At 37.9% G+C, this 67,281-nt stretch overlaps 1 protein-coding gene and 1 non-coding gene across 4 annotated transcripts; both read right to left on the bottom strand.

Annotated features, from left to right (window-relative positions):
- Nucleotides 1–7,996: 7,996 nt before the first annotated feature.
- LOC131929079 (limbic system-associated membrane protein) lies at nt 7,997–21,605 on the bottom strand. Of its 3 annotated transcripts, none has more exons than XM_059285269.1 (7): nt 21,404–21,605; nt 19,559–19,735; nt 18,139–18,267; nt 16,736–16,878; nt 15,409–15,562; nt 14,618–14,833; nt 7,997–9,230 (listed from the first exon to the last, which is right to left on the bottom strand). In XM_059285269.1, the coding sequence occupies exons 1-7, from the start codon at nt 21,516–21,518 to the stop codon at nt 9,100–9,102; spliced, it is 1,065 nt and encodes a 354-aa protein (XP_059141252.1). In that variant the 5' UTR covers nt 21,519–21,605; the 3' UTR covers nt 7,997–9,099. The 3 variants fall into 3 exon arrangements, with proteins under 3 accessions (XP_059141252.1, XP_059141253.1, XP_059141254.1); XM_059285270.1 differs by having other exon boundaries at nt 16,742–16,878; XM_059285271.1 differs by having other exon boundaries at nt 19,583–19,735.
- A 6,277-nt stretch (nt 21,606–27,882) lies between these two features.
- Trnas-gcu (transfer RNA serine (anticodon GCU)) lies at nt 27,883–27,964 on the bottom strand. The gene has a single exon. It is a non-coding gene; the product is annotated as a tRNA-Ser (tRNA).
- Between the last annotated feature and the right edge of the window lie 39,317 nt (nt 27,965–67,281).

The following is a 67,281-nucleotide window of genomic DNA, read 5'->3' as shown; positions in this document are numbered from 1 at the left end:
CACATATTTCTTTAACCTGTCAGAGAGAGAGAGAGAGAGGGGGGGGGGGGAGGGGGGGGGTGAAATTTTTCCGTGGCGAGACGACGGACGCACGGTGAGGCGCATTTGTTGCACACATGCACACATGCACACGCTATTGATCTCAGACACGGTTCTTGTTTTATTTTGTATTTTTTTTTTAAATCGCGGTTGCTTCCCATGTGATTGATTTTGTAAATACACGTAATGGCGTTTAATTATTTGGTATCTATGTATTGTATCCCTTTGTAGGTGAAATAAAATAAACTTCAGGAGGGGGGGGGGGGGCGGGGGTTGGTCTGCGGAAAGAAAATTATTGTATATCTACATACGTGTCTTTTATTTGTATTTCCCGATGTCCTGATACTATCATCTATTTCAGTATTATAGTCCATTTTAATGATATTAAAGTTGAGAATTTTAATCACTTAGCCCATGTCAATAAAAATAATAATTTCGTGTTATGTTTGTATCGAAATTCTATTCTTAAACGTTTTATATATATATATATATATATATATATATATATATATATATATATATATATATATATATATATATATATATATATATATATATATATATAATTTTATATATCGACATTACCAGGTATTGTGGTATGTATGGAACAACGATACCATCAAATATTTTGGGCTATGCTAGGTATCGATACTCACTCCCCTCCGTCACACATCGTCACAAAAACCCAGACTCCCCCCCCCCCCCCTAAAATGACGTCACACCTCAGCCTATAGCCCCTATCAAAATTGCAGATGAATTTTTCTAAAAATACGATATTTTTCTAAAATCTTGTCTGAACTCTGTCAACATAGAGTATTGTGAGTATTTAATCAATATTTTTGTCACAATTTATTAAAACAGTTTTCTAATAACGGCTAAAATTAGTTTTTCTAGCATTGCTTTTTTTATAATGCAAAAGTGTGACGTCACACCATCTGAACACCCCCCCCCCCCCCCCCCTCCTCATTACACCCCCCTCCCCCAAACGAGTATGACGTTATTTATGGACGACACCTAAGTCCAACTTCGTGGATGAACTGGACTGTTGTATCCAGACTTGCAGTACCCCATATATTTTATTCTTTAAATGAGGTATATTGGGGCCTGACCGCGCCTGGTTGTACGAGGAGCAGTCTACTAGGACGTACGCTGCTAGCTTCAAGTAAAAAACACTTTATTTTCAGACAAATTAATCTCTGCCATACCGCCTACATATTTTCTTGCGCATGTTCCTTAAATTAATCAGACAATTATCGACGTCACTTGACCTGTTTTTTTTTTAAAAAAAAAAAAACATGTTGCGTGCTTACCCTCATCACGTGACAACCTAAACGAAAACATATCATAAACCTGGTACGCCACAAGCAGGTCACTCGCTACACACGTATCTTTTCGAACAACATACCGGAGGGGGTGGGGGTGGGGGTGGGTGGGTAGAGAGGGGGGGGGGGTCTGGAATAAAGACGATTCCAGCTGTCAGTCAATCAAAAAATGGGAGGCAATCGGGGACATTTCCAGTTTACGTCCGGACTCAGTTTTTTTATATGGTTCGATTTTCCGTCAGAACTTACATACAACAGATGGCGGTATATAAAACTTTAAGCTGCACTTGCTTCTAGGGGTAAAAAACAAAACAATAACGCAAATCTTTGTATCACAGAGTCTAATTAGAGAAACAAAACAAAATACGGAATTTAAGAAGGACTAAGTTTAATTTTTAAAGAACCGAAATTTTTGGCTACATTTTTTTTCATTTAAAATTTTACAGTACATCTGTGGTTTTACACTGAAATATGGTTGCGATTTGGAAATAACATTTTCTTTAACTAAAACATTTGCCACTATGAAAGTGTTTAGTTTATGATTAGAAGCTTAGATGTATTACAGATACCTCTCAGTCTAACAAACTTTTTTTGATTTGTTATTTATTTTTTGTTTGTTTTATTTGAAGCAGCTGCTAAAGCAAGGATTAACTAGATGATGCATACTGTTTTTATTTAATCGTTACGCTCAACGGCTTTTGAACTTATCTTTAGTAGCAACATTAGTAGCAGCATTACAACACATTTGATTGAGCATTTAAACACATTTAATTGAGCAATTAAACACGTTTGATTGAGCATTTAACACATTCGATTCTTAGCTCATGTGTTGTTTACAAATCAGAAACTCTAAACTCGTATCAACCACGAGAGCTTTCAACAAACGTTTTAGCTCACGTTTGTTTACAAAAACAAAAAAAGCTTGCAACAAATGCGTTTCTAAGCTCAATTATTAAGAGTGTTTCTTCCAGACTTTTTCTCCGGGGACTAAAATTTTCTATATAAATTGCATTTCATTCGGGGAGGGGGGGGGGGGGGGCGGTAGATGCCGGGAAGAAACTCTGATTATTAATTTTATAAAACTCTCATACAAGAAACGTGTTTTAAGCTCTCGCGTTGTACCATTAGCGGGAGCTAAAAAAACAAACGTGTTTACAATTGTACCTGTTTTATCAACACACACACGCGAGCTTTAAATTCACGTGCTTGTTCTTAGCCTAGCAGGACATGTTTCCTTACATGATTCACCTCACTTGACACAACCCCTCTCCGTCCCTCACCCCCCCCCCCCCCCCCCTCCCCTACGTTATTCCAACAGCACTCCACGAAGCTCGACTTGTTCCAGCCAAATTCTCTCCCCCCAAAAAAACGCCGGTCCCTCCACAGGACGAGTACCCTCGCCGTGTCTCTGAGAGCTACTTGATAAATGCATGTTTACCCTGGGCGGCGTGTGGGGTGAGCAGGGAGTGGCCCCAACACATCACTTAGTGGCCTGTAATTAACGGCTTGTCTTGGGGTGGTGAGTAAAAGGGGGTGGGGGTGGGGGGGGGGGGTTAAAAAATTAAAGTCAGAGTGAGTCTGAGCAATCATTTCACGTGTTTAAATAATTTGTTCAGTTTTTAAAAAAAAAACCTTGTAACATAATCTCAGAATGTTTTTTGTTTTGTCTGTTTAGTTTAAAGTGATACAAAATTTAGACACTGTGACGTCATGTTCTGAGTGTAAAAATGTGGCTTCCTTTTTTTTGTGAATTGAAGTTAAAAAAAAACTAATTACAGTTTAGGTAATGGGATTTTTATGCTGGTAGAGGTATAGTTTTGATTTTTGAAGTGTATACAAGTCTATTTTGTTTAGAAAAGGTCGGAATATCGTATAAAACGTTGCCCTGTCTTGTTTTTAATATAGCATTTTAAAAATGTTGCTTTTATGTACATGTTTTGTAGATTAGGTTTTACTTTGTTCTTCATATTACATTGTGCATTATACATTGTGCATAAGTTATGTTTTATACATGACACCAAAAAAGAAAATAATTTTTTTTAATAATAACGATTTGTGAAATTTTGTGTGTGCATGTGATTGCCTCTTCATGGTTATGATGATAGACCTTTTCAAAATTAAATCCTTACACGTAATTTAAATTAGATTGGCTAAATACGTATTCACCTGATTACATCCCCTTTTCCAGCTTACACTTCTAACATATTTACTTATCTGCTTACACATTTTACATGTGTTTTCTTTAGATTAAAAAAAATTTGATACTCAAACACTAATTCACTCCCCACCTCCCTGAAATACACTGCCTTAGCTGATCAACTTTTTAACGCGTAAATTAATTAGCCACGATCCATTAATTCTGTTCCACTGAACAATCCGGCTGCCGGCCTAAATTTACTGGAAACATGAGCGCGCCGGTCCTGCGCCGGTCGCCACTCGGAAATGAACCCCGTGGTCAATGAACCACAAATCAATTTTACAATTCAACGACCCCGGGTCACATGATAGGGTGCTACAAAGTAATGAGACACTGGCCAGTAGGTCGCCGATGCCTGGGTTGGGTCGTCGTTGGAGTGGTTCTAGCGACGACGTTAGGATTTTAAAAAAAAATACATTTTAGTTAAACTTTGTCAGAAGCTGTTCCGTGTGGTTTTTGAGTAACTGAAACGTTGTTAGATTAAAGAGTTAGGTAAAGAGAGGGAAACACATTATTGTGATGTGTGCCTATGTGCTGTGTAGTATTACTGCTGGGCTGTTTGTTTTTAATATTCCTGTGTTTCCTATTCATGTCAAAGGTATTTATAGATCTCTATTCATATTACCTGCCCGGATAAGCAAGAAGACGGTGATAGACGGGTTTACTCGTGTTGATTTAGAGGAGAGAAGGATTTTATGTACTATAACAGAGTGGATGTGCACTGGGTTGGGGGGGGGGGGGGCGAGGGCAGGAGGGTCGCGGCGAGTAAATATAATATAATGTGAAGGGATATACTAAAAAAATAGTGAGATACGCTATGTATATGGTGAAAAGGCACGTATTTGCAAATATTTTATGGTGACAATGCTGGTTATATCAAATGTTATATTATGAAAAGGCTATTTCGAAATATTATCGTTTTCTAAAAAAATATTTTTATTAACTAAAATTCTAAGCTAGTAAATAAAAAAAACAAAACCTCTATTTGGACGATCATGTCAGCTTATATACATCTACTTAGTTTTTTAAAGTTCATTTATGGTTTAACACGTGAATTCCTGTTTGATATACCCGTATATGAACTACACAACACATGTGTATGCCTCCCCTCTCCCCATCCGGATTTAACCGCCTCGAATCATTGAACACCTCATTAAAAAACAAACAACTATCCCCATCCCCTTCCCCACTCCCAACGGCTTTAAAAAACCGAACCGGACCGTAAACCGGAAATAAGTACCAACACTACAAAACACTGCATTAAGACTCAATCTAAGCATACAAACAAATAAAACAACACACTATTTTGTTTAAAGAAAAAACATTTTATTTTCAGAAATAAACCAAGAAAAAAACAATCAAACATCGTTATCTAGTGGAGATATATTGTGTACAATAAAAAGAGTTATCTCTTATCTGGTATTAACAACAGAAACTATACGATGTATTGCCATCAGTACCTGTGTTTCTTTCAGACTTTTTTCGGGGGGGGGGGGGGCTGAATGGTAAAAATATGTTTTCTATATAAAATTCCATTACATTTCCAGAGAGGGGAACACACTGTTTGGCTTAATACGTTTTTAATCACATGTGAGATTTCATAACGACAGGGGTTCTATGGTTAGTGCAGTCACTTAGCTCCAGCCTTTGTAAGATTGACCAGACAAGCGCTCTTGTCTACTGACTGTGTGCTGAAACTTTATGTATAGAATGTTGTAGAGATAAAGCATGCACGTGATGAAAACAGTTGTGTATCGCATAGATTTGTGTGGACTGTAATCATTCAGCCGTCTTGTGCTGTGTTCGCTATATATATATATATATGTATATATATATATATATATATGAAGAGTTTATTTTCAAAATGCAATATATCCAAAATTTTGGTTTTGAGAAAATCGCACTTTTCTCCTGCACAAAGCCATTGTACAATATGTTAAAACTGTTTTTAAAAAATAAAAATAAAATAACAATTTTGGGCCGTGAAGATTAAAATTAAGTTTTCCTAATAGTAACTGAGTAGCTCTACAATATGGGCACGTTATCTCATTTTTTTCAAAAATGGCGCTTATCGCGTTTTGAAAATAAACTCTTCATATATATATATATATATATATATATATATATATATATATATATATATATATATATATATATATATATATATATATATATATATATATATATATATATATTCATTAATATAAAAACAATTCGGATGAAAGAACAACATATTTTTACTTATTTGTCTATACTTTTTTGAGAGTGCTTAAAGTAATGTTTACTTATAAATAACTCCTCCAATAGTTAAGTTTCTCTAAATACAGCTTGATATTTACTTTTGAACTAGTGTAGTCTGGTATGAACTTTTCATTTTTTTCTCCTTCTATCTTATACTTAATAATGAATACATACATTTTGCAGAGAAATATATCAAACACTCAAATTCTGCTCAAACTACTGTCGCCATTTTAATAAAATTATAAGTACAGATCATTATAAATTGAAAAAAAATATTATAATTTATAAAAGTCTACGATCTATTAATACGAAACAAAATATCGTCACAATTTTTCGAAGCAAGGGAGATAAAAAGTAAACAAGACACGAGAATCATCATAAATCAACGTCCATGTTCCGCGCTCAAAATGAGACGAAACTGTTCTTCATTTAGCCACTTCCGGTGAGAACAATAAACGTCATTTCCCGCAGTGAAATCAAATTTATGGTGGGGAATCCAACAGTTTTTCATACAAATGTTTACAGAGCCAATCCTTGGACATTGTTGAATAACACCCCCTCTCTTGTTAATATGCAAACGTTCTATTGAGAACAAACAACACAAAGAAATAAATAATAACATGGCAAGATATAAATAGATTGCATCATTCATGTATCCGAATTCACACACACACACAAGCATTCACTCACGAACACGCATACTTGCCGTTTAACACATATACAAATAAGTTTTTATCAACTGATGTAAGGTGGTGGCAAAATACATTCATCATTACCATATAGATCTATAAAAAAAACAACAACTAAAAATGTGTAGAATTCTAATAGCCAATTCTAAAAAAAAAAATGTTTGAAACATGTAAATTTTGATCGTAAAAATGCTTATTTTCTTTTTAAATGTGTACAAAACAAATAGATAAAATGTAAATTATCGTAAGAAAAAAAATGTTTAAATAGTTACGATGCCTACACATTATATACACATCTTCTTAATAGACACATTTGCCAACGATAGTGGTAATCATTGTGTCACCAAAATATATTGTTCCCTCTACATTCTGGGCAGTTAAAAAACAACGCTAGCTAATGGAATAAAAACCCAACACAGTTTATAAGTCCCACAGCCAGACTCTACGAGAACATCACCTAGGAATGTATCAGAAGCCGGTACGTTCATTTAGGAAAGGATATCATTAGCAGAATCAAACACACTAGTTTGCTTACCAGATTATTTTTTTATTGAGACGACCAATCGATTAATTTCCCATTGAAAGTGATTTACGTATCTCACAATTATAGTAATTTATATATGAAACTTGCTGTGAGGATTTAGGGAAAGATTTTTAAAGTATAATGATGCATCTCTTTACTGCTGTACAATGCATTGCATTGCTTCTGAAATATGTCTACACTGCGTAAATGCGCGAACACTAACTTGGGCGAAAAGAATGATATATATATATATATATATATATATATATATATATATTTATTTATTTATTTATAAATATATATATATATATATATATATATATATATATATATATATATATATATATATATATATATATATATATATATATATATATATATATATATATATATATATATATATATATATATATATATATATGATATACTTATCTATACACATATATATATGTATGCATAAAACCTAATACTTACATGTATAGATAATATATCTAGAGACACTTGCAATATCTATCACATACATGTAAGATTCAGTCAACAAATGTAATACTGTATGTTTGATACATAATTAACATGGAGCCCACGAAGGTCAAAAGTACGAAACACTGTCAATAAAGAAAGATTGGAGAGTCTGAGACTGCTGGGATTGGGAGAGGGGAAAATTAAGGGGGAGAGGGAGGATTGTACAGCACTGCCGACAGGAAATGGGGTAACAGGTACACAGTGAGATGTTAATTTGATGAGATAATGAGGTTTCATGAGCTTATGACGTCATCGCTACGAACCAAGCCATTAAGGTTGACGAGGCCCAACCGTTTATAGTAAAGCAGTTATTTTGTCGTGAAGTAAGTGGTGGGTATAGGGCGGTGGAAGTAACACAAAATACAAAACAGCTTATGTAGGTATACCTGTATATATATATATATATATATATATATATATATATATATATATATATATATATATATATATATATATATATATATATATATATATATATATATATATATATATACATATATATATATGTTTACATAGTGAATATGTTTGCATATACATTATATTTTAAATATGAAAACGTTACATACACAGCAAAATATATAATCACACATGCTATGCACATGTTAGTCAAGGATCGCAAGATTAAAATAGTGTATAATCCAAAAACACATATGCCTTTATCTGTACACACACTCATTGTCTAGAGTGTAACACATAGAAACACAGGGATTGATGTCCACATCCTGTTGATTATGTGTATGGCCTTGAGCACACGGATTAACACATTGAAGAATCACATAATGAGTGAGCTGAGTTAGTTTAGAACAGGATAGACATTTCTCTTCAGGTTGATGTTACGTATTTTATGTCATCATCACGGTTAAAACGATCAGCGGTTGCAACTGTGTATGTCATCCTTAGTGGAATATTCATAAAAGATTTCTTTTGACGCAATTGTATGTAACACATTCATTAATTGATTCTCTTGACGACATCATAGGTAAAACAATAATGAGAGTGTGTTGACGTCGTTATAGTTAGAACAACAACACACCTCCTATTGTTATATTGTGCTTGAAAGCCATTAATGTATTGAAATCACATCCACGTTGTTCAATCGTCTTATGTGCTGTTGTTTTAAAAAATAGAGTTGAAAAATAGCAAAATACGAGCTTGACAGGATACCATGTAATACTTTGTTTTTTCTGTGAATTCAGTCAAGTTTTCCAAGACTTCTCTTCTGCGAAATGCCAGTATTCCTAGACAACACATGCCAATGTATTGGTACCTGGAACTAGACTCAAAGGTCTTTGTACAATTCGTAAGTCTCCGAACATAACACAGATAATGACGTGTGGTAAACTGCGAACATACCCCAGATAATGACGTGTGGTAAATTGCAAAAATAACCCAGGGGTTATGGCGTGTTGTGAGTTATGAACATTATCCAAACTTTATGCGCTTAACTCGCTGTCCACTCTACCTAAAATACACGTGATAACCTAAACCAAAATACGAAGCCGAGTAATTTCCTACGTTGATGTGGTTTACATGTGGTTTTGACACATTCACAAACAAAGCTCGCTATCACAATGTGTAATCCCGGCCATTCAAGAAGAGGACATCACGGACCAACGAGAGGTTGACGAGAACACAGAGAAGACACGTGCTCAGCCAGCCAATCAGGGCAGTTCCCTTGTTTTCTGTCGAGGGCACACCTAAAAGATCAAACACAATGGTTTTAGTTAACCTCTATCATTACAATGTGTGTAATCTAACGAACACATCCACATTAGTCAACGTATTCTGTAACTTCAATATATTGTAAACAATCTAACAAATATTTATTTTATATATTTAAAGCATGTGGTAAATTCCATATCATGTATAAAACAATTGTTAACTTCTATATAATTTAAACAATATAACGAAATTTTTTATATTTTAAACATTTAGTAACTTCTATATGGTGTATACAATATTTGGTAACTTCTATATAATTTAAACAAACGAACGAATAATTTTTATATTCAAAGCATGTGGTAACTTCTATATCATTTAAACAATCTAACGTATACTTTTTATATTTTAAGCATTTGGTAACTTCTATACGGTGTATAAATAATTTGGTAACTTCTATACTATGTATAAAAATTAGTAACTTGTATACAATGTATAAAAAATTAATAACTTCTATACTACGTAAATAATCAAACTCTTTTTAGTTAAAGTATTCCGTGACTCCTGTATAATGTAAACAATGCAACTAAAAAATTCCTTTTGTTTAAAACGCCAGATAATTTCTTTATAATGTGTATAGTCTGTTCGTGTGTTTCAGATGTTAAAAACTAGAAATTGTATATCCTAATATATAATTCCCCATGTGCGCACTTCTCTCTGTCCGCAAAATATTTTCGCCGGACATCACGTCAGAATCGGCAGCGATATATGGATACCTTTATACGGACTTTTGTTGAAAAAAATATGTTAGATGTTTTAAATGTATAACCACAAAATTATTTAAAGAAGAAAAATAAAAAATAAAGGCGTATTCCAATGTAAAGAAACAGTATTATTTATGCAACCGGAAAAGTGTATATAAACTTGAGACAAGAACGCATTTAACAATGACGTCGCTTATTGTTTACACTAAAAAAAAGAGCACGAAACTGATGACGTCATCTTCCGAGTTCAGAATAAAAAGAAATGAACTATTTCATTCAAATAAGATTTAGAGCTATGTACGCTATGAAATGTATACAATACGATTTTCTCGGCCTAAACTTAAAAAAATTATTTCAACTATTTGGATTCTAGATCTAGAGATTCTAGATCTAGATATTGATCTAGATCTAGATATTTTAGATCATCTAGATCTAGAGATTCTAGATCATATAGATCTAGAGATTCTAGATCTAGATCTAGATGATCTATAAAGCTAAGTTGTCGGGTGCCCGATAGGGCACTTCCCGGCGCCGCAGGCGCTTCAAATTTGGCTGGATCTTGCCTTGGGGCGACAGAACACGAGGGCCGGTTGGCCGAAAAGTCTACGATGAGGGGGTCAAAACTGACCTCAACTGACCGGCGCCTTATATGGGCGAATTAATTAAGCATTCAAATTCTCAATGTTTTCGAAAGCCTAAGCGAAGCTGGGCAGCATGCCTAGTTTCTTAAAGTGGCCGTTGCCAAACTTATTAATTATTTAGTCTGAACTAAAACTTCGCCTTAACTAAAACTTCGCCTTAACAAAAACTTTTCCTTAACAAAAACTTAGCCTTAACTAAAACTTCGCCTTAACTAAAACATAGACGCGACTAAAACAGCCTTAAAAAAACTTAGCCGCAACTGCAAATTACCCTAGTTTTGCACTTTGGTATGAATGTTTGTGTGTATGGGTATAAACACGATAAACTGAATACCCAACAGTTGGTGGACGACATTGGAACGATTAGCATTGGATCAGTGGCGTAGCGAGGTCGGGTGTCACCCGGTGCGGCACTTAATGGTGTCACCCCCCCCCCCCCAAAGGCGTAGCGACCCTTCACGGGGACAAATAATTTTCGATTTGCACCTCCCCTCAAACTTTCGATTTGCACCCCCCTCAAACTTTCAATTTGCACCCCCCCCTCGAGTTTTCGATTTGCACCCCCCCTCAAACTTTCGATTTGCACCCCCCCCTCGAGTTTTTCTCTATATATTTTGCTATTTTTTGCCTTGGTGTCACCCCCCTAAATGGTGTCACCCGGTGCGGTCCGCACCCCCCGCCCCCCCTTCGCTACGCCTCTGCATTGGATGATACTCTTTTTCTTTAACAATATCCGGTAAATGAAAGAAGTAAGCCACTTTACTCTATTATCCATTTCTCAAAAGCCTCCAGAATGTAATTTCATATCGTATTATCATGTACAATATTATATCCTAAGAACTTTTCCCCTTAAAATGTGTTTTAAAAACCGATCGGTTTTATCGCAAGCCAGATTCCACCAGATGTGCCACCCCAGACCTTAATCTTAGATTCGAAATACTAGAAAGTTAATGGGAGATACCTTCCGCTTTATTATTTCAAGAATAATCCTCTTAAACTTTAAACCAGGGGTCTCCAAACTTTTCAGTCCGAGGGCCGCATTAACTATCAAATTTCAGTTCGGGGGCCAGTTTCTTCCAGGCATGTCGTGATTTTTCTGGGCAAGTTCCTCAGCCAACTCCAACAAACGTTTTTTTTTCCGTGGACAAAAAGATCTCGGCGGGCCGGATGAGAGGACCTCGCGGGCCGCATCCGGCCCGCGGGCCGTAGTTTGGAGACCCCTGCTTTAAACGAATAGTGATTTTTATTATTTTGGTAAGTTACATATTTTTATAAAATGATCTTTATAAACACATTATGTTAATATTTAATTTTTTTTATATATATATTTAAAATATATATATATATATATATAATGTTAATATTTAAATAAATTAACGTTATGTCACTACCTGGAACGGAGCAACTATTTAATTAAGGCATCCAGGTCCTACAAATTAGCTATGTTATAGAGCTACGGGTTTTGTTTTATTTTGAGTAGTGGAAAAAAAAGATTAGTAAAATACATTTTAAGTATTACACGGTTTTCGTACTGGCAAATACATTTTGTGTAACTTTTTAATATTTTTAACATTACTATTTTTCTGGTTTGTTTTCTTTGTTTTGAATTTTATTTCATTTTTAGCCTTTTTTGGCACTTAGTACAGAGTTATCTCCCTGCTGCTTGTGCAACCAATACAAGGGTCTTATCTATTTAAAAAAACAATATTAAATGTTAAAACAATTCGAAATTTTCATCTTTAACCAAAAGTTCTACGTTTCTAAACACCCGCCGTAATGGTGAGGTATAACATCATTCATCGACCACCGGGTGTTAAGGGCGTGGCAGTGAGCTCTATGTATCCACCAGTTACTGTAGGGACTACAGGCGCGTCCACTGGTTTGGTTAATTTATTGAACGTAGAGGTCAACCGAGCTTCTCGTGTAGGGATCTCTTTAAAACGAATGTAGGCGCCATAGTGCTCATAGGAGACCCGTACCTTGAGTGTCCGTTTCTCGTTATTTTTTAGAGTTGATAACCGTGTATTTTTCTGTTCTTCCTAGTATGATGTCTGATAATTCTATACAAAATGTGCGTTAAATGTAGGGTATAAATAGGTTTATCCTGATATCCCATGCTTATAAACAGCAAATATATTCGGGTTTTGAGGTAAGAACGCTACCCTAAACATGAACTACACCACAAGAATGTTATTTTATAAGTGACTATACAGGCATCAGAAACATAATCCATTTTTCTGTTGTATGTATGTATTTAACTTACCCAAATTGTAATCATTGCCTTCTTAAGAAAAAAAATTGACTTACAAATACGAGAAATTCCGGATGGCAAAATCTTTTTTGGGGTAGTAAGTTTTACAAGCCTTTTGTTATTAACGTTGTGTCTTCTTCTTCTTCTTCGTTCTTAATTATTAGTGTTGAAGGGGATCGAGATTTATCTGCCAGTGGGTTTGAACTCGAGACTGTTCGAATGTATCAACCATGAACTTTTTGCCGACTCGACCACGCCTCCAACACAATTAAGCGCCATCGGGGCCATTGACTCCGATTACAGAATGCTTTTCTTTTTGGATTTGCTTCCATAGCCTTTGTCCAACCAAGAACAAACTACAAGGCAGCAGTTGTTTTAATTTTAGAGTTGTCTCTCCTAGAAGAGTGGCTGTCCCCAGCTAACGAGCCTCATCTGCCCGAGGGTTCGAACTCGAGACTTTTCGGTTTAGCAACCATGAGCTTTACCGACACGACCACGCCGACCCCTCAAACGTTGTGTCAATTTCTTCCATTTAATGCATAACACACGTGTAGTAACAGCTAATACGTATTGATTACAAGATTTTCAAAAGTTAAAGCTCAATAAAAAGTTAAAAATTTCAAAATCACATCCGAGAAAACCTGATGTTTTATTTGCACATATACCAAAAGCGTAACAATAGCCTGTAAACGTGGTACTGGTCTGCTTATAAACAAACGCCGTACTAATAGCCAACAATCTTGCTAGTGATTTTCGCATTTCCTCACACCATACCAGTCGCATATAAATGTGTTACTGATCTACACATTTTCTAACATCGTAACAATTCCATGCAAATTTGGTCTGCACGTATTTTACCATCATACGCTCGTGATCACACATTTAAACACCCTACATTACAAACACTTTCCTAAACAAATGGACTATGGTTAACCATACTACTGGACTTTTAAGCACCTGCAGTGCCTAACTTACCAATCGTTTGTCCCAAACTAACCTAATTCTATCGGCCTTTGAGTTCCCAAACTTACCTAAACCAATCTGCCTTTGAGTTCCCAAACTTAACTAAACCAATCGGCCTTTGAGTTCCCAAACTTACCTAAACCAATCGGCCTTTGAGTTCCCAAACTTACCTAAACCAATCGGCCTTTGAGTTCCCCAACTTACCTAAACCAATGACCTTTGAGTTCCCAAACTTACCTAAACCAATGGCCTTTGAGTTCCCAAACTTACCTAAAACAATGACCTTTGAGTTCCCAAACTTACCTAAACCAATCGGCCTTTGAGTTCCCCAACTTACCTAAACCAATGACCTTTGAGTTCCCAAACTTACCTAAACCAATGACCTTTGAGTTCCCAAACTTAACTAAACCAATCGGCCTTTGAGTTCCCCAACTTACCTAAACCAATCGGCCTTTGAGTTCCCAAACTTACCTAAACCAATCGGCCTTTGAGTTCCCCAACTTACCTAAACCAATGACCTTTGAGTTCCCAAACTTACCTAAACCAATGGCCTTTGAGTTCCCAAACTTACCTAAACCAATGACCTTTGAGTTCCCAAACTTACCTAAACCAATCGGCCTTTGAGTTCCCCAACTTACCTAAACCAATGACCTTTGAGTACCCCAACTTACCTAAACCAATGACCTTTGAGTTCCCAAACTTACCTAAACCAATCGGCCTTTGAGTTCCCAAACTTACCTAAACCAATTGGCCTTTGAGTTGCCAGACTTACCTAAACCAATCGGCCTTTGAGTTGCCAAACTTACCTAAACCAATCGGCTTGTGAGTGCCAGACTGCTGATTGTCCTTGACGACCTTGGTGATCCGACGGTCCTCCTGCTCCTGCTCGTAGCCCTCGTAGTGGGGTGCCTTCTGGCTGACCTTGGGGTGGTAGGTGCCCGGGTAGGGGGGCAATAGGGTGGTGCTGATCGTGGTTTTAGTGGCCTGTTGGCCCTTCGTTTGCATTCTGCGCAGGGTGTAATCTGAAAGGAAACGTTACTAATGATCGCAGAAACTCATTTACCGAGAAATGCAGAAATGCTGATTTTGTTAACGTAAACAGGGAATAAAGTAAGGATTGCAAAGATTTGGGTACAAGTTATTAAAACAAAAGTTAATGTAACAAAATTATAGTTAAGAATTTGATGTTTTACCTCGAAAATTAATCGCGGTACATAAATACTTAATGTGAGCGAGAAGAAATATATATATATATATATATATATATATATATATATATATATATATATATATATATATATACATACAGAGGAGTAGCGAGGGGGGGGCGTGGGGACCTCGCTACGCCACTGTATATATATATATATATATATATATATATATATATATATATATATATATATATATCATTAGAGAGATGAAGACATTATAGTATTATAGATACTACATATATCGAGATAATATATACAGAGATAAATGGAGCGGTTAAAAGAGATGGTAGGAGCGAAAAAGGAGAGATTGAGAAAGAACGACCGTGGCAGGTAATGAGAGAAACAAAGAGAGAGGCATTGAAAACACGACAGGTTTAGAAACTGACCATAAAGAAGCATTTCCTTGCTGTCTGCGCCAACCTTATTGGTCGCCACACACGTGTATATACCGAAATCTGCCGGCTCGATGACCTGGATCTTCAGCCCCAGAGACATGGTGAATTCGGTCTCAGGGTAGGGCTCGACCCTGTATCTGCCGGCCTGTCGCAAGATATTAGAAAGCAAAGTTTGATAAGGGCTTGGATATATTGCGTTTTCACAAGACATTGGTTAGTAAAGTTTCTTCTTCTTCTTCTTCGTTCTTAATTTTTTAGTGTTGGAAGTGATCGAGCCTTATCTGCCAGAGGGTTTGAGCTCGAGACTTTTTCGAATTTATCAACCATGAGTTTTTTGCCGAGTCGACCACTCTCCATCACAATTAAGAAAGTGTGTCAACTGTTTATGCGCCATTGTGGCCATTGACTCCGATTTCAGCCTGCTTTTCTTTTTGGATCTGCTTCCATAGCCTTTGTCCAACCAAGAACAAACTACAAGGCAGCAGTTGTTTGATTTTGGAGTTGTCTCTCCTAGAAGAGTGGCTGTCCCCAGCTAACGAGCCTCATCTGGCCGAGTAGTAAAGTTTGATAACGATATGGTTAGAGTATTGTGTACAACACATTTTTACACAGAGTTTTATAACGCAAGGTTTAGTCTACAAACATCGTAACCACAACATTAGTACGCAAAGTTTCATAAGGCTATGATACATCATTGTGTACTTTTCTTCTTCTTCTTCGTTCTTAATTTTAGTGTTGGAAGGGACCCCCATCCAACACAATTAAAATATACGTGTGTACAGGTTTTGCGGCATTGAGGCCATTGACGCCGATTGACCATTGACAACCTGCATTTCTTTTAGGATTTTCTTCAACAGCATTGTGTACATGACAGTTGTATTGGAAAATCGTATAACACCGAGTCTACAACTGGGTGTATAATAAAATCACATAGCCCATCTGTATTTTAACCTCGATAAATCTAAAAATGCTCAAATGCTGGTTTTGTAATAATAATACATGTTTTAAAGAATCGTAACAATGATAAAAGTTATAAAATAATACCATTCATTTTAAAATTATTGTTTGGTAATTACTGTACTGTAAACCCTAAAATCTTAAATCGACAAAATTTTCTTAACTAGTTATAGCAAATGGCTCTTCGATTTTAAATTAACTGTGTGTCTAAACTTTGTTATCAACAAATAGCTATTCAAAAAAAAAAAAAAAAAAAAAAAAAAAAAAAAAAAAAAAATAGCTATTCAGAAACCAAAACGTTTAGTCTGTCATTTGTCTGTCTTGAACTTAAACTCAGTCTGCTTTCTGGTAAACTGTTTACCCTGACCGTTGTTTTGATATCGACGCCATTTTTCTTCCAGGTGACGACGGGTTGCGGGTTGGCGGTGATGCTGCACTCTAGAATGGTTTCCTTGCCCAGGTCTTGGCCGATAGCAACATTGGGCATCGTGATCTCTGGTGGAACTGTAGACAAAACCATCACGAGAATGTGTAGGAATACTCACGGAGTAGGTTCAGAGGCGTAGCGACCCTTGCCGGCGCCCCGGGGACAAACTTTCAATTTGGCGCCCCCCCCATATATGTTTTATATTTATAATGCACAACTGCAGCTAATATGAGCTTATAATTTTTTTTCCAACCCATTTTGGCGCCACCTAGGGTCGGCGCCCGGGTACATATTTACCCCCATTCCCCCCCCCCCCTTCCTCTCCCCCTAGCTACGCCTCTGAGTAGGATGAAGACAGTAAAAACAAGCTTATTTACAAGTATACCAGAAGTTTAATATGAAGATCGTCTGATAAAGTTTATGTGCAGGATTACTAACGAAATCGCATAAGATCTTATGATACAGTTTATGTGCGGGATAAATGGATTACCCTACATGTGTATGATGAAGTTTATGTGCAACATTCCTAATTAATTAGCAATAAGACTGTATGATAACGTTTATGTGCTGGATAACAAATGAATTAGCATGAGGCCGTATGATAAAGCTTATGTGCAGGATTACTAACGGATTAGCATAAGACCGTATGATAAAGTGTGTGTATACGAGTACTTATAATGATCATGCTGATGATGTTTTTATGTGACGTGATTAGGAAATTGTATTTTGCTTTAAATAATATTTTTCTCTTGTATCATAAATTATATGTACAGTATCAAAATTATTAAAAAAGTATGGCTATATAATTTTATCTAAACATAGTCTACATACTGGAATATATGAAATCGTTGATAAAAATCTTCGATCATCAACTAGAGTGGACGCCTTACCCGATTATCTAACCCTATAACTACCATCCTATTACATTATCTAAATAATTTTCAAAAACCATCATTGGGTAAATAATTCACAAGAGCAAATACTTTTTTACTTTCTCGTATACAGAGTGAAGAGAAAGTACTGTAATCGTGCACAAAAATCACAAGAAATTTTGAGTTTTCACCGTTTTAATCCTCAGTCCTTCATCACATCCGGGATATAGATCTAGAGGACTTATTTTAATCGGGTAAAAAATAAAAACCCAGATTTATCAAACTTTTGGCGTTTAATTTAAAAAAAAAACATTTGTGTCTTTCATTCCAAGCTGACTTTAAAAAAAAAATGATGATTTACATTCTAAGATGACTGAAAAAAATGAAGACTTACATTCCACGCTGAATTTGTAAAAAAACGATGACTTACATTCCACACTGACTTTGTAAAAAATGATGACTTACACTCCACGCTGACTTTGATGTACTTGCTGATGGCTGGAGGGACGCCGTTGAAGGCCCAGCACTCGTAGGTGTCCCCACAATGGCGGCTGACGTTGTGGATAATCAGCACCTCCCCCCTCATCCCGACAGCTGGAAGATGCATGAGGATTATTCTAGAACTTCACTTAGGCATCACAGGGGGCGTTAATTTGGTTTTAAAATTTTAAAAGTCCAGACAGTAATGACTCAGTTCAATAAAGTAAACAATATCTAAAGATGAAATTCAACAATAGGCGGGGAAGTATTTTTATAAATGTATTATCAAAAGACATTTTATTTAGTTGTTTATTATATAGTTTATCTGCTTTTACTAAATTATATACTGAAATCGTGGAATTTGGGGATTATAAAAGGAAGGGGGGGGGGTTATGGTCCTTAACGAGCTACTTATAGTGTTTTAAAGAAATATTTTCAGTGTCAGCGTTGGTACTGTCGAATTCACAAATTATGAATTATTGAAAATTAGAAACAACTAAATAGCGGCGTATGTTATGCCGCGGGCCGGCTCGTATATATATATTCATTTTCTTCCCTTCTAAATTCGACTGTAATCTTCTGTAAGGGCTAAAGACATTTTGATGCCCCGCGCCTGTACTTCAAACCCAGTCTACTAATCGATCATTAAAAAATATCTTTGTTGGGTATTTTCAAAACAAGCAATAATCAAATTAACATCACATTGGTTTTAAGGATAAATCCCATTTCATCCCTGCTGTGGCGTTTAAAAAAAAGCCAACTTGTTGTGGTCTAAGCCCTACAGTTAAAATATTGGCTCGCCTTATTGCACTGGGATTTTACTAACAGAAATTGTGGCAACTAGCAGGTAGTAAACAAACATTTCTTAGATCCTGTGGGGAGTCTATGGGTACATAACGTGAATTTAGTAGGGTGGCTTCATATTTGACACTGTTTTCAAAGAAGAATTTTCTTAACCGACTGCAGCTAAAAGGATTTTATAGTTTGATCGTATACTTTATAAACATTTTATTTTGAGAAATATTTGCAGATTATGACACATGTGATGAACGGTATATGAAATAGGATATTAAAAAAAATATTAAATTATCTCTGATTTCGCATAGGATTTCAAGGCCCATGTTAAAGTATCTTGGTATATTCTGATAATTTCAACTACATCAAATTTTTCGTAAAACATAATTCATTTGACACCTAGGAACGCCACCCCCTTCCACCCCATCTAGATACGTCATTTTTAACAAAAAAAAAGCACCAAACACGGCACGAATAAACAAAACAACTATGGGTTGACTTTGTAGAGTATGTTTACAAATAAATGACAAAAAAACAGGACAGCAAAATACCAAGCAACATACACCATTCGGGCAGGGAAACAAAATACCCACTCCAGAAAATGCCTTACTATTTGAGCCAGGGCAGAACTCACTCTTTTTCGTTTCGCCCTTGCTGGTGGTCGTGATGCGGTACCACGTGACGTTGGGGATGGGCAGGCCGTCCACGTTGCAGGTCAGCGTGACCGTGGTCCCCTCACGGGCCACCACGGCGTCCGTGGATGAGTTGTTTAAAATTTTGGCCGGAACTGGTGAAACACAGCGGAAAATTGGAGGGAGATAATCAGACAAGTAAAGGGAGATAATTTAACAGTTGCAGGGACATAATTAAAGAGTTGTTGGAACATAATCAAGCAGTTGCAGGGAGATAATCAAACATGTACAGGGAGATAATTTAACAGTTGCAGGGACTTAATCAAGTAGTTGCTGGAACATAATACAACAGTTAAAGGGAGAGAATCAAAAGGGTGCAGGGAGATAATCAAATAAGTTCAGGGAGATTTAACAGTTGCATGGACATAATCAAACAGTTGCTGGAACATAATGAAACAGATGCAGGGAGATAATCAAAAGGTTTCAGGGAGATAATCAAACAGCTGCAGGGAGATAATTAAACAGTTGCCTAGAGATAATTAAATAGTTACTGGGAGATATTCAGTTGAAGGGACATAATCAAACAGTTGCAGTGAGTATTGGAACAGCTGGAGGGAGATAATTAAACACAATCATAGTATGGCCTTATTCAAGCATGATAACATTTTGACATAATGCTAGTTAATGTAAATCGGAATATACACAAACATTGACTCCTTTTTTATTTCTTAGTAACAGTAAATAAAAATTATTTTTAAAAAGATGACTGATAATTAATCAAATATTTGCATTAAAAATGACAATGAACGTAAATTAAAAATGAATATCATCATCTTTTCCTGTTTGTGCCCAAGACACACGGAGCAGACGAATTAGAGTGCATCTGTTTCAATGACCTCGGCGTATGAAGGGATAGTGTGGTCAGCACTTTGTCCAGCCGCCTTTACACTCACTAACGTGAGTTAGGAGCTCAGCAGAGCTTGGTGGACTCAAGGAGGTTTTACTGACTTGAACCCATATTTGAGCTCCATAAAGTAGTTTAGTGTTAGTTAAAAATGCACTATAGTATTTTTCACATACTTCAAATATTTAACTTTACCTCAAAATAACCAGAATTAGAGATACACGGCGACTTTTACAGAATTTTCCGAAACACTCACCGCATACTATTAGGTAGGCTCACCTACCCTCACACCACCTTAAGGGTCATCCATAAATGACGTCACGCTTTTTTTGACGATTTTTACCTCCCCCCCCCCTCCCCTCCGTCACACAAGGTCACAAAAAGCCAGACCCCCCCCCCCTAAAATGACGTCACACCTCAGCCGACAACACCCTCAAAATTGCAGTTAAATTTTTCTTTAAACCGATATTTTTCCAAAAACTCTGTCAACATAGTGTATTTAAATCAATTCCTATTAGAATTGATTACAACCGTTTTTTAAAATGCAAAATAACGGCTAAAAATCGTTTTCTAACATTGCTTTTTCTACTTCAAAAGTGTGACGTCACACCAACTGAACCCCCCCCCCCTCCCCCTCATAACACACCGTCACAAAATTACGGACCCCTTCCCCCCTACGAGTGTGACGTCATTTATGGACGACCCTCTTATACTGTTGTTAATAGGCAAAGCACCGTATCTGTCATATTGTTAAACTTAATTGGGCAATGAACCAAAACTTGACTCTTGTTAAATTTAAGTGGATAAAGCACTTTATCAGTCGTATTTTTAAATTTACGTAGACAACACACCCAATACCTCTCCAACGATGACAATAATAGACAAAGTCCCCAAATCCCTTTTCACCCAATCTACTGACCTTGCACCGTTAAATAAACGGTTTTAATCTTGACCGGATGTGTGTTGATCTGGCAGCTGTAGAGACCCTGGTCTTTGATCTTGACGTCACGGATGTGCAGGTTCCAGTCCTTCATGAACGGTCGCTCTACGCTCACCCGCTCGTCATCGATGATACGTCGATCTTCGTACGTGAGTATAGTAGAGAGTTGGTCGGTCCACACGATCTGTAAAGTAAGATAATAGATTAACATATAGTGGACAGTTGTAAGATAATAGATTAACACATAGTGGGCAGTTGAAAGATAATAGATTAACATATAGTGGACAGTTGTAAGATAATAGATTGACATATAGTGGACAGCTGTAAGATAATAGATTAACATATAGTGGACAGTTGTAAGATAATAAACATATAGTGGACAGTTGTAAGATAATAGATTAACATATAGTGGACAGTTGTAAGACAATAGATTAACACATAGTGGGCAGTTGAAAGATAATAGATTAACATATAGTGGACAGTTGTAAGATAATAGATTAACACATAGTGGACAGTTGGTCCACACGATCAACAAAACACGTGACAATATGAACGTAGAGTGGACAAGTTTAGTGGCATTAGTAGGTAGGGTGACATTCGGTGCGGTAAATTAGGGAGCCATCCCTCCCCTGTCGAACAGTTTTCACTTTTGATTTTCGATGTCAATCCCTCTCCCACTACTATTACTTTACTTCAACTAGAAAATACATAGTTTTCTCTGTAAATTTTAAATTTTGTTAATTGGTGTCACCTTGTTAGTAATATCCCCCCGGTGTGGCACACACTTCCCGACCCCACCTTGTTACGCTACAGGGTTATGCAAGTCAATAGATGCATTACGTCACAAAATAAACGTCTATATTACTACATTGTCAATATCGCGCGTGACAATAGGGCTGGTACGTAGGTCACCAACCAGTTCTATGGCTCATGCAGGTTTTATTGAGCCGTAGAACTGGTTGGTGACCTACTCACCAGCCCTATTTCATCAGGCAAGTTAGGAGTGAAGATTGTACAACAAAATATCCCACAGGCAATGTATAGCAAACATTTCTGCACTAAATTGAATCAAATCGTCAAGTTCAATCAAAGTGTTGTTGAAAATATAACAATAGATTGTTTTTAAATTTAACAAGTATAAAAAAATATTTAAAAACAAAAAGTAAAAAAAAATCGATCATTCTAGAAAGCAGGTGTGAACTTGTCATATTGCTGATTATAAAGGGAGACAACGTTTTTTTTTTTCCTTTTTTTTTTTACTCCAGAACTCCAGCTGAGTCCTCTATGGGGTTGAACAACACACGGAGGACAATGGCCCGGGCGTGGACAGGAAGTCACGTGGTCGGCGGGTAGTAACCTTGCCTTGATTAATGATGCGATGAGCTTTTGATATGGTGTAAACACGTAGGGTTCGGATGTTTACAGACTGCGTGCATACCCTCATACACAAAGTACAAGGTGGTGACGTTTTCTTCTCGTGTGCTAGTGCTGACACACCCGCGACACTTACACGAACACACATACAGATGTTCTTCCAGGCATCTCTTGGGCCCCCCCCCCCCCGAAAAAATTCTATCGCCCCCTTGACCAAATGTAATTTATATAATTTATATTGAAAAATATAACAGTGTCCGCCCCCCACCCCCTCCCGAAGAAAGTCTACCGCCCCCCACCCCCGAACATGTCAAATGCCCCCCCCCCCCCCGGAGAAAAAAGTCTGGAAGAAACACTGCACACATACTCGGATGTATACACGCTTACGTCAACCGCTTATGTAAAATGATTAATGTGCGCTTTTTTACACTCACGCCCACACACACACATGCACACACTGGCGTGAAAATGCACAGACACAATAACATACACACACACACACACACATATATATATATATATATATATATATATATATATATATATATATATATATATATATATATATATATAAAATTATATATTTATATATATATAGCTATCTATACATATGTATATAATTATATGTATATATATATATATATATATATATATATATATATATATATATATATATATATATATATATATATATATATAAAATTATATATTTATATATATATATAGCTATCTATACATATGTATATAATTATATATATATATATATATATATATATATATATATATATATATATATATATATATATATATATATATATACATGTTTATAGATAGATAGATATATATAGATATAAATATAAATAAATAATATATATATATATATATTATATGTGTATGTGTGTGTATGTATGTATGATATATAGTATGGTGTATTTTCAAGACTGATTGCTCTTGCCGCTCCTCGCTTGACGTCAAATATCTGTGTGCTTAACTTTATTTAGAGCGCTCACACGTGCACTGTGTGGGTTAACTAAGCTGCCCGACTCCCCCGGGCCGCGCGCGTCCAGCTCCCACCGGCCGCCCTAATCCGGTTAAAGTTATTACACCCGGCAGTCCGCGGTACCGGGCGCATTAAAAATTCATGTTACAAGTTAATTTGACGACTCGGTTACGTAGGGGTGGGGTGTGGTAAGGGGTGGGGGGGGGTTGACCTGAACAGTAATTACCCAGGATGATTGGGGGTTCTAACTGTCGAGAATGGGGTGTAGGGAGGGGAGGGGGAGGGGGGGGCAATCAAGTCGCGAGACATCTGAGGTCTGTGATCTCGCCCAGGGCGAATTATTGCTGGTTTAGTATCGATACCGCCATGATTGGTTGGTTTAGCGCCCCATCTCAGACGATCAAATATTGATTAGGGGGGGGGGGGGGGGGGAGATTCATTAATTAATAAAAGTCGTTGGTTAAATATTTATTTTAATTCTGGCAGCGTATGGTATATTCGGAATCTTTTCTGCTGGGTTGGAAGAAACCAGATGATACAGAAACACATTCTTCGATTTAAGACGTTAAAACACATCACAATGTCATGTAAATTCACACTCTTTAGCTTAGTTTTGTTCCCACATTTTGTGTGTGGTTGGAATCGATCTTAGTTCATTAATAATAAAATTATTTTTAAATACCCCCCCTCCCCTTGCAACACTAATTGGTGTATCTATTAACTAAAAGTAAAAAAATAAATAATTATTCTACTTTTCAACAAAAAGCTGTCAAAATGAAACTCCAGGTATAAAAAAACAAACAAAACATATCTTAACGTGCATTAAACTTTACTTAATTTCATCTATTGTACAATCTGCAAGACATAAAATATTAACACACCAACATTTGCATGAAAGTTTGCGCAATAAAAATGGGGTCAGTGGCGTAGCGAGGTCGGGTGTCACCCGGTGCGGCACTTAATGTTGTCACCCCCCAGAGGCGTAGCGACCCTTCTCGGGGACAAACTTTCAAATTTTCGATTTGCACCCCCCCTCCCTCAAACTTTCGATTTGCAACCCCCCCCTCAAGTTTTTCTCTATATATTTTGCTATTTTTCGCCTTGGTGTCACCCCCTAAATGATGTCACCCGGTGCGGTCCACACCCCCCGCCCCCTCCCTCCCCCTCGCTACCAAATAAATACAGTACATTTCAGTGTATTAATCGGGAACAATGCTCTCTTTTCTCCATCTAAGCATCTCAGTATTGTAAATACTTTATTCACTCTGGTTTTCTAATTAATATGCTTTAGAATACTTTAGATACTTTGTTCAACTGTATGGAATATGGATTAAAACGTAGAGTCTAAAGTATTAAAATTCAGTTTTCGGTAAAGCAAATATTTTTCTATTTAAAATTAAGTCAAAACAATTTTTTTTTTTCACCTCAAACATGTAATTGACAGCGTCAGTTTGCCTTGCATGTTCGGTTTAGTATTACAATTTTTATCTTCGGCTTTTGTGGACAGATACAAGTTAAAATAATTATTTCTTACATGTTGCCTACTTTCATTCATTTAAGTTGGTTTACTTATACATAGTGTAACTATATGATGATTCATGGAATTTTTTCCTCCATCGGTTGGTGGGTTTGGGGCTTTGGGCTTTTACGTTGGGACGCAATAAATTTGGGATTAAAGAAAAACTGTACATTCACTATCATGTGCTAAACATTGATGAAAGCGTACGGCCAGAAGTCTTAAAATTCAGTTTTTTGTAAAGCTAATATTTTTCTATCTAAAATAGAGTCATTACATTTTTAAAAAAATGTCATTACGTTTACTTTTTTTCTATTATTAATATAAAATGTTCCAATTTGTATACTTCATATAACACCTAATAATGACTAATATTTTACTTTGTCACAACTTCAATTTTCTGTATTGTAAGGCCTTAAGGTAATTGTTTCCCTTGGTAAAATAATCTTTTTAAGAAGGGAAACTACTATCTTATTTTATTTTTAAAACGAATTAAAAAATTATTACACATATTAAACAATGACATATGGCATGATAATTTTGCTTTTTGAATATATATATATATATATATATATATATATATATATATATATATATATATATATATATATATATATATATATATATATCTTGTACATTACTGTTAAATTATGTGTCTTCTAACCTCCCCTCGGTAAGCACCTCACATACAGATAATCTTGCCCCCCCCCCCACCCCTCTATTGTTGATGCGCCTCTCATACCTCTAGTCTTTGCCACCCCTGGCGAGGTGCCACCCATTCCACTAGTCCTAGCCTCTTATAGGTACCTGCCTCCCAGCTTAGACCTCTCTGATCTAATCGATGATTGTGTACGTATAGAGATGTCATTGGTGTTACTGAAACACCGAGGTAGATTAAAGTTGTATCGGACTGGGGGAAGTGTTGATTGGTCGTTAATCTTGTAGGAGGCAGTTACTTGTAACTAGAGAAACTAGAATGGGATGATCAAGTAGGAGACAGTTACTTGTAACTAGAGAAACTAGAATGGGATGATCAACTAAGGGGCAGTTAGTTGTAACTAGAGAAACTAGAATGGGATGATCAACTAGGAGGCAGTTACTTGTAACTAGAGAAACTAGAATGGAATGATCAACTAGGAGGCAGTTACTTGTAACTAGAGAAACTAGAATGGGATGATCAACTAGGAGGCAGTTACTTGTAACTACAGAAACTAGAATGGGATGATCAACTAGGAGGCAGTTACTTGTAACTAGAGAAACTAGAATGGAATGATCAACTGGAGGCAGTTACTTGTAACTAGAGAAACTAGAATGGGATGATCAACTAAGGGGCAGTTACTTGTAACTAGAGAAACTAGAATGGGATGATCAACTAGGAGGCAGTTACTTGTAACTAGAGAAACTAGAATGGGATGATCAACTAGGAGGCAGTTACTTGTAACTAGAGAAACTAGAATGGGATGATCAACTAGGAGGCAGTTACTTGTAACTAGAGAAACTAGAATGGAATGATCAACTGGAGGCAGTTACTTGTAACTAGAGAAACTAGAATGGGATGATCAACTAAGAGACATGGAGTTTCAAAATGGATTGATGTTTCATTAGGAAGGCACATATGTTCCCAACAATATGGGTTTTCAAAGGGAATAATCTACCAGGCATAAGGCACATATGTTGACAACAACATAGTGTTTCAAAGGGAGTGACCCATCAGAAGGAATGGCATATGTTTACAATATCTTTGAGTATCAAAAGGACTGATCTATTGTAAGAGATATTTAAATGAGATATTTTAATGCTTATATATTTCATTCTAAAAAAAGAAACACATTTTTATTTTTCAAAATATATATTGATTTGACGCTATAGGGCCTGTATATCTCGATCTCTCTCACTTCAAATTTGGAATCTCTATGGCCAGGGAGAGATGCGAAAACGAGAAGTTGGTGACCTACTTACAAGTCTTATTCCACCAGTAATAACATTTATGCATAACATGAGTGAGTACTAATGTTTACTTATGAAGCATAAGCAAACTCAGTACTGCAATGTTTAGAACGTTATAATGCTTTAAAATGCATACAATCTATATATATAATTCTCTTCTGGGAGACGTTAGAAAACAAGCTGCAAAACGCGCCTTGCAGTCCCCTCTCTTCCTCTCTATCGCTACCACCCCCCACCCCCCTCACATGGTCTGGTGAGCTGTGGTTCACGATAAATATTTACATTCTTAGAGCCGGGTTTGGTGACGCCTATTACGGGCAGATATTTTAGTTTGAAACAATTTAAAACTTAGAGGAAGTAACTAAGAGGAGGCTACTTTCACGGGGGTGGGGGTGGGGTGGGGTGGGGGGAATTCACAAATTATGAATTACTGAAAAGTAGAAAAAAAAACAACAACTATATAGCAGCGTATGATACACCGCGGGTCGGCTCGTTAAATTTAATGTGCGTGTTATTCAAGACTCTGTAACAGATAAAATGAACTTTTAGATTATCGGATAGAGTTTTACTTTTGAAAAATAAACTTTCAAAAACGATTTATTAAGTTTCAGGAAAAAGTATCGACGAGGATGGGATTCGAACCCACGCGGGCAGAGCCCAATGGATTAGCAGTCCATCGCCTTAACCTCTCGGCCACCTCGTCTGTTGATACGTTCACCTCATATTGTTTTATATTTCAAAGAACATACAAACACCGCAACAGTCACTCGACGTGTTTAGATTGATTTATTGATAACATAATCTAGATATAATCTGATTGATCGGAAGGTGAGATACCATACCTTGATTTATTTGTTGTGAACTACTGGTTTTTTTTGTTTGTCTGTTTTTATAACTTATTCGTACGTTACTTTTAGCTTTTTGGGTCATTTTTATTATAGGTAGGCCTTAAAGTATCAGAAATTTTAAAACGCGTTTTCAACTACACAATCAAACATGCGTATACACACAACACACACAGATAGAGACTTACAAGAAATACAAGCCCGTCCATAAATACAAGCAGACACAAAAGACAAACACAAACAAATCCAGGCTAAACACACACACACACACACATACACACGCAGACACTCCTATCGACATACGCTCACATGCTCATCCCGTTGTTATCCCGCCCCTCCCCCAAAATTTATGATTTTAAGTCGTGTCGTTCCAAAATTAATAGGAAATCCAACCATCCGTAAAAATAACACTCCATGTTAATGACCACCGCCCTCGTCCCGTCGACCCCCCCCCCCCCTCTCCCCCTCTACCCACCATCTTTTCAACTGCCTCTTGACATTATAAAAAAAAATAATTAAGTATGAACGGATGTGTGATAGACCGACCGCCTGAAATGTGTGATGATTTTAACATCCTTTGTTTTCCTCTAATCCCCAACTTAACTCTCTGACGTCATAAAACAGAAGGACGATTTGCATGACGAGGGTTAAACTACAACTACGCTGACTAGAGAGATTAAGAGATTAAACAGATGTCACATGCGGGTTTTTTTTTAAAGCTAATACACTAATCTTTATTGGCTTAATCTTTTCCGTCAACAGCAAGGGGTTTAAAATGACGCTAGTTTTAAACCAATCGAGTGGTTTTTTGTTCCGAGTATGAGTGTTCACAACACTCAACTTTAAGTCTAAACCAGGGGTCGGCAACCTGCGGCTCGCGAGCCGCATGCGGCTCTTTTGATATCAAGATGCGGCTCTCCAGCTCCTTAAACAAATACTAATAATCTCAATAAAAAATTTTAATATTTGAAATAAAAATAATGTTAGTGGCTCTTTAAAACCAGGGAAATTTTGAAAATTGAAACTTTTGGCTCTTCCGCTTCAAAAGGTTGCCGACCCCTGGACTCTAAACCAACACTCAGTGAAAAAAAAAACATTACCTCCCCTGTCAGATTATTGCAATCCTCGGTCAGCTAAAGAAAGTCTATCCATTAACATTTCGGTCTACTTTTTTTTTTTAAATTTTTTTTTTTTAAATTTGGCTAACATTTGAGTTAAACATATTTGACTGTATTCATCATAAATAAGTAAAGTAGAAAGTAAAGCTCCCTCTTTAAAAAAAATTCTAAACTTTTTTTTGTTACAAAAACTACCCAGCTGACTCATAGTTAGTAAAAGAATGATCAATGATTATATGATCTATATAGGCCTATATGTTACTTTTTTAACTATGAGACCCCCGAAAAAGTTTTTTTTCAAGATGGCTACCGTTGCTATGGTAGCCATACTTTCAAAAGAGTCCATGATACCAACCAATATTTTCTTAAGTACCCTTACAGTGATACATATAAATAAAATAAATAAGGCTTATTAATTCAGATATTTTTTCCTTAGCCTACCTCCTTAAACTATATAATTTTTATTAAATGTGTTAAATTCATTGTATTATGTCTAAGAACACCACAATCCAAATCTATTTCAAATATATTTAAACATATCACAATGCTAATTTGTGTAAAAAATTTGCCAAATTTAAAATTGTCAGTTTAAAAAAAAACCTAATCTTATTCTACATTAAAAAAAAAACAGAACAAATCTATTCCCTATGTCGATGGTCCCGTCAACTGACAGCGTTAAACTGAGGTCAATGCTGTTTATCCCCATTAGCAGGTACGGTATAATTCGTCTGATTGATCGATTCCCGTCAACCATTTGACAGGTGGCGGACCCTACCGTCGATGATTGGACTGTAGTGTCAAATGGGTCTGTCCTGAATGTCCGCGTCCGACTAATGTAAACTGTCGTGTTGGAGGTTGGTTTTGTATTCGATCCGCTTGGTATCGATGTAGGATAATATTTATAGTTTAATATGTCTTATTTATAAGGTGTGGTGGTATCGATATAGGATAGTATTGATAGGAGTCGTGAAGGTTGGTTGTTGTATTCGATATACTTGGCATCGATATAGAATTGTATGCTCTTTTTGTCTTATTTATAAGGCGTGGCGTAGGTTGGTTTTGTATTCGATCCGCTTGGTATCGATATAGAATGGTATTTATAGTTTAATATGTTATTTATAAGGTGTGGTGTAGGTTGTTTTCGTATTCGATCTGCTTGGTATCGATATAGAATGGTATTTATAGTTTAATATGTTATTTATAAGGTGTGGTGTAGGTTGTTTTCGTATTCGTATTATATATCGATACAGGATGGTTTTGATAGATTTTTGTCTTATTTATAAGGCGTGGTATAGGTTTCTTCTGTAGTCGATCTACTTGGTATCGTTATAGGATGGTATTGATAGTTTAATATGTCTTATCTATAAGGTGTTGTGTAGGCTGGTTTTGTATTCGATCTACTTGGTATCGATAAATGATGGTATTGATAGTTTAATATGTCTTATTTATAAGGCGTGGTGTAGGTTGGTTTTGTATTCGATCTACTTGGTATCGATAAATGATGGTATTGACAGTTTAATATGTCTTATTTATAAGGCGTGGTGTAGGTTGGTTTTGTATTCGATCTAATTGGTATCGATATATGATGGTATTGATGGTTTAATATGTCTTATTTATAAAGTGTGGTGTAGGTTGGTTATGCATCCGATCTGCTTTTTAACGATATATGATAATATTGATTCATTAGTGTGTCTCATTTATAAGCTTTCTTCAGTATTCGATCTACTTGGTATCGATATATGATGGTATTGATGCAGTTTCTAATGTCTTATAACTTGTGGCGCAAGTTTGTCCTATACTCGATCAATCTAGTAGCGATACGGTATCGTAGTGACACTTTCTTACTAAAACCTACTAAAACAATTTTAGTATCGATACTATCGTAATTATTAGCATCAACCAAACTCGACTAAATCAATCTTAGATGTAATAAACGAGTCCAAGGATATTTATCAGTTACCACAAGCATCCTATAATCCTCCCTATACATGCCCGACAATGACCCCCTATATATAAGACCCCTGTTGCCGGCCATTACTTCTGACTGTACTTCGCCAGCCTACCACCGTTTATTGTCAGCTGGGGCTGAGAAAAAAAAAGCGATTACATCTTTGTAAATACAATCGTCCTCTCTGACGTTCGCCCGATGCGAGCGAGCGTTGCCTCTAATGTCGGAATTATTTGCCCAGTCGATCATTTGCTCATCACAGATTTGACAGATTCTGCATGGTAAACTGCGGGGAGGACCCCACTTGACCCCTTGAGAAATTTGGGGGTGGGGGAAGGTGGGTGGGGGGGGGGGGGGGAGGAGTACGGTGTCACGGGAAGTGGTTGGGTTAAAGGCTGGTGTGTTATGGGTGGAGGGGGTGTGGTATGGTGTGGGTGAGTGGTGGTAGGACGATGTCGAGTGAAGTGGGGGGTAGATCTGTGTGGGGTGAGGTAGAGGGAAGAACGGTGTGGCGTGGATAAATGAGTGGGGGGGATAGGGACGGTGTGGCGTGGATGAGTAGGGGGTAGGGACGGTTTGGCGTGGATGAGTGGGGGGTAGGGACGGTGTAGCGTGGATACATGAGTGGGGGGGGGGGGTAGAGCGGTGTGGCATGGATGAGTGGGGTAGGGACGGTGTGGCGTGGATGAGTGGGGGGTGGGGACGCTGTGGCATGGATGAGTGGGGGTAGGGACGGTGTGGCATGGATGAGTGGGGGGTAGGGACGCTGTGGCATGGATGAGTGGGGGTAGGGACGGTGTGGCGTGGATGAGTGTGGGGTAGGGACGCTGTGGCGTGGATGAGTGGAGGGTAGGGACGGTGTGGCGTGGATGAGTGGGGGGTAGGGACGGTGTGGCGTTAAGGAAAGGGGAGGAGAGGGTACGATGTGGCTTGGTTTAGGGTGACAGAATCGGGCAAACGTTGGTTTGTGGGTGTATTGTATCGGGGTAGGAGTTGGTGTTGGTGGTAAGGGCAATGTGTCGTAGAGGTGTGGTATAGTTTCAATGTCACCCCCTTATTTTTGGGAGCGGTATTTTTATTTGGGGATGTCTGTGTAAATTGTATCGTTGAGGAACGAGGGAGTTGGGGGTACCGGTTGGGGGGGGGGGGCGTTGGTAGTAGTTATATAGTTGTAGTAAGGGGAAGGACTAAAGACACAAAGTTCTTTGAAAAAAAAAACAAGGACCAACAAAAGTAATCAATAAAGTTTTTAACTCAGCTACAGTAACCGTCCCCTTCCCACACCTTTTCACAAACCCTGTACCCCCACATAACCTACCCTTGCCTACAGGCAGTCTACACACAAGACAACTCATCCCCACACACCCTGTAGCATGAAAAAAAAATCTACCCCACCCAACAATGGACTGGCCTGGCCCAGCCGTGGGAACCTTCTAGAACAGTCCATATGCTTAGAATCTGAATGCCCTTTTCTAATATCCCCGACCCTCTTGACATCGATTTTTTTTATATCAGCGAACCAATAATTTTTATACTGCTGTCCAGTTCTCTACACCATGCTGATTTTTATTAGCTCATGGTTTATAAGATCGTGGTCAACATACATTTTGCGATGTTATTATAATAAAATTATCTTAGATAAGGTGGTCTATAAATGTGCCGAGGATATCTTAATTAATAATTAATATTATTGTTGCATTTTTGTGTTATAATTTAATAAAACAACATAATTACGCAGATATTTTTTCAGTTTGAAAATTGTAAAGGTACAAGGAAATATTCATCTGGATTTGAGGATGCAACATGCCCCTGAGTTTACCCAGCTCTAATGGGTTCCTGACTCACATTAGGGAAAAGAATGGTAGCTCGGCATAGTGCTGACCACACTAGTACTCCATTGGCTGAGGTCACTGTTAAAAGTACATATATTTTATATAAATTCCATTTTGTTCGGGGGGGGGGGGGGGAAGGGTGTAATAGACTTAATTTGGGGGGGGGGGGGGGGGAATCAGAGCCCCGTCGAAGAGATGCCTGAAAGAAACTCTGCAAGAAACTTGTGACCTCTATATCATCTGGCCTATGGGTCGTTACGTCGGGGAGGGGAACTTTACTGTTTATTATATTTGCTAAAGCATATATATATATATATATATATATATATATATATATATATATATATATATATATATATATATATATATATATATATATATATATATATATATATATATATATATATATATATATATATTTTTTTTAACAAATTAAAATCTCATTTTAGCTGCATTTTTTACATCATAAAATACAAATGTACAAATACTCAATTTCAAACAGTAATACAATTATCTTGATTCGGGAAACACCATATTTTTTTTTTAAAAGAGGGGAAATAACTGTAAGCAAATCATAGAAGGGAGGCAAGAGTGATCGGTTTAGTTGGCCCCCTTCCACAGGACATCATATTTTCATCGCTGGATCTTCGCGGGGTCAATATTTACCTTATTGATCGTCCGCACACAATCATCACAGTTCACAGATAAATGTCTTCTGTGGCCGCAGATGTAAGGGGATGTAAGGAAAAAATGTATCGACTGATCTACAACCACCCCCCCCCCCCCGTCCCACATCTTGTGGAAGGACAGTAAAAATGTCTTTGTAGAGGGAAAGGGTGGTCTACGGGGCTCTAATTTGGTTTCGTCGACAGAACCGTGGTGACGAATACGGCCTACATTTGTGAGAGATTGAGCCAAATGGAGCCTACATTTGTAAAAGATGGAGCCAAATGGAGCCTACATTCGTGAGAGATTGAGCCAAATGGAATCTACATTTGTGAGATTGAGCCAAATGGAGCCTACATTGGTGAAAGATTGAGCCAAATGGAGCCTACATTCGTGAGAGATTGAGCCAAATGGAGCTTACATTCGTGAGAGATTGAGCCAAATGGAGCTTACATTTGTGAAAGATTGAGCCAAATGGAGCCTACATTGGTGAAAGATTGATTGAGCCAAATGGAGCCTAAATTTGTGAAAGATTGAGCCAAGAGCCTACATTTGTGAAAGATTGAGCCAAGAGCCTACATTTGTGAAAGATTGAGCCAAATGGAGCCTACATTTGTGAAAGATTGAGCCAAATGGAGCCTACATTCGTGAAAGACTGAGCCAAATGGAGCCTACATTCGTGAAAGATTGAGCCAAATGGAGCCTACATTCGTGAGAGATTGAGCCAAATGGAGCCTACATTCGTGAAAGATTGAGCCAAATGGAGCCTACATTCGTGAGAGATTGATTGAGCCAAATGGAGCCTACATTCGTGAGAGATTGATTGAGCCAAATGGAGCCTACATTCGTGAAAGATTGAGCCAAATGGAGCCTACATTGGTGAAAGATTGAGCCAAATGGAGCCTACATTGGTGAAAGATTGAGCCAAATGGAGCCTACATTTGTGAGAGATTGAGCCAAATGGAGCCTACATTTGTGAAAGATGGAGCCAAATGGAGCCTACATTTCTGAAAGATGGAACCAAATGCAGCCTACATCTGTGAACGATTGAGCCAAATAGAGTGTACATTCGTGAGAGATTGAGCCAAATGGAGCCTACATTGGTGAAAGATTGAGCCAAATATAGCCTACGTTGGTGAAACATTGAGCCAAATGGAGCCTACTCATGTGATAGAATGAGGTAAATTGAGCCTACTTTTGTGAAAAAAGGAGCACAATGTAGCCTACATTTGGTAAAAACAGAGCAGTATGGAGTCTACATTTCTAACATGGAACTAAATGGAGCCTCTTCTGTGTGCGATGTAGCCAAACAGGGCCGTTATTTTATGTAGTTACAATAAAATGTATCATTGTGAAGAAAACGGAGGGGGGGGGGGGCGTTTTGATTGGTAGTTACAATCAAATATATCTGTCTGAGATTGTGAAAAAAAAGAATGAGGGAGGTGGGGGGGGGGGGTCCTGGGGCTCTAATGTGTGTTCACGTGAAGCCCCACTGAGCCCCATTTGGAGCCCCATGTTGTGTAGGTATAGTAAATGTCTGATAGCGATACGGGGTCCTTCGGGCTCTACTTTGTTCAGGTGTATGAGAGCCGGTGGAGCCCTATGGACCCCCTGTGTTTGTTCCAATATTTTATACAATAGCCCGGGTGATATATTCTATAGAAGAAAAGAAACAACTGAAGTGTTTAACAAAATATGTTCATAGAATAAAATATATGATTGGGGGGGGGTATCTTGAGTAATGAGAAATCGTCCGTGCTTACACACATTATTTTTGTGTGCAGCTAATTGTTTCATATTTTTAACGTACTTTTGTTTTTATGTTGAGTGGACTAAGGCAGTAGCCTATGTCGTTACCTTGACTAGTGTTGAGAAATCATATTAGGCTAATGAAATAGGGGAAGTGCTGTAGGCCTATACCTAAAGAGTTAAATATCAGTTAAAGTATTATAAAACACTAAAGAATTTTTTTTAAAAGTAGTTAAATACAATTGATTAAATATTAATTTACTAGTGAATGCAATACACGTGATTTTATCATTAAAATATATATTTTTTTAAAGAGAAAGGTATCCACCGAATGACAACTAGTCTTTAATGATTTATTCATGAATAGAATGTTAATCTATGAACAAACCGCACAACCAATACGCTCCAGTAATCGTTGACTTTCTGATAAGACGTGATTGTAAAACTTTTTTCTCTAGACCAAGCAGAGGCGTAGCGACCATTTCCGGCGCCCGGGACAAACTTTCAATTCGGTGCCCCCCTCGGTAGCAACCTTTCAATTTTTAATGTGCATCCCCCCAAATTTTAGATTTGCACCCCCCCACCATCTCTCAAACTTTCAACTTGCAACCCCCGCCCCCATATATTTTTTATTTATGATGTAAAAATGCAACCCATTTTGGCGCCCCCTAAGGTCGGCGCCCGGGGACATATGTACCTCTCCCCCTCTCTACGCCTCTGAGACCAAGACGTCTTAAGCTTTAAGTAGCCTCCCCATTCTACCAAGAAGAATTCAGGTCCGAATAGTAGCCGGACTCTAACAAGACGAATCTAGCACGGAATAGCAGCCGGACTCTACCAAGACGAATCTAGCTCCGAATAGCAGCCGTAGTCTACCAATACAACTAGAGCGTCAAATAGCAGCCGGACTCTACCAAGACGAATCTAGCTCCGAATAGCAGCCGTAGTCTACCAATACATCTAGAGCGTCAAATAGCAGCCGGACTCTACCAAGACGAATCTAGCACGGAATAGCAGCCGGACTCTACCAAGACGAATCTAGCACCGAATAGCAACCAATGTCTACCAAGACACATAAAGCCCCACGTCTCACTCTACCAACCCTGGCAGTAAAACATTATTCACCAAACCCAACCGTCCCGAACACCAAGCACCAACCAACCCTACCAGGACGGGGGTGCCTTTTATTGTCCTGACCAAGGAGCCACTGGTCGGCCGACTAGGATCAATACACGAAATCAGAGAGACCCCTGTCTTCTTGTCTTTAATGCTGGGCCCGGGCGACCTGATTGGCGTTTAATACTTCACCCCCGGAAATGATTATGCTGGGGGCGGAAGGTCGGTACAAAGTAAACAATAATTGTCTACACATTTGTAAATAGCGGGTGTGTATGTCCCGGGACGAGGAAGTGGTGAGGGGAATTATAAGACGGAGAGGAAGGGCTGGTTATTCGACTGGTATATTTCTTTGTCTTCCGAGAAACGTAAAACTGTTGATTAATGTTACTAAATTAAAATATTTAATAAAAATAATTCCTTATTTACAATCTACATTAATTAATTGATAACTGAGAATCACAATATATATTAAAGCTTATTATAGAATGCTTTTAATGTGTATGTTATACATTTGTATCTTGTAGATAAACTGGATCCATACAAAAAAAAATTGGGATTATAGTCAAGCTGTTTATTGCGTTTTTAAAAAATGTACTAACGGTTAAACTAAATCAGGCATTCATTGAAGGCTTTTCACTACGAGCATAAATGATTTACTTTTTAAAATGATTTAAACCTGTCATTATCTAAGCTGAATATTGACTCGTGTTTCTAGGATCATACACAATGGAGAGTTTATGTAGTCAGAACAGTGGATCCTTGAGAGAAAATACACCCTTACCACCATCGACCACCTAGCCCTACTTTCCTCGATGCGAATCAGAGGAACAAAAGAAATGTTTTATACTGCGTAAAATAACTATTTGAGGGTACATGTTCCAGAATTTATCTACTCCAAGCAAATAGTCGATGCAACAGAACCTATGTAATCCAATAAAATAGTCGATGTTCCAGAACTAATCAGATTCTGTCAAACAATCAGAAGTCCAGAGCTTACCAAATTTAAACAGTGGATTTTCCTATACTTAGCATATTCAAAAAGTCACTGTTCCAAAATGTATCTAATTTAAACATTTTATGTTCTACAACTTACGTAATTTAAACACCCAATGTTTAGAAATTATCAGATTCAAAATGTTCAATGTTTCTAAACTTATCAGACTCAAAGACTCAAAGAGTCAAAGACTAAAAAAGTCAAAGAGTCAAAGACTCAATGTTCAAGAACTCACCTGGTGTTTCCCTTGATGTGTAACCGAACAAGGTAAAATGGCTGTGGCCATCTCCTTGACCGTGACATTGGCTAAAGGCGAGTCAAAGCTCGGCTGTTCCTCCAGCATCTCAGAGATTCCTGCCAGGACAAAAAATATTTTTTTTTATTGAGAACCAACTTCACATAAAATTAAGTTTAGAATATAATTTTGAAGAAAAGCATTAAGAATGGCTTTCAAATTATTTGGTTAATTTTTAAAAACTTTTAGCTAGGTAGTTCTATTTGAATAATAACTAAAATTATATGATACGTATATATATATATATATATATATATATATATATATATATATATATATATATATATATATATATATATATATATATATATATATATATATATATATATATATGTGTGTGTGTGTGTGTGTATGTATGTATGTATGTATATATAATATTATAGATTTGGGTGAAGCATTAAAATTAGCAGATTTTAGCGTAAGCCTACTTTTAGCAACACGACGCCTATGCTCTATGCCTTGTTGGCTCAGGTCTATCGACGGCCGTGTTCTTTAGACGGCCGTGTTCTTTAGACGACTGTGTTCTTTAGACGGCTGTGTTCTTTAGACGGCCGTGGTTAACGAAAATGATACCCGTATGCTCAGCAATGTGTTTGATTATGCCCGATGAAACGCCTACGCGGCAAAAACGTACACAGACGTATGCCCGGAAATGATGTTCATTTTTTTATTCTTGATGTTGTGGGTGAGGAGGGTGTGTCAGGCGGGAGGGGGGGGGGTGGGTAAAGGCCACCACGAGCAGCTTATACATTCGGGGACGGGCGCCATATCTTCGCCACGATAACGCAGCGAGGATCTGAGGAGGCAATTAAACGAATGATGTAATCGGAGACAAAAATCATCTCGCAAACAGCAAAAGGGGAGATAAGTAATTCCCGTGTAACGGAGGCTGATCAGGGGCAGATAAGTAATTCCCATGTAACGGACACTGATCCAACTCGCGCTGGAGAAAAGATTCGAGGATTTTCAGCGTGTTGTTTTATGTCGCTTACGCCGCGAAATAATTTGGAGTGATTTTTGTTAAAAAGATATATTCTGTTAACGTACATGTAAACACATTGCGTCTATAAATTATTGCACGTTAAGAGCGTTAATTTAAACATCAACAGAATCAATTTTAAGCTTAAAAACTGTGGGAGTCTTCAACCACAGTTAAAATATTTCGTGCAGCAAACTTTGATTATAGTCCTATTTAAAGCAGTTTCTAAACAGCTTACCTAAACATACATTTAATTCACAAAAACATAAAATAATATGCACTGCATTACATATTTTTTTTTCATTTAACCAAAAAATATGTATTAATACTAATTGTTAAACAAATATTGCTAACTGGAAAGAATCATTATTTTACTAACATTCTTAGTTTAAATATTTGTAGCTTTACTAAATTTTACATGAAATGAAGATTCCCTAATGTATTAAAATAATATTTAAAACAAACTTATATCTTTTTTGAAACGGTAAAACTTACACATACATTATATGTGTATGGTAATTTTATGGTGCACAACTCTGTCAGACTAGCTAGAAATTTTTCTAGTCTGTAAGTTCCATGCTTTCTACTGCAAGTATTTTTTGTTGTAACTTCTGAGCTAAACAAAAAACAACTAGATCTAGCTTTTAATTTGTAGAAATAATTTTGTCACGTTTCAATCTTATGGTGTGGTAATTTCACACTGTTGAGTCACTTAAATGTGATGTTCTTTACTTTTAACCCAAGCATGTTGTATCTTTACATTCAGCTGTCCTTTTGACGTGATATTTCCTTATAATTTAAAGTAGTTAATCCTGTTACATCTTAATATTCAGCTGTCTTTTAGACGGTATATTTCTTTACGTTTAATCCGAATCCCGTTGCCTCTTTATATTCAACGTATCATTTAGATATGATATTGTTTCCGTTTAAACCAAATCCTGTTGCATCTTTACATTCAGCTGTCTTTTATATATGATATGCCTTTATGATTTAAACTAGTTAATCCTGTTGCATCTTTACATTTAACTCTCTTTTAGTCGTGATCTTTCTTTACGTTTGAACCAAAGCCTATCGAATCTTCACACTCTGTTAACGCTGTTAGAAAACATCAAGCAAAACGGCTATTAAAGAAAACCTACGGCTGAGCATGTAGCCCTTCCCTGGGATCACACCCCTGTGGGCCGGGCCCAATATTTAACCAGAGAGGGTGAGGTGGGGGGGGGGGGGGTCCACCCGCGGGATCAATAGCGCTACTCACGGGGACACACACAATGGGCATCTATTTGCCCGAATGGGGAGGGTGGGGGGGGGGGGGGGGTGAGTCAACACTCGTATTTCAAGAAATTGTGAAAAGGGGGTTCCAATTTAAGGCAGCGAGTGGGTTTTCTGGTGCTGCCGTGTCTACGCAGGCAATCGAATTTGTTGGGGTGGTTTTTCATTCCGGCTCCCGCATTGGCGTATGGTGGCTGGGAGCGTAAAGATGGCGGGGGACGGTGAAATTGAAACGATACAATTGACAAAGTACTACGCGGGTAGGAGGTGGTGAGGTGGGGGGGGGGGGGGGGGGAAGGGGTTGGGGGGGGGGGTGGGGAGACTGTCTACGTACTCAACAAACAATACACCCCCCCCCGGCCATGTTTATATATATGTATTTACGTCTACGCTCGCCTTTTATAGTCACAGGCAAAATCGAAAGTTGAAATCCAAGGGAGACTACTACGAGAAATTATTTTGAAAGTAATCTAGATTGATTGATGATCTGGTGTGACCCATGTAATCTGATGGTGATATATGCATTCTTTTATTTTTAATATTTGATTCAAGGTACATCTATGACGGTTTTTTACCTTTGAAATTTTTTATTTTTTATATTAAAAACACGGTTTTATAAACCCTTTATTTTTACATTAAAAAATTTAAATAATAATAGGCCTTCTAAAGAATGTATTGGGCATAAAAGAATTTTATTGTTTTTGATCGTAGGAATCTCACAATTTTGAACACCAAATGAAAACGACAGGTTTTGCAAATGTAAATAATGAATATTTACATGATGTCATGTATTTGATTATAAAAATTTGCAAAGGAAATAAAAGTATTTAAAAAAAAAAAGGAATCTCACAATGCCACCTTTAAATAAATAGTTAGGTTTCTTAGATGTTTCTTACTGTTTTAATCAATATTAGGGGACCACATTATTATGTATAAAGATCACAAAAACATATTGAATGGATATTTGTTTACTGCAAGTTGTCTCACTAAAATTACATATCGTTTGATCAAAGACAAAATTAAAACTGTGCAAAAGCCAAAAAAATGACCAGCTTTCATTTCACATTTCGATTGACCCAAACATTAAAACAGTGACAAGATGGTTCCTGACTAGAGATGAAGTTTTATTTTACCACAGTTTTTGTGTGTGTGTTTCTTTTTTTTTTAACGGTGTACAGATAAAGTTATTTTTATTTATACCCCAACCCAAATTAGTAAATTTAATATTCAAATTAAAAATAGACGCTAAAATAGTTAAAATATTTGTAAGTAGAAGCCATGTCATGTTTGAAGAACAGTTTAGTCTTTGAATTCAGTCTATATTTGTATTAAGTTTATTATTCAAATTAAAAATGGACGCTGAAACAGTTAAAACATTCCTTATGTAGAAGCAAAGTCATGTTTAAAGAATCGTTTAGCCTCTGAATTTAGTCTATATTTGTAATAAGTTCATTATTCAAATTAAAAGTAGATGCTAAAATAGTTAAAATATTTGTATGTAGAAGCCACGTCATGTTTAAAGGACCGTTTAGCCTCTGGATTCAGTCTATATTTGTATAAAATTTAATTCCATACAACGGTGCTGACAATACAAAAATCAACTAAAGCTAAGGTCAATAACTCTCTGTGAAGACACGCCAGTTGTCTTCCCCTTTCTGGTCGACCTTTAACCCAATCTCACCTCCCTTCTCCCCGCCCACAAGGGCCCCGTGTCGTGTATCTCAACGAACACGAGAAATGACTTTCCATACCAGATCATCACTACCGCCCCTCGGAAAAAAAAAAAAAAATAAAAATAAAAATAATAGAAATAATATCGTATTCAATCTTTCCCGCGGAGGCTAGCGCGCAACGGTCACATTGCGCGGAGAAACGTCAACACACTGAGATGAGTTTGGGGAGAAACCTATTGAAATCTATAACAGACGTCCCGACAAGCCAGCCGGGCACAGGTTCACCATGCCGTCACCTTTAACCCCAAGGCCACAATACATAATTACAGGCACTTGTGTCGCTAACTGGGCTCTTGTCCGCACCAATTTTTCCCCATTACAAAATCTGCTCCGGGGCCGTAATCGAATTACCGCAGCGGCAGGCGCGTCCCAATCCTAGACTGGCAGCGCTCGTCCATTAACTACTTAAAGAAAGTTGTACGAGACTTTTGAAAGTCTGTCCCGGGGTGACACGCAAGAGAAATTTTGAAATAGCTTGAGGGTGTTGTGAAAGGGAGCTGGGGAGTCTTGGGTGTAGGGAGTCTTGTGCGTGGGGCTGTGGAGTTTAGGTTGTGGGGCTGGGGAGTTTAGGGTGTGGGGCTGGGGAGTTTAGGGTGTGGGGCTGGGGTGTCTTTTGTGTGGGGCTGGGGTGTCTTTTGTGTGTGGCTGAGGACTCTTTTGTGTGGGTGTCTTGTGTGTGGGGCTCTGGAGTCTTTTTTGTTTGGGGGGGGGGGGGGCTGTGGGGCTGGGGTGCCTTGGGTGTGGGGGAGTCTTTGGTGTGGGGCTGAGGGGCTGGGGATTATTGGGTGTGGGGCTGGGACTTGGAGCTTGAACGCGGATTCGACAGACTAAATATAAAATATATTTGAGAAACATAATAATGTTATGATTGCCATGAACTCACGTATTCATTGATCGCATTCTATTGTTATAACTATTATATTTACGACTTTTTAAATAAAAATTGTAACATAATGCAAAGTTATTTTTTTCGCAATATCTTTCATTAAATTTCCTCTGAGATTCTATGATCTAAAAATATTTTCAATTTAAAAAAGGAAAAAAAAAAGAAATACGAAAACTTGTTCAAGGACCTTCACCTATAAAAATCATATTTTAATTAGTCTTGTATTAATTAAAGACGTCATTATATGGCTTTGTTATGCCACGTGATATAAACTAATACCCCCAGCTTCTGTCTCGCAGACACACTGACCTCTACCGCAGTGCCGAAAATAAAATGTATGCCAAAACTCAGCGCCTGTCAAAACACGACCAACGGCTCACAATCTCAATGTCCGACGCTGACCCTTGGTCAAGCGGAATACCAGCACGGCCCATCATTCTCCGCTCGAGCGCGGCTTAAGCGAGGGCCGGAGATGCGAGTGGCTCCCGAGCTAAGAAAACTGGGAGCTTAGAAATGCTGACTCACGCAGAGACCAGGCGCACGACCATCCCACCATCCCATCTGTCAGGGTGGTTCCAAGCTTAGGCTGGTGGGGGGTGGGGGTGGGGGTGGATGATGTGCGGTGATACACGCTGTAGGTCTAGGCTGACTGCAAACTTAAGACTAATTTGTATTTACCGTTACAATATATAGGGCTAGACTTAATGCAAACTTAAGACTAATTTGTTTTTACCGTCACAATGTATAGGACTAGACTTAGTAAAAACTTAAGACTAATTTGTATTTACCGATTCAATGTACAGGACTAGACTTAGTTCAAACTTAAGACTAATTTGTCTTTATTGATAAAATATTAGGACTAGACTTACTGCAAAGCTAAGGCTAATTTGTTTTTATCGATACAATGTATAGAACTAGACTTAGTTTAAAGTTAAACTAATTCGTTTTTACTGTTACAATATTTGGTCCAGGCTGACTGCAAACTTAAGGCTAATTTGTATTTACCCGTACAATGTAAGCCCTATTGATAGGGCATCACTGACTGCATCATAAATTTAATTTGTGTTTACTGATAAAAGTCCATATTGACTGAAAAAAATGTTTAAATTGTATTTACCAACAACGTTTTGATGTCCTGACTGACAGTACTCATTTGTGTTTACTGATCAAATGATTATGTATTACTAATACAAATTGTTGCGCTAGACTTTTTTTTTCAGACTTAAGATTAATTTGTGTTTATTTAAACAACTTGAAGACCTAGCTTTAATCCAAACTTAAGTTTAATTTTTTTGTTACATTTTAGGTAATTGGTGTTTTGTGAACACTGGGATTATAACATTTCTTAAAATCAATATTTTATACAAATCACATTAATCAAAGAATCGACATAATTAACATTTATATTGCTCCCCACATCAGCATTACGTTAATATACTCAATGTTTTCTCCACGAGAGCTTCTATGCACAGTATTTCGTTTTGATGCTAGGATTAAACAACACATTTTTTCGTTAGAATCACTGTTGTATTTGTCCCAAAGTGTTTGAAATTCGACCTCGAGCAAGCCCAGGTTATCTTACATTCAAGTAATAATGAATATTTTAAGGTTAAATTAACAACGACAACCCTTAAAGCGAAATGTTTTCCCAGCAATATACAGCAATGTGTGGTGTTGTGTGGTCTGCTCTAGAATGAGTAAAATACCATTAATTTTTCATGGGGAAAAATTATCACCAAAACTAACGTCGTAATTAATTAAATTCTAAGAAATATTGGATCATTTATTAAAGTGTGTGCCATACTTTATTATAAAAATCCCCCTTTCGTGAATAGCGAAATGACCTCCATTTCAAAATTAAGCAAGCGGGGGCCCATATAACATCCCACCAGAATTAACCTATACATACAGGGTTATTCACTCCTGCGTGCATATTTAACAATTCTAGTTAGAAAGTAGATACCAACTTAAATTCACAAACATATCAGTCAATTTAATTCCAGGCATAATAATAGTCAACTGGTTTGAAATCCAAGAACGACAACCTACTCCGCAACGCAGTCAGAGTAGCTCCCCTTGTATCGCGTCTTCGAATTAATGAAAGCATCAAATCGGAACAAAATTGGCGGCCCCTTGGGAAATTCCGCGATTCGGTTGGACGTGCTAGCTGTTTATGTGCGTCATCATACATAAGGATATAATATTTTAGGCAGCCAAAAGAAATATTTTCCCTGTTAAGGACGCCACTTCTGAGTCTTGTATTTTAAAAAGTGGAAAGAAGGGGGGTAGATGGTGGAGGAAAAAAAAAAGAAATATTGCGTTGAAAGATACATTGATTTTTTACTCAAGGAGTCGAAAAATCGGAGTTTAATGACAAGAATATATCGATATAGACGTGTACAAATAGATAAATAAATAAACAATATAAATAGACTTAAAAAAAATAAATCGATGGGTGAGAATATTGCAAAGCAAGAGTTATCTGACTCATCTAGCGCCCGAGTTATCCTCCCCTGGATTTTTTTTATTTAACGACGACGGCAAGGGTATCATAAAATGATAAATTAATTTCATCCCATTATTTGGTTATAACTTTGACAAAAGGGACATCGGTTCTGGCGCGAACCCAGTGTGGTGTATATGTGCTGGGTATTCTTTAATGCTGATCAAACGGAGGAGTTTGGCTTTGTATTGCAAATTGGCGGGATTTATTCTAAAAAAATAAATAAAAAATAGAGTGCCTGAAAGTTGTCTTAAAAATGTTCAAAACGCGAAAATGCTATGAGAAGAAAAAATGCTGATTTTTTGTGTGTAGGAGTATGTGTGGGAGGTGTAGAATGGTGTGGGGGTGTCTGTTGAGGAGGTGGGTGTTTTGAGGAATGTAAGGATATACGTGGGATGTACCAGGGTGTGTGTGTGTGTGTGTGGAGGATGATGTGTGTATGTGTGTGGAGGATATTGTGGATATCTTGGGAAGAAGTAGCATGTTAATGTTTATGAGTGTGTAAATAAATTGTAAAGATAGGTTGAGTCAGGATAAAAAAAATTAAAATGATAAAAGATTAAACGACTATTTGGTGCCAAGATGATATTAATAATAGCCACAGTGTTTTTCTGTGTGGTAATTTCTAGATGTGAATAGTTTAAGATCGGGTTATATAAAGTTGATAGGCTTAAGGACCCATACACTTGGCGACTATTTTAAGTCCTATGAAGAAAATCAAATAGACAATTGTCGCCTTTGGAACTGAGTTTTTTTTGTTTTTCTTACTTAAAACAACAATTTATGGTAGAGTTGTTATAAAAAACACTAATATAAGTATGCTCGCTGATCTTGAAATAGATAACTACGAAATACATTATTGAGAATATTATCTTGAATTTTAAAAATTTATTTCTGAAATTTAATCCTACTCCGAATGCGCTTTACAAATCACCTCCGGCTTGAAATTCAACATGGCGCTTACTTAATAGAATATACACGGGTCAGGGCACTGTACAACAAACATGTATGTTATTTATTCCTCGTAGTAGCCAAGACTAATTTTAAAAGTACTTTTGTTTACTACAACGGTGAAGGCGACCAGTACAATTGGCTGAGAATTAGAATCAGAAGTCACAAGCAAGGGCAGACAAAAAGGAATTTGTTAGTCATGGACACAATCTTTCCAGGGCCGAGCAGCCAGTGGGACTTCCCAAAGGGAGAGAACTGAGACAAATCTATTGGTGGGGATCTGCGCGTTATAAGCAATGTGGTGATACATTTACTACGCCGTTAGTTTATAGGGGGAGTTCTGGGTTGTAGTAGGGGCTTAGGGGCAAGTCTGGAGATATACAGACTTATGAACATATATATCATCTGGTTTGTAGTAGGTGCTTACGGGCAGGTTTTTTAAACGTGGGTTTTGGCAGCTTCTTTAGATGGGTTTTCGACAGGCTTGTGAGACATGAGCTTTGGAAAGGTTCTTGAGACATGGGCTTTGGGCAGGTTCTTGAGACATGGGCTTTGACTAGGTTTATGATATATGGGCTTTCGACAGGCTTGTAAAACATGGGATTTGGGCAGGTTCTTGAGACATGGGTTTTGAGTAGGTTGTGAGACATGGGCTTTGGGCAGGTTTGTGAGATATGGACTTTGGACAGGTCATTAAAACAGGAGCTTAATTTGAGGCAGGTTCATGAGACAGGAGCTTAGGGCAGGTTTGCGGGACAAAAGCCTAAGCGCAGGTTTGTGAGCTGGCGCTTAAGGCCTAGTTTAAGTGCTTAGGGCGGGTTCATGAAACCTGTGAGCAGCAACGTAAAAAAGCACACGGACTACTTGACTTAGTAAATAGAGAAAAAATTCCTTGTTTTATTACTCAAGGCCAAGAATTTGACACCCGCTTGTTATCCAAGCCTTTATTTTTATTGTTTTTTTTTTTTCGTTTTTTTAAATACATAAATGAACAACACCAACAATTGCGGTTTTTGCATGACTTCCTACTTTTTATTAAGCCAGATCAAAATCTATATATATAATTCTCTTGGAGACGCTAGAAAACAAGCTGTAGACGCGCTCCCTACCACCCCCACCCCTACATGGTCAGGTGAGCTGTGGTACACTCTAAATGTTTACAAACAGAGCCGGGTTTAGTGACGACTATTAGGGGCAGATAATTTAGTTTGAAACGATTATAAACGTAGGGGGGGGGGGTTAACTAAGTGGAGTTTACTTTAACGGAGGGGGAGGGGGGTTATCGTCCTTAACAAGCTACTTATAATGTTTTAAAGAAATATTTTCAGTGGCAGCGTTGGTAGTGTCGAATTAACAAATTATGAATAACTGAAAAGTAGAAAAAACAACAACTAAATAGCGGCGTATGATATGCCGCGGGTCGGCTCGTATATTATAAACTCTGTCTACCTACTCAAACATCAATTTATGTATTTATCCTATGGACTCGGTACAATTCGGCTAAAACTCAGGTGGCCAGATAAAAAGTTCACGTTTTTATGGTCCATTGCCTGCTATAGGCCAGCCTTCCTATCAGATTAGGGCCGTAAAGTGCTGCACGGTTCAGTGGATCGCATCAAACAGATGGCAGTTGACGTGGCTTTGGTTTTTCAAACAGAACCAGCAAAAAATTGCCGCGCAACACGACATCATGTAATTGTCTTCAGTCAGACAGGGTAATGGGTGTCTGATGCACACCATTTCTTTTTATAGGTTATAACATTCTAATTGACAGGCATTTCTACAAGCTGAAAGTGAAATAGACACACAAAGAGACAGACTTAAAGAGGCAGACTTGTCCAACAGACATATAAAGAGGCAGTCTTGTCCAAGAAAACAGAAAGAAAGACTTATCCAAAAGACACGAATAGGAGACTTATCTAAGAAACAGACTTTAAATAGAGAGAAACAAGTTTTAGTAAAATATAGAAAGAAATATTTCACTATACATTCTGGAATAAAAAAACTTCTTTAAGCAGACTAGGAAACTAAAAGTAGAAAGAAATAGACTTCTTAAAAAATACTAAAATATAGAGAGAAATATTTCACTATGCATTCAAAAAAAAAAAAAAAAAAACTTCTTCAACTAGACAGAGATTAAGTCACTTAACAGACACATATTACTTCTCAACACTATAAAAAAAACCTCAGACACATTTCTTTCTATACAAATACTTAAGTCTTCAGTCAGAAGACACGAAGTATCTTTATACATAGACATACATCTATTGACATAAATCTATAGACATAAATCTATAGAGACCCAGAGATAATAAAATATGATTCCATATGTTACGTAGGTATCAATATAAATTATTTAAAAACTAAACAGCGAATAATGTATTAACACTTGAATTCTTTATTGTTTCAAACCGTTTAATATGAAACGAGGAAGAAATCAAAACGCTTTTAACTCACACCCCAACAAACCAAACCAGAATATCTACAAGACAACATATCTTCTGAGAACAAACACACATCACTATCAACACACGAACTACCCATCTTCGCTAATCTCCCTCGACCGTTCGCCGGTCTAAAGTCACGTACGGCAGGCAACCGGCCCAGTCATAAGTCACATACCAATGTAAGACGACCTCACAAAGAGTCGCTCTGGCTGGAAGCGACCGGGGCACTGTATGAAAGCTGAGAGTGCCAGGGAACTTTGGAATACCGTTAGGGGCGCTCATGGTTTCTAATGGTGCAGAGAGTTTTATCGGTGTAATGGTAGCTTTTTTTTTGCCGATATCCCAAAATTTTGTCTAGACAAGAGATACATTGTAGTTGTAATACAGTAACTGTTTATACAAAAAAAAAATACAAATACAATACATATGTGCATAATATATATATACATACATACATATATATATATATATATATATATATATATATATATATATATATATATATATATATATATATATATATATATATATATATATATATTCAAAAGCAATATTATCAAGCCATATATAATTGTTTAATATGTGTAGTTTATACAATTTTTTTTTTTTTTTAAAATTCGAATATATTTGAGATAGTAGTTTCCGTTCTTTCAGAGGTTATTCATCCAAGGGAAACAACTTTTAACTAAAATGCGTTAAAATTCGTAACGCTTCTGTAGTGAATAAGTGAAAAATGATTCACTGTTAGTATTTAATTAAAGTATAGAATTTAAAAATATTCTATTTTGATAGGTGTCCAATAATTAAACTTATTGTACTTTTAAAAAAAAATGATAAGTCTCAATTTTAAATAGTGAAACCTTAGCTTTACTGAAATTTTCTTCTAAGACAATACACTGTATGTCAATTATAAATGATGCTTCCCTACAATGCAGTTTTTAAATATATAAATATACCCCCCCTTATGAAACCATTGTCCACATACTGACAACTTTGAGAACCTCTACCACCCTGGATGAAACCATTGTCCACACACGGGCCACTTTGAGAACCTCTGCCATACTGGATGAAACCATTGTCCACACACGGGCCACTTTGAGAACCTCTGCCATACTGGATAAAACCATTGTCCACACACGGGCCACTTTGAGAACCTCTGCCACACTGGATGAAACCATTGTCCACACAAGGGCCACTTTGAGAACCTCTGCCATACTGGATGAAACCTTCGTCCACACACGGGCCACTTTGAGAATCTCTACAACCCTGTATGGAGCCATTGTCCGACTGATGTGTGGAGTCTTCAGTGGCCTGTAGTAACACGAGGATTGAGAACCTCTACCACCCTGTATGGAGCCATTGTCCGGCTGATGTGTGGAGTCTTCAGTGGCCTGTAGTAACACGAGGATTGAGAACCTCTACCACCCTGTATGGAGCCATTGTCCGGCTGATGTGTGGAGTCTTCAGTGGCCTGTAGTAACACGAGGATTGAGAACCCCTGCCACCCTGTATGGAGCCATTGTCCGGCTGATGTGTGGAGTCTTCAGTGGCCTGTAGTAACACGAGGATTGAGAACCTCTACCACCCTGTATGGAGCTATTGTCCGGCTGATGTGTGGAGTCTACAGTGGCCTGTAGTAACACGAGGATTGAGAACCTCTACCACCCTGTAAGGAGCCATTGTCCGGCTGATGTGTGGAGTCCTCAGTGGCCTGTAGTAACACGAGGATTGAGAACCTCTACCACCCTGTAAGGAGCCATTGTCCGGCTGATGTGTGGAGTCTTCAGTGGCCTGTAGTAACACGAGGATTGAGAACCTCTACCACCCTGTATGGAGCCATTGTCCGGCTGATGTGTGAAGTCTTCAGTGGCCTGTAGTAACACGAGGACCGGCCATGGAGCGCTGAGTGCCCGGCAATTTATTGTGTCATGTGATGAGACATGACAGATGAACTTGAGTGCAAGGTCAAGGCCACTCCCATAGGATTTGGCCGAAATGGCAGACTGGCCAGATCAGTCAGGTGGTAGAGTGGCCAAGTGGTATTTAGTAGGGTTGGCTGGTAAACACGACGGCAGACTGTTTAGTTGTCATGGTAGGTTGTAGACTGGTCAGTTGTCATAGAAAATGGTAGGTTGGTCAGTTGTCATGGAATGTGGTAGGTTGGTCAGTTGTCATGGAAAGTGGTAGGTTGGTCAGTTGTCATGGAATGTGGTAGGTTGGTCAGTTGTCATGGAAAGTGGTAGGTTGGTCAGTTGTCATGGAATGTGGTAGGTTGGTCAGTTGTCATGGAATGACCAGTCGCTATGTGTTGATCGCCCACTTTGATAACAAATCATCGCAATATTCTAGGCTGTAAAAAAAGATCATACTATAACATTGTATTTAAACTGCTTGTTCAGGCTCTCCATTTAGGTTCTAACCTAGAGAGTCAGCCTATAGTCCCGGTCTACAAATAATTAAACAGAGCTGACCTAAAGAGTAAGAACACAACATACAATACACAGCTGCAAAGCTAACCTACCAACGCAAACTAGGATTGAAACCTTCTAAGCCAGCGTACCGTCCCACCCACAAAGTAAACCTACACAGTCAACCTACCATCCTAACCTACGATACAAATCTATAGAGCCAACCTCCCATCCACATTCTCCAATACTGTGCAAACGAGAAAATAAACTATCCCCACTCTCCGATACTTTCCCACAGACCTAGCCTAGCATCCCAGCCTACCGTCTAAGCCTACCATCTCAGCCTACCATCTCACTGCACGACACTACCCCCCCCCCCCTTACCGACCCATCCTACCATCCCCACCCCATGACTCTACCCCACAGACCCATCCTACCATCCCCACCCCACGACACTACCCCACAGACCAAGCCCACCTTCCCACCCCACAGATCCAGCCCACCATCCCACCCCACATACCCAACCTACCATCCCACCTTTCAACACTACCACACAGACCCAACCTACCATCCCACCTTTCAACACTACCCCACAGACCCAAGCCTACCATCCCACTCTACGACACCATCCCACAGAACCATCCTACCATCCCCACCCCACGACACTCCACCACAGACCAAAATCTACCATCCCACCCTCCGATATCTTAGATAACCCTTTATCCCCCACCAAAAGAACAATCCCCCTCCCCCGTCCCTCACCCAATACAAGCACATGACGGCCGGGGTTCCAGTGTCACGTGATGAAATTATTCCTGCAATTATCCACCTAATACTGGGCGAGCGGCCCCTCGTAAAGAACGGGCCTGAGAAATCCGATGGTTATGCCAGCGATCAGAGCCGGAGAGGATCCATCACAAATAAATATCGATAAAATTTAATGTATGGCTGCTATGTGGTGTTGTGTGAGGGGTGTGTGTGGGATGGGGGTGTAAGATGTTCCGTAAAGATGAATAGAAGACAAAAATGGCTGCTTTAAAAAAAAAGAGGGGTAAAACATTTATTTAGGGGTTTAAGGAGGTGTAGGGGTGGAGGTTGGGAGTTGGAATTTTTCGGCTTTTATTGAAATGATTTTTAATCCAATCTTTAGTTCGTAGTTTATTGCTGGCTATAAAAAGTATAAAATACACAAAAAATAACTTTGAAATATGAGAGTTCCTTTTTTTTAATTTTTTTTTTAACTTCGGATGAAATTAAAAATAAAACTTTATAAAATGCATGAGAAGTGAGTCAAAAATATGAAACGATTTTTAATTTTTTTTTTTTGGTTTGTTCTGTGAAAGAAATCAAACCAAATTGCTTACAGGAAAGGGAAGCAACTCCGCGATGGTGAGCCTGTGATGGCTTGTTAATCCTGAGGATATTCTCTGCCCTTGACGTACTGTCGCATCCTATTTGTTTAGCGCCACTAATCATTCGTCGACAAGGTCACGTGACTCACCCCTTCCCTCCCTCCCCACCATACATGGATAGAAAGTGAATATTGCGGGATATTGAATCCGGTGAGTTGATTCGATCTGATCTGATATTTCATGATACGATTTGATCATATGAGCTTCGATATAATATTCCATAGTATGTTATATTTCTGAGAATATATGATGAGCAATATATAATGAAAGATATGGAGCTCTATAACATATTCCGACAGGTCAACGTAGTAATATATCAGCTAGGATACGGTTTAGTGCGTGGGTCCTGATTTGAGTTATAATTAGAATTAGAGAAAAGAAAAAAGGGTTAGAATAAAGATAGCGAAACAAACTTTAAATATAGCATGTTTCTTTTATTATTATCCAAATTCAAGTGTCTTATTTTGTAATTCATTTTATTGCATGATTTTTCCATAATATTGTGTTTTATTCCACAAGATTTGTAACGGTTATATCATGTTACAAGAATATTTTGAAGCACAATTTTGAATACAAAAAATGTAATTTTTGTTTTCTTGTTGAGTTGCATTATTTAGTGGGTGGAATTTTAAAAACACCGATCTATATCGAAACGGTATTGTTCTAGCTGCATCTGTGCAATAAAAAGCTGCGTTGTTACTCCATCATGATGCAAATGTTTATTTTTAACACTAAAAAGATGCATCGGTTCAAATTTCAAGTAAAAGTAATTTATTTATATTTGTGTGTTTTCCTGTTATAAAATAAATACACGTGGGAGTTGTTGAATTAAGTGTATGTAAACATAGCATATCATAGTAAACTCAGAGTTAGGTGTTTAACTAGTTTTGATGAAGACACAACACGAATTGGATGGTACGGCTAAGACAAAAGTGAAACTAGCCTCTAGGCTTAATGTCGACTTCGCGTACAATATTAAAAGTCGCAAATCAACACTGTATATGTAAACCGTTTTCAATGAATGAAAGTACAGTTCAGAAAGAATTATTACTATTGTAAATCTATATCAGTCCTCACAAGCTGATGAGTATAAAAAACGAAAGAGTAAACGGCAAGGCGAACTGAGGCTGTATATTACATGTCTGAGGCCAAAAACAAAAATCAACGAAGAAAAACATGAACAATTCCCGGTCTCCTACATCGCCCACCATAGGAAACGACAACATCGAGAATTTGTAATGTGTCGTCAATGCCTTACGCCTCTACGATGTAAAGTTATGGACAGCTTTCAACTTTTTCAACGCACAAGGCAGGCGACGGAGGAAAAACTCTACGACTGAATAAAAATCTGGACGATAACAGACCTGACTCCCCATGTCATAACATTGGCCATCTGACATCGCGAGGTCTATCGGCAGACGTCAATTTCGCCATTTCTCTGGCAGCAATGCCTCGCATTAGGTGAGCTTCAGCCGTTGGAATCTGTGGCCTTTTGGCCTCCGGAAATACTTTATGAATAAACATGAATGGTGGAATAATCCTGAGGTTCTCCGCCTTACCCCCGGGTCTTTTCATCTTCCCCCACCCCCCTCGCTTCTCAACAAATGATCCGGTTTCTTTAAAAGACTTTGCTTCTGATAAGGCTACGGATTTGGGGATGAGGTAGGGCGCATGGTGAATTGTGAGAACGCCGCGTATTTTTATACAAAGACGATATATTGGGTCCGATGACGACGATAAAGATGACGCCTGAGGTGGCTTCGAGGTCTTGTGGATGCGTCTAATTGCTTTTAATTAATTGTCTGATTTATTTCATGTCACGTGCATTTTCCTAAATTTTACACTTAGTTATCTTTACTTTAGAAGTTTATTCGATAAGAGTTTTCAATTGTAAACCTAGCGAAGACTTTTTTGTCTAATTCTGCTTAATATCGTTAACGTACTACAAAGAACTCAATGTCTAAACGCCAGTACTAACTTAAAATCTAATCTGGCAATACATATAACTCAACCATAATCCAATACGATCTTTGAGCTAAAAAAATTGTTAAAGTACATTACAATAAACAACCTTAACCAATCATTTTTGCGGGTTAATAATTTATCCAAGACAGTTTAATATAATTAAACCCGGCAATCTTACAACAAGCCTTAACACAAATCCCAACCTTAACTCACTGATATTGGACTTTTGAGCAAACGATATCATAAACAGCACTACATCAGAATTATAACCCTAACTAATTATTTCTTTCCCCCCTCGCGCGCGCCATTTCTTCAAGACAAGGATAATAAAATTAAAGCCCGTACCCCCACAACAAACCACACACCGGAAATGAGGAGACGGTCTTAGTGCTATCAACACGCGGCCATCATTGTCTGCTGATCGCTGTCCGTCTGACTTGTGCCCGATTGGTCCGTGACCTTACGGGAGATGACTCACGCGGTACACTCTGTCCGACAGGGTTATGGTAAGGGTGCGGGTGTGTGTGGGTGTGTGTGTGGGGGGGGGGGTGAGGGTGGGGGGGGGGGGTCACCGTGAGCACATCGTTCCAGTCTGGTGGTACGTACGTACAGCGCAGGGGTCACCAAACAAATTAACATGGACCCGATAACTGCAGAGGGTGATGTCGTGAGGTGATTGAGTGGAAAAACTGGCCAGAACATTTTGGACGTCGACAGACCAAATTTAAAAAAAAAATGTAGAATCCAAATATGTATATTCTTCAATAAATTACTGTAACGTGTATATTAACAAATTTGCAAAACTATTTTCCGGCATGTAAAACATCGAGATTTGCAAACATCTCGATTTTTTTTTTCACGATTACAAGACTTTCTCTATACTTCTTATATACAAGAAAGTAAAAGCATAGACTGTGTTTCCTTCCGAATATAAATAATTACATAAATATTCAGCGTTTTTATCTGCATAACTTACATTTGTTTGTTTATATATTTACACTCATTCATATATAAAAATATAACCATACACACTAATATTACTTTCAATCCTTACGTAATCATAAAATGATTTCTAAACAAGATTTGTTTACCTGTCGTAGTAACAGATCGAATACAAAGCGTTTCATTAATCGAGTTTTCAGTGTTTTAATAACATGGAGCTGATAACTATTGCGCTTGTAGATTGAGTTAAAAACCTATCACAACAATCATCAACAGAACAAATTTAAAACATTCGATTGAAATTTATATATTTACATTTGGTTGCCAAACATACATAGCTGAGCAACAGATTCATAAAGCGCTGTTTTTTTGTTTGTTTTTTTTTATTGTGAAAAACACATAATATGTCGCCCTAACATGCATACGCTTTACACACATGCGCATACATACATGTTAATGTATAATAATTGTATATGTATACATATATAATTAATCAAATGCATGATGTCTGCAGACCAAAGTATTTATAAAATGGCTTCTAAACGATTTTTATACGAATTGAAAAAAAAATCAACACAAAAACCATTACATTAATTGAAGTCCCGGTGTCAGTTCTAAACCTTAAAAAAACGCGTTGATGTCCCTTTAATGTCCAATCTTCTGTTTCCCTTAATTAACCTGTGAAGCGCAAGGGCATGCACCTGTAAATAACTGCCGTCCATTTATTCATTACATTTTGTTTTAAGTTACCCGGCCGGTTTACGTCATCTTAATTGTATTTCTAAAGTTGGATGCAAATGGACATCGTTAATTTGTTGTATCACAATCGTATATACTATGACATGCAGTTTGTCATGGTATTGGCGGCAACCAAGGATAATCTGCAGATTGATCTTGATAAATGTCTAATTCCACGATTTAGGTAAAGTAAAAAAAACAACAACCAATGTCTAAAACGAAACAAAACAGCTGGTAAAATAAACAATAGATACAATCTGTGATATTATCTTGGGCTAAGAACAATCGTGAATAAATTCATTTGTAGATTCATCCTGACGACAAATTGTCTAAATTCCTGAGCTAAATTCATAGCTAGTTGAAGTAGCTTTCCCTCCAACACAATTAACTATAGGCCCTATGTGTCAATTGGTTATGCGCCATTCATTGACTCCGATTTCAGCCTGCTTTTCTTTTTGGATTTGCTTCCATAGCATTTCTCCAACCAAGAACAAACTACAAGGCAGCAGTTGTTTAATTTTGGAGTTGTCTCTCCTAAAAGAGTGCCTGTCCCCAGCTGACGAGCCTCATCCGCCCCAGGGTTCGATCTCGAGACTTTTCGTGTTAAGCAACCATGAGCTTTACCGACTCGACCACGCCGACCCCAATAAAACGTCTAAATTCGAAGAGTTTTACAACACAATAACACAACATCTGAATTCGATGAGTTAGACATAACAATAAGACAATATCTAAAACGAACGAATATAACTAGTGCACCAACAATGAGATGCAATCCGTCATGTTGTTGGTGGTTAACAATGATCATGAATAATTTTATCATCAGATTGATCCTGACAAAATGTCTAAATTCCACAATATAGAGGATTCAATAAAACAATGTCGCAACGAATATAACGTATGATTTTCTAATTTCTTTACACACAGAAAAAAAAACCCTCATTCTGGCTCGCGCTTATTAATTGAAAGTTTATTTTTTAAGTGTGTGAATAATTAATTTTTACCCAATATTCTAATGATGCGAGATTTCGTGAAATAAATTCCATGCTTCTTGTCGAAGGAAACCCTACGGATTTCGTCGGGCAAGAGGTTTCTTTTTTTTTTATTGTCCTGTAGAGACGCCAAATTAATACAAAATACTTTATCTTTCGCTTTCCTTTTTGTCGCGACGCATTATTTTCTATGATGTTTGAGAAGATTACCCGCCCCTTGTAGAAGGAATTACTTCCCTTGAAATATCGAGAAATGTGTTGAATGGTACTTCACGGTACCAGATGAAGGAATCTGATCTCCCGGGTGTTTGACATGTCAAGTTCCAGCGACGGGAGCCCAACAAAACAGTTTCCAGCAAATCTACGCCCGATATGCAACGGCATGTATAGCTGCCAGAATTCAGGGGTCTTAAAAACGACAGACGGACACAAATCCACAGCAAAATGAAAAGACGGATCAAGCGCAGGGGGTTTAATTCGGGTCTTCGCTCCCAGGATTGTCTAGTGGGATTAATTAGCGTTTTCGTTTCTATTCAAAACTTTTCCCCTATCCCTCAACGCGTGTGTGCGGATTTTTTTTTTTAAAGTTTCCTTTCTTTCTCTTTCTTTACTCACGCAACTGTTGCGCGTGTTTCGCCCACATGTATTATTTATCTCAAAGATCGGGAGCAAGCCGTTGGTGCATGCTGATACTTGCATTTGTTAAGGAGGGGAAGGGGGAGAGGGGGAAAGCAACTGCGTTCTCTCAACCTTGAGGTGCCCCCCCCCTCCTACATCTTCCCTCTGCTGGTCATCAAAATGCAAAAGCTTGTCACGTTGAAGCGGAAATGATGAAGACAAGTTAATTAATGAAGCCAGCTTGGCTGCTAGATGAGAACAGTGAGGTTTTTTTTTTTATTTGCTGCGGGTCTCCTGTGTGGTGGCCTACACACGGGTGTACATGGGGGGGGGGGGGTAGATGGGAGAGGGGGTGGTAGCAATAGATGTATATACTTGCCAGTATAACCTATACCGATTTAACTTTATAATAATTAGACGCGTATTGGCACATATAAGATACACCGTTTTTGCTTTGTAATAATTAGATATAATATATTGGCGCTTATAGCATATGCCGTTTTAGTTTTATAACTGTTAGACGTAATACATTGGCGCATACAATATACATCGTCTTAGCTTTATAATAATTATTAGTAATATATTAAGTTTGATAACCATAAGACCTGCAATAACTCAGAGAACGCGCAGTTTTTAAACTTGGGAATTAGTAGACGTGTATTAGTTGAAAGAACACATAATTTTATTAAAACAAAATCTCAGTAACAATAAAGTACCTGTTAGTGAAAATAAAGGCGGTTAGGCATTGAGCTGACCACGTTATCCCTACATAATATGTCGAGGTAACCGAAACAGGTGAACTCTACTTCACCTGCCCGATGGACCGTCAGGTTGGAAAAGGTACTTTAACTTTATGAACTAGATATGCCGTGATGGTTTTGGTACTTGTATAACTTATGCAGTCATATGTTGCATGTTGAGCATGATGAGGCGTTTACATAAAAGTCCTTTCTAAGTATTCCTTCACCGAGATTTTATGAATGTCACATTCAAATGCCATTCGCTATATGCTCTTCTCTATGTGGTGTTTTTACATACTTTTTATTATGTGTATGTAGGGTCATATTAATATTATGCAAGTATTGATGTATAAAGTAGAAAATAGAGAAATAATTGTAATCCTTAAAACAGACAAACTACATGTAATCTAGCAACTTCTAAGCTTTTTGCTGTTTTGAATTCAAAGTTTCTTAATGCATAAATAAAAAAAAAACAAAACAAAAAAAAAAACAAACAAAAAAACAAGTAGCTATTTAAAAGAATCTAAGAAATAAACCGAATCGGTCATTACATTAAAAAAAAAAAGCTTGAAACTGAAAGAGAAAGTAGAAATGAAACGCATCTAAAAACTTGAATTGAGCGAGAGAGAAACACAAAAAAAAAAATACGAATAAAAAGAAGCAATGTATTTTCGTTTCGGAAACGACATGATCACCATGCATGACGGATAGCTTGGACATTCCCATTGCTGGTGGATAAGAAGTGCCCCCCCCCCCCCCTTCCCCCCACTACCCCTTTCCGTGGAAACACGTTTATTTTTACGATTCGGACCACTGTGGACCATCTTGTCGCCCGCCGAGAAAACCGAACATGAGTGTTAGAAAATGAATGGACGAGATGGACCTGAGCGTGTTACAACGGAAGATAATTCTCTCCGACCTGCTCCGTGTATTGCGCCCCTTGATGCTTTTCTGTTTATTGTTTGTGGCTTATAAACACCAAATCTACAAGGATATTATACTTCTAGCTGATAAACAATTTCTAAGTTATCAAGAGAAAAATCAGATTTTAAAAATTGAATCAGAAACGTTTATTTCTATATATATATATATATATATATACATTCGTCTGGAAAAAAGATTTATTGATCTTTATTTCACTACTGGAAAATCTACTGCTATCTGTTAATCACAGTTTCTAAGATACCATTTGAAATATCAGTTATTGTTTTTTACTTACGATAAAAACTGCGATTTTCTTGAGCGATTTTTAAAAGAGAAAACAATGCTGTATTGATCTTTGTTTGTAAATTCATATTTACATTCCTTTCTGCAAATCATTGTTTTGCAGTTTCCACGCTAATATTAAAAAATGTGTTGAAATCAGAATTGCGATTGTTGTAGTGTTTTGTGCGGATATGTTATGTGTTATTTTTTCTATTCTTGTTTTAAATATATAAATAAATAAATAAATAAATATATATATATATATATATATATATATATATATATATATATATATATATATATATATATATATATATATATATATATATATATATATATACATATATATACAGAGAGAGAGAGAGAGAGAGAGAGAGAGAGAGGAATAAGATATACTGATTACTATTTGCTAACTGGGATGCCTCCTTATTTCCACCAACCTCTGTTCCTGATGTTTAAAGCGAACAATAAAAAAAAACATCAGATTTTGTTACTTGCGATATTCTCAATCCATTTCTTGCACAGAACAAAAATGATGTATTGATCGTTGTTTGCACGGGATCTATCACCGCACTGGACGGGGTTGTCTCAGCCCGGCCCCTCGAGTAGACTCCCCTGAAATTTCGCTTGTCGGAGTTGATTTGCTGGCCAGACCTCAAACACCGCTGTTCAGCTGAAGCGCTATGACGCAGGGATTACGCTCCTGCGATTAACAGCTCCTCGACTTTAGATTCAATTTTACGGGCCTCAGGGTTTAACTGGTGGGCTAAATGGATCAGTTTAACATGTTGATTTAGTTCAGTGTTAAATTGAAGTTTAACGCCTTGAATTGGTTTAGCGTTAAATGGGCCAGTTTAACATCTTTACTCGATTTAGTATTAGCTTAACATCGTAACTTGATTTAGTGTTAAACGGATCAGTTTAACATCTTGACTGGGTTTAGTGTTAAATGTAACAGTTTAACATCTTGACTTTGTTTGGCGTTGAATGAAAGTTTAACAGTCGTTTAGTGTTAACTGGATCAGTTTAACATCTTGACTGGCTTTAGTTTTAAACTGGATCAGTTAACATCTTGACTGGGTTCAATGTTAAATGAAAGTTTAACGCCTTTAATTGATTTAGTGTTAAATGGATCAGTTTAACATCTTGACTGGGTTTAATGTTACAAGAATCGTTAATAGTTTAACAAGGTGACTTGGTTTAGTAATAAATACAATTTTAACAACACTGCTTGGTTTGTTGATAAATTAATCAGAGTTTAAATGTTTTAGTTAAATGCGGTTGAGTGTTAGCTCAACGCTTCGTTTCGTATTCACTTTATGTATTATTTCTGATAAAGTCTGCCTCACAAAAGTTAAACTTAAGCACATGTTAGGATTTGGGTAAGGTATAAGCCAAAATATTAATGTTGATGATTCCACAATGCTAACACAAAGACAGTTTTTTTTACTGAATGACGGTTTATGAGTATAGTATCTATATATATAATTCTCTTCTTCGAGCCGTTAGAAAACAAGTTGCAAACGCTCTCCCTACCTCCCCACCCCTACATGGTTTTAGTGAGCTGTGTTCACTCTAAATGTTTACAAGCAGAGCCAACGATTTTAAACGTAGGGGGGGGGGGGAGGGGGGAGGGAAGGAAGGGGGGGGGGGGGTTATGGTCCTTAACGAGCTACTTATAGTGTTTTAAAGAAATATTTTCAGTGTCAGCGTTGGTACTGTAGAATTCACAAATTATGAATTATTGAAAATTAGAAACAACTAAATAGCGGCGTATGTTATGCCGCGGGCCGGCTCGTTTCACATTAAAAAGGAAAATATGTTTGATTTCAGAATCTCTTGATTAAAAAAAAAAACTAGTGCCGAAAACCAAAGTTTTGATTCTACTAAACATCTTACAGTAAACTGAACAAATAGAAGAATGAAAAGCTAATGTAAATTCTAAAGAAATAAAACAGCACACATGAACTAATGAAAAACTAATATAACCACCAAACATTATTTGACACCAAAGAAACAATTTAAAAAACTGCTGTGAATCTATATATATAATTCTCTTCTTCGAGCCGTTAGAAAACAAGTTGCAAACGCTCTCCCTACCTCCCCACCCCTACATGGTTTTAGTGAGCTGTGTTCACTCTAAATGTTTACAAGCAGAGCCAACGATTTTAAACGTAGGGGGGGGGGGGGGAGGGGGGAGGGAAGGAAGGGGGGGGGGTTATGGTCCTTAACGAGCTACTTATAGTGTTTTAAAGAAATATTTTCAGTGTCAGCGTTGGTACTGTCGAATTCACAAATTATGAATTATTGAAAATTAGAAACAACTAAATAGCGGCGTATGTTATGCCGCGGGCCGGCTCGTTTCACATTAAAAAGGAAAATATGTTTGATTTCAGAATCTCTTGATTAAAAAAAAAACTAGTGCCGAAAACCAAAGTTTTGATTCTACTAAACATCTTACAGTAAACTGAACAAATAGAAGAATGAAAAGCTAATGTAAATTCTAAAGAAATAAAACAGCACACATGAACTAATGAAAAACTAATATAACCACCAAACATTATTTGACACCAAATAATTAATAACAATATTAATTTTCGATTCAAAACATACTGACAAAAATCTAAGTTCAATATGATAATAAACAAATTGATTGCTGAAAGCCTATAGCAAATACCAACCATCGTCTGACTCCAACAACAAATTAACAACACCAACTTAAAATACCAAACATGATCTGACTTCAACAACAAATTAACAACACCAACTTAAAATACCAACCATCGTCTGACTTCAACAACAAATTAACAACACCAACTTAAAATACCAAACATCATCTGACTCCAACAACAAATTAACAACACCAACTTAAAATACCAAACATTTGACAGAGATCAGAAATAAATAAAAGCCTCTGAACAATCTAAACAACACCGACAGCCCAAAGAGATTGGTCAAACGACTGCAATGTCTCAACAACACCTGACAAGCACAAGTACCCCTGTCAAGACAGAAAAAAAAAAACATTTATAATAGAACAACAAAGTGACGATGTAGGAAATTTCCTTTTTCTTCCTATTTCTGGAACCCACCTTTCTCCACTCGTCCGCTAACCGAACTTGTCAACATCCGGTCTGTAAGTTGTCAAGTGCGTCATAGTCCCAGCTTATCCCATCACGGGTACCATAAGGGTATCACGCACTCCACCCCCCGGGCCTGCCCGGCCCCCGAGTGTGAACGACGGGCCGCGACACTAACACCAACGAGAGGCCCCTCACATTGGGCAAATCTGCCCGATCGGCTGCCAGAATCAATAGAATTACGTTGATTGAAATATCGTACACGGTGTGCGCAGAACGACGATTGCGCAGGCTATTTTTAGCAACTCAATTTTTTAATATAAAAATCTGGAAAAAAAAGGAAAAATTTACAAAGAAGAATAAAAGGCTTTAAGATAACACAGCAGGGGGCAATAGTCTTGTAAAATAATTGATAATATAATTAAAATAATTTACCGAGGTGAAAGTAAAAGTCTTGTAACACGCTTTCTCTAAGATACTTTGCGCAGGGGGGGGGGGGGAGGAGGAGACCGATTTAAAAAAAAAGGAGTGGGGAGAAGGCGTTAATAGGAATGGTTAAACTATTTTTAAAAAAATTTCGCCCTGGGGGAGGGGGGTTGGGGCGGTAGATGTGCTACTAGATAGACTGCCCCACCCCCTCCCTAAAAAAACAAATACCTGAAAGAAACACTGATCTAAAAATAATTGACCAGGTAGAATTTTGAAATTAGATTTTTCGTTAAGTAGACGGACACGAGTTTCATCTGTCAGCGACGCATCACGGGGGTATTTAGCCTGCAATTGATAGAAGAACGCATCAGGGGAGGGAAAGGGTTAATGAAAACTGACGGCTAGGCGGCGGCGTTGTGTTGTTTTACCATTAATATTACAGGAATGGAACAAGCCGCTATCGCTTTGAACGGATTCGTCTACAAGAAAATGTTTTTGTTGTTAAGTGGCTTGGGTTGTCTTCTCCTGTCTGTTGGTGTGATGGGGGGATAGAGTAAAAACATGGGTAATTGCGCATGCGTTGAGTTGAGCTGGGTGGTGAAATGAAACAATGTTTTGCATTGTGAGTTGGGATGATGATTGTTGACGTCATTGGGTTTAAGGAAATGTTGATTCAGAAAATAATTCGAAATTAACATAATAATATGGCGCGGAGTTGGGGGTTAATTTTGCACATTGGGTAAACCCAGGGTATGAATTTAACAAATTTAACACGGGTCAGTAAAGGACATAGAATGAGTTAATATAAGACATAGTTTACATGTGTCTCTAAACGACTAATTTTAATTGGATGTTATTTGGCACAATTTACACGGGTTTATGGCAGAAACATTTTACATGGAGCGCCATTAGACATAATTAGCACATATAATAAGACAATAAAGGGCACGGCCTAGCCGAAGGGCGCTAATCTGATAATTCGAAAGTCTCGACTTCGAATCAGGGTTCAAGGCAATGAGACATATAAGCTCTGATGGGTACATAACTCACGTTAGTTAAAATTAAGGCGGTTGGATATAGTGCTAACCACACTATAATTGTATATGCCAAGTACACCGAAACAGATGAACTCTACTTCATCTGCCCCATGTGTCTTGGGCACGAGCGAAAAATATGATAAGAAGATAAATAAATTTAAAAAAAAAATATATATAGACCTATATATATATATATATATATATATATATATATATATATATATATATATATATGTAACGAGTCCCCGAGTCTATCCTGCCGACAACGCCAAATGTAACGAGTCTCTGGCTACCCTGCCGACAACGCCAAATGTGACCTTCCCGAGTCTAACCACTCATTCCACACAACATTGACCACAGCATAGATACTCGAAGATGCAGGTTCATTATTGATCCTTTTATTACATGAATCAAAGAATGCTTCACAATAATATAATGAATCAAGAGAGATGTTTCACATTAATAGTCTGAATCAACGGACCCCCGACAGTCCTCACTAGGCTTCATCTAACTGAATACACATGTCTAACGTCCTTCTTAACACAATATAACCAACTTGATACTGCCACACAGACTCACTGAGAGAGAGAGACTGACTGAGAGAGACCTTCTTTATATCCCCTTCATAATCGTACTCATATTCGGTCCTATCATAATCGTAATTGTAATCGATTCTAATCGTTACATCAGACTGTTAATTACGCCGCTTCTGTCGTACAGTCCGATTTTAATAAGCCACCTGCATCCTGTCACATCAAAGTTGACAGACCGTCTTTCGTATCGCTTCCCGAGATACTACGCCTTGGCATCAGCCAACACCTGCACTGTGACGTCAGACTGTAACACGTTATGTCTCTTGGTAACTTCCCCTAGTTACATCCACCCCTGCCTTTTTTTGTGTGTTATCAACCACAAACAACGCTTGGCAGGTGCAGTCCTTCAAAGTCCATCGCACCACCGTAAAAAAAAATCCATTGTTCCACTCACTGTCAATGTCGTCACATTCGTATAAGATTGACAGTTATCCCTATTTCACATATCCAATGTGTCTACATCATCTTCCTCAGACACAAAACAGTTCTAGAATTCACATCCACCTTTTTTCGTTTGGTGCCTTCACCAGTTCACTTTTATGACTTTTTGAACAGTCTGTTCTCATACCAGCGCGACCATGAAAGAATTGATGGTTGCTGACAAAAAATTTCGTATTCTTTCTGTTTCTCAAACTTCTCCGCGGACCACTTATCTGATGGTCTACTGTCTCTCTGCTTTTGGAGGGACCGGGATCCTCCTTGTTGCCGGTATCCTCCCCTTGTGTATCGCTGTTGCGCTGTTGATGGTGACATGGTTCCGGGATGGGTATGAGAATTTCCGTTATAGTTTCCGGTTCCCTAATTGTCTTGGGTTTCCTTGTGTGTAACTGCTCTCCTTGACTATGACAATATTTCTTTAATTGAGCAATATTCGCCCACCGATCCGGTTTGGTGTGATCGATGGGTCTTATCTTAAAGGGGCCACCTGCTACTTTAGGCATCTCCACGACTTGCCATATCTCCTGTCCCCAGAGATCGTGGATTTTGTTTCTGCCTAACGGGTGGCTACGCAGTAATACCCTGTCGTTCAGTTTGAGTGGCGGGTCCTTTGTCTGTACCGGCGGTTCCCTTCGCCGTGCTTCATGTTCTAGTCTTTCCTGTACTACCCTGTACATTTCTCTAATTCGTCTCATATGTTCATTCACATATTCCAGTACAGTGTATGAGCCAGTCATACTCTCCTTTTTTCCTAGGAACAAGTCAAGGGGGAGTCGAGCCTCCCGTCCGAACAGCAACATGTATGGCGAAAAGCCGGTTGTGGCATGGGGTGTGCAGTTGTATAGATATACCAACTCTGGGAGAAAATCAGGCCAACGTTTTTTCTGTTCAGGTTCTAGGGTACGCAGCAAATCATGCATGCTGCGGTTGAACCGCTCGCACTGTCCGTTTCCTTTCGGATTAAATGTGGTTGTTCTAGATTTGTTGATCCCGTAGTGGCTGCACAGTTGGTTAATTACTTCTGACTCGAAGGCCCTTCCTTGGTCAGAGTGTAATTGTCTTGGTATGCCATATTTGATGAACCAATGTTCTATTAAGACCTTTGCCACTGTTTTGGCGGTCTGATCTCGTGTGGGCACCGCCACAGTCCATTTGGTGAAAACATCAGTCATTACCAACACATGTTCCGTCCCATCCGATGATTGCTCCAACGACGTAAAGTCCATAGCCACAATCTCTAGTGGTTTTGTCGCTAATAGGTGTCCCGATGGCTGTCTCATTTTGACAACTGGCATTTTCGCATGCTGACACCTCACACAAGCCTCACAATGGCGTTTGACCTCCATCTCCATATTGGGCCAGTAACACCTTCGTCGTAATATTTTGTGCGTCCTGTCCTGACCCTGGTGTCCTGCCCTGTCATGTGCCAACCTTAGCACTTCTTCTCGTAATTGTCCAGGCACCACCACCTGGTGTATTGTCCCATCAATTTGGTCATGAATTCTCCGCATGAGAACACCATCCTGTATACTGAGACGGTCCCACTGACTCAGTATTTTCTTTGTTTCTCGACCAAATTGTTCTCTTTCCCTTCTTCCTGGGAATTTTTGTTCCTGGACGTGTTTCAACAGCGGCTGTAAGCCACTATCCGTTCTCTGGGCATCTCTTATCTCTTTGTGATTAAGGCAACTAAAATCACCAATGTCCATATGTCCGGGCTCTGTGGAAATGTGCTCCACCCCGGTCTGTCCGTTCTGCCTCACTTGCACCCCGTGAGGGATATCTGTTGACGCTCTGACCTCACATATTCCTGTCAGCGTTTCTTCCTCATCGCCCGGTCTCTCGTAAGGATTCCTTGATAAGGCGTCCGCATTGCCATTGGACCGCCCCGGGCGATATTTTATCTCTAGGTCAAAGAGTGCCAATTCTGCTGCCCATCGCTGTTCGATGGATCCCAACTTTGCTGTCTTTAGGTGACTCAAGGGGTTATTGTCAGTGTATACCACACATTTAGCACCTAATAGATAGTCCCTGAATTTTTCCGTCACAGCCCATTTTAATGTCAAAAGTTCTAGTTTCATGGCG

The sequence above is a fragment of the Physella acuta genome, unplaced genomic scaffold (genome assembly GCF_028476545.2).
Source record: "Physella acuta isolate Inbredline_101_S28 unplaced genomic scaffold, ASM2847654v3 ptg001591l, whole genome shotgun sequence".
Classification (NCBI taxonomy): domain Eukaryota; kingdom Metazoa; phylum Mollusca; class Gastropoda; family Physidae; genus Physella; species Physella acuta.
This window is presented reverse-complemented; position numbering and strand designations above follow the sequence as displayed.

Excerpts from the sequence above, each read along its gene's own strand:
- LOC131929079 (XM_059285269.1), bottom strand. The coding sequence starts at position 21,518 with ATGAAGGACTGGAACCTGCACATCCGTGACGTCAAGATCAAAGACCAG. Across the intron at positions 14,834-15,408 it reads CAAGGAAATGCTTCTTTATG|ATTACACCCTGCGCAGAATG; the intron begins GTCAGTTTCTAA and ends GTTTCCTTTCAG. Across the intron at positions 9,231-14,617 it reads TCACAAGCCGATTGGTTTAG|GTGTGCCCTCGACAGAAAAC; the intron begins GTAAGTTTGGCA and ends TTGATCTTTTAG.